Here is a 68,760-nt window from a genome sequence, read left to right as displayed (position 1 = left end):
TCCAATCCCTCGATCACATATCAGCTTGTAAAATAAATAACTTTCTCTGACAAACGTACAGAGAATTATTACCTGATTGCAGCTCCTTTCAGCTCTGTGCAATGTTTTTCCCATCTTCAGTGTCATTGATTTCATTTTACACCCCACAGATAACCGATTTTGTTCAGTCTCATTGCTCTTGCCATCCATACAGCAGGTTTATGAGGTGTTATCTGTCAAGAAGCTCTCATAAGCCTACTGTACATGACATGTTTAGCAACTGATGACAGGAGGGCAGATATAACTACATGAGCTATTAAACATGGCATTATTCAACTACTGAGCCAAATATTTCTTTCAGATTACAAAATAGGGCCACACCCTTTATTTTAGCTTCTAGTATGTGACATTTAGGGAAACATTCAGAGAGAAATTAAATGCATTATTTGTAGTTATAAATCATTAGAGTGACATTACAATAAAATTAATTTTGTGTTGCAGATTCCTTGGAATAAGCTTATACCTGCAGTTTACCACACTCACTACAGCATGGTGATATGTCTACAGTAAAGCAGAATGGACAAATCGTGTGGTGGCTTTAAAGAGTCATTTCTCAACATAAAACACACACTAAATCTACAAACTGCTCCTTTAGATTTGGCATAAACATGACTAAATAATTGCATATGTGGTGCTGTGTTAGCTGGATTTGTTTTAGACTTTCAGGTATATTTGATGGTAATGTATCAAAGCCTTAGATGGATTTTTTATTCTTTTATGTTTGCTTTGTGTGAAGCACTTCTGAGCGGTCACTGTGCTTACTTACTTTCTTAGTTAATCAGGGAGGAATTCTGATGGGAAATGCTAAGCTAATTGCAAGGTTAAGTGCCAGTCAGGGGAGGGCCATGAGAAAAGCTCATTTTGCATCAAGTGACTTTTTTCTTTTTAGTAGAAATCAAACAAGGGCTTTGGTTTGGAGATATACACTGCAATGTTTCTACATGAGACAGTTCTTTATGTTATCACATTTTCTCAACCACACAACCTCAGTGTTACAAACCAGTCCGTGTTCAACCACATAATGGTCCAGATGGGAAAGCTGAAGCTGGAGTTAGTGTAAAAACCTACAATACAGTTTTTGCTTGTACAGCTGTAAAAGTTTGGTTTAAGGTTAAAGTTATATATAATTGATAACAAAATTTTATTTCTTCAAGGCAGTCTTTCAAGTCACTTTTAACTTAACTCACATATCTCGATGGGTAATTGGGAAATATATTAATTTAATCAGTAGTTTAAGAAGCATGTTAGAGAACCACCTAACCACGACAACCTGAGACCTCATCCTCATGTTGGTCACCAGCTTGGATGTACACTGCTATGGCATGACATCATTCTCCATCCAGTATTTGTCACAAGTTGGTCAGTGTGAGTGTGTCGGTGATTCTGGCATGAACAGCATGTTCATGCTGATCCCACAAGTGTTTAGTGGGTTAGAGGTCAGAACTGCAGGCAGCCAATTCCACCCACTTTAGTCACTAAGTCTGGAGGTAAAATCTGATAGATCTTGCATTGGCAGAGAAGATTTGACAATGTATTTAATAGGCACAGCCCGCAAAAATGAACTCTCATTTATCCTCTCTTACAAATGTGGCATGTTTATTTTAAAAGGGAAATTAATTGTCAAACTCCAGCCCTCGAGGCCAGGGATCTGACAGGTTTTGTTGTTTCCCTGCATCAACACACCTGGTTCAAATCTAATTGATCTGACTGCTTCTTGTCAACCTATTCATTCAGTTTGGTCAGGTGTGCAAGAGCATGGAGACAAAAAAAAACTGCCGGATACCGGCAGATGAGGACTGGAGTTTGACACCTGTGCTCGAGATGGTTAAGATAGCAATGTGCTTCAAAACAAAGGCAAAATATTGTGTATACCCCAGAGTACAGCTCCACTCACTTTCAATACATCATCCATGCTTTCAGATCTAAGAGGATTAAAAGAAGAGTAAATGTGTGAAAATGGAAAAAGAAATGTAGCTGACTCATGTGCCGAGTTAAATGCAGCAAATCACACACTCAGACTTTCAGATTGTAAGCAGCTTAACCTCAGGTTCCTCTGCAGAGCATTTTAACACAACACTCTATTATAAATAAAGCAGCGATGAATCAGTTGTTTTAGGTATCGCTCTTTTTTGGGCCTGTTTCTATTGATGCAATATGTCTTAATATGACAGATTTTAACTTAGTGTTGGAATATTGTCTTTCCTGCATAATACAAAGTTTACGTTTTAGGATGTGTCTGATTTTCATATATAAATTTATGTTGATATGATCCTAAAAAAGTGAAAATGATTTAATAACAGAGACTAAAATGTAATGCTTATGTCTTGCTATGTCTTCTATAGTAAATGCCAGAGTTAAGCCCTCAGCTTTTATGGCATATAAACATGTTTTATACGTTTATATTATGACTAAGTCACAGATATGGATTCTGTTTCACTCATATCCATGTGTACACACTAGTATTGGCGTGTAAACATTGGAGTCATTTTATTATTGAATCAAGAGGCAAAGATAAAAGGCTCCTCTTCCCACTCTGAACTGCCGATGACAATAACAGTCCCCTGCCAGCAGCCTGAGTGCAGCATTGTCGCAGAAGACAATCCAATAGGGAGCAATTAGCTGAAGGCAGCTATTTATCCTCGTCCCTCGATAAAAGAATGTTGCATTTTTATTCCATTACCTTGTGAAAATATGGAATATAAAAAAAACCGTTCAGTTTTCTCTGTTGTACGTCTGTGAGAATGAAATTTATATAAATGAGCCAATTTCATTAATGTTTTTCAAATTTATGAAGCGTTTCTGCATCTAGGTGAATCCATGTCTGGATGCTCTGTTATTCTTTCTGCTTCTGTTTTGATGAGTTTAAAAGCAGCTTTTCTAGCTTATTTTGGACAGTAGCTGTCTTGAAGCTATATTCACACGATTTAGCATATCTTTTATTTATTTTATTTTTTTTTATAGGTCATTATGTCATCACACCACACCAGGTTTAATGGCTTTAAAGGACAATTGAAGACATGAATATATATTTCTTATTGTTCATTTGTAAAGAATGAACTTAATTTAACAGTATTTTGGGTCTTATTTATAGGAAGAAAAAAGCTTTTTGTGATGGTCAAATGTGTTTTTTGGTCATGAATTTAAGTACAAACCTGCTTTTAATGAAGCATATAAGACACAGTTTTATCACAGTACATGCACAAGCAGCCACCACCATTTTAGTGGCTTAGAGCCCACATCCAGCTGCTCATGCTCCATTTTTAACCACATGATTGTTCACTTGTGTGAAAAGCATCTCACCAATGAGGAGCATGCAGAAGTAAGGTTTCTTCAATCTGCCAGAGGCCATTACTTGAAAGCAAATGGATACTACTTAGCCTTTTCGATCAGTTGATTGCTTCCGATGAGAGAATTGCTGCGTTTTAGAGGTTGTCAGTGGGTCAGAGGAGAGCTGAGAGGTAACCACAGAAAAAGCAAATATGCTCACAGAGAGCATTTAAAATTATATATTACTGAATGCAGGCAATCAATTTTTAATTATGTGGTGGTTTTGATTCCAAAACAAGTGTGTGAAGGGTTGAGTTTTGAATAGTTCAGGTTTTTAAAAATGTATTTTAATCCATTATCTGAATCACAGTAAGACAGAACAGAAATTAAGACATTACAATGTTTGAGCTGTTGTGTGGCTTGACTAGCAGAGGAAAGCTTTATTTGTGTTAGTATTCCCATCTCTTTATACCAGTCATCTAATTTAGCTAACAAGAGGTGGAAACATCTCAAAGGATTAAATTGTTTTTGGTTTTTTTTCCTTTTAAAAAGCATATCTTACTAGAATTACATGCTGCCAGGAAGATAATGGCAGGCATCAGGGTTATGACAAAGAATAGGAAAAAAAAACAGCAGCTGCCAGCTGGTTAACATCAGGGCACCATTATATTCCTGCCCACCAAATGGGCAAAATGATGGCTCTAACAGCCTTACCTCTGCTGCCCCTTCAGCAATGACAAAGACTGTCCACACAGCTACAGCTCAGCAGTTCAACCCGAGAAAACCTAATTACTAACTCAGTCTTGATGTAACATGAAAGGATAATAAATGGAGGGTGTGTGTTGAAATAAAAAGTGCAGTAAAAAGCCAATTTCATGAATTTTCGGCATATTGCAGAACCCTGTAATTAGGTCCTACATGGTAATTTCCAGTTGCCATGGGGACAAAGGCAATGCAATAAATTACACCATGCTAATGTTAATCTACAAGGGACAAAAAAGTTTAAGTAATAATTTAAGAGTATAGGTGGAAATGATTGTTTCCAAGGGTGTTACTGTGTTTTTGCAAATGAAAGCGGAACTAGTTTTAATGCTGAGCTGAGAGATGCATTATTCACTCTAATAATTAAATAAGCTTGTCCATGTTTTCTACCTGAAGAGTAAAGGACTGATTTGGATGACGGGAGTGATTGAGGTGATGCTATACAGAATGTATTAACCTTTTCACTCATACAGCCACAAAGGTTTCCAAATATGATGGAGCATGCAAGGAACAAAATGTTCTGCAGAGAAATGCTTTGAAGTGCCCCTTGCAGCATCTTGCGTTGCCTTCTTTATGCCTGTGTGACACATGTGTCTCCAGGCTGAACTGAAACAGCAACAACCGCTGTCACATTGTCAGATGACACTTGATGACCACAGTGGAAACTTGCCATCAGTGCCTTGAAAGTCTCCCACACACACATTCAGATGCACACATAAGCATCCAGATGTTAATGTTCAATGTTCCCTCCAGCTCCACACATGCATTGTTGACAGTATGGTATCTGCTGATGACTCACTACCAGGTAAGTGATAGCGCTGAGTCACCTGAGCACTGTGATGGCCATTTATCAGACTAACCTCATTCACAGGTGGAGGCAGTGACCCAAACCCTCCTGCTGCTCTCTGTTTGCCTCTTGCTGGGTAAATAGAGTCTTCATTTTGTGTGTTGGCTTTGCACTGACACAGACACGAAGTCCTCTGCCTGTCTCCACGGACAATAAAGATGGATTACTCTGTCTGCCAACGCAAAACCTGCCCGTTCATTCAATCACTGCAATTATGATGGCTGATGAATAATGCCATCAACTGATGGCTCTTCATATATATTCTAACAGCAGTTTCATGACTTGCATAGGAAATAGTCTGATGATTTCATGGATTTTCTGATGCATTAATTATGTTGATTTGGGTTCCTTGGAAACTTTTGACAGAAGTCAGCACATTTAAAAGCAGGAGGAAGAAGAAGGCTTTCAGACAGTAGGAGAAAAACGTGCAACCCGTCTACCAGTCCGCAGAGTAATTACAAAAAAAGGGAATCTCGAGGGAAGGTTGAGTGTTTGCTCACTTCAGGCTTAACCTGATAAACGGCGTATTTTCTCATCAGGAGGAAATATTACACACACAGTGCACACACACGTTTCCACTGTGTTGCTCTAATTTTGATATGGTTTTCAGTGGCTCTCCTACTCTCTGTTTGTGTTCCCTCCCCGCTCTGAACACCATCACAATCTCTGTATCATGAGGCTCAGGTTTTCTAAAAACAATGTTAACACGGAGCCATAATCCTGAGGCTCAGCAGAAAATCCGGCCTCTGTCTTTACACCAGAAAAGGCAGAATGCCAGTTTTCCACATGCCCTCACCCATCTGCACACCCCCAGCAGCTCTCCGGGATCATTTCGCTACATTTTTGTATCTGTCAGCTCCACCATTCCCTCTAATCCTCCTCTTTCCCTGGCTTTAAAAGATGTGTGCTTCTATTTAACTCCATAAAGCGAGCATATTTCATTCTCTTCCACCATACTTTTGTATGCCTGACAGGAACAAACCCCTGCTGCACACCAATACACACCTCTTGATCACGTTGTTCAGTGGTGTACTGGCTTGACACAAACAAGATATGTGACGCACATATTGTGCTATCAAATCCAAGCTGTCATGTGTTCACAAACAGACACACACAGAGCAGAACCAGAGCTGACTGAATGAGGTACGATTGGTAACAAGTGCTGGAGCTGTTTGTGTGAGTGGATGATAAATCAACTGAGGATTATTTATTTATTTAGTGATGCAAGACAAATGGAAAATGATTTTCCTCAGCATGTGGCCTAAAAAGCAAGGATTTCCAGTACTGAATGCACTGCAGAACACTGACATCAAAATGTGAAAAAGGCCGACATCTACACGAAGGTCACAGCTTTTTCCAATTATATCTCTAAAAACACAACAGCATTACTTTGCTGCCTGCAGAACTGCTGACTTGATTTATTTCATACACAGAAGCTATGTTGGTCTTTGAGGCAATGTTGGATTCTTTCGATATCTGATTTTTCAGAAGGTTCAATGAGTTAAATAAGCATCAGTAAGTAAGATAGTGTCACGAAAGCAGTGGAGATGTGGTGTGGACCCAAACGCGGAGACGAGGGAACAGGGATGCAGGTTCAAGACTGATTTCGTTTTAACCCAGGAAACTAAGCACAGACAAACTAACTGAGGTACAAAATGATCCAGCAAACAATGAGTGAACATGAGTGGTATAAATACACAGGAAAAACCGAACGAGAAACAGGTGAAACAAATGAACTAAATGAACCCAGGTGAACCAAATCAATGAACAGGAAATCTAAGACGCTAACCAAGAACCAAGACAGGAAAAACTACAAAATAAAACAGGAAGCCCAAAAACAAAGCACAGAAAAACCCAAATCATGACAGATAGGTTGCATGATTGGCTGTTTAGCAAAGATAATGGCTGCATGAAAAGGAAGAGGGCAGTGAAGACAGAAAAGTAATGGTATGGAACCGGTCACCTTTTGATAGAGGCTCAGACAGGAGTACCGACCAAAAAAAGGAGATCTTTTACAAAATTTTATGAAATGATCAACTGATTGCACACACAGTTTATTGATCATGAGGAAAATTTGAGCACTTGAACTTCAGCTGTCTTGGCTGTTTAGCTTTGTACAGTCATCACGTCTGGTGACTTTTACGTCCGTTTTACAAATTGCAAAACATTCACACAGAAGAGTATCATCCCCCACAGGCAGTTGGCGAGATAACCATGTATGAGCTGCATTTATGATCAGGATCATTGGTGTTGTTGTAGAGCAGCACATGATTTGCTCTATTTACTTGCACTTTGACATCTGAACTTTACATAGGTAAAAGTCAGTTTACATGAAAAACGAGCATTGGATTTTCTACTCTTGGGTGGTCAGTTAAATTCTGGGGTGGCCCTTGCTCTCCAAGGCCACACTAACTAACCATGAGACGCAATCTTATTTAGATTTTCTTCTTTATTTCTCTGGCACACAGAACACTTTTCACATCAACATTTGTGAAATATGTGGATTGAAGAAACTGAAGATCAACTGATAATCACAACTCAAGAAAAAACATTTCTTTCCAACATTATCATAAAAACATGAAATGCAGACAATGCAATGGTAATCCTTTTTTTTGCAAATCCATGAAGCATTCAGGCTTCCCTTATTGTATAACACACTCACACTAGTGGCCCCTTCTGCACTGTTGGCTATGTCTTCTTGCTTGACATAGCTTGTATGTTCTGTTCAGTCTGTGGAAGTAATCTTTGCTATGTATTCTTGTACTATTTTGTATGTCCAGATGCTAGCAACAGTTTGGTGAGCCCTTAAGCCATGCTCAGACAGCAAGATCACCAGTGTTGTTGGATTTTTGACAATAAGTGGCATGCTTCTATTGTAATTGTGGGTTTTAAGTCCTTGTAGGTTCATACATGAGCAATCTGCTGAAAGGAGCTGTTGTAAAGGTTCTGGCATTGCTTTTCTTTCTGTTGAGTTTCTCACAATTTTGAATATTGGAGACAACAAAGAGGCTTGTGTGTCCCACTAAGGTTTAACCCTGTCACTTGTTCCCTCATTGGCTGTCGCTCCCTGTTTACCAGCTCTTCCTGCAGCAGCTGCTCCAGAATACCAAACATAGCAGATATAACACTTGTTTAGGATGTTATTAGCCATTAATTCTTGTAGCTTGAACTTGATTTTATTTGTGTGACCTTTTGACCCCACCTGAACATTTTAGTGGGTTCAAATCTAAGCTGAGACCTGATTTCTCCATAGTCTTAAATTTCTACTTTAAAATAATAAATATATTTTTAAAAAATATACTTTTTAGACAGTAACTTGGTGGATCTACCCTATTCTGAGGATTATTATCTAGACAAAAGGTTTTTCTCTTGTTTAACCTAAACTTTGAGACTGTTCAGATGTGGTGCAAATAACACATTAAATACCCTATAGGCTCCCTCCAGACAGCTTGAGCATGCATTCATGATTATCTGTTCAGATATGATCCAGGTCAGTTCTGACACATTTTTCTAATAATCTGAATACAATCTGCCCTGGGGACACATTTTCAGATCAACCTATTGACCCAACATGGCTCATGGCAAGCAGTTGATCTTCCATGGGATTCAGTCTCTCAGTTTATAAAAAAAGAGATATTGTTCCAAAAGCAGTTTCAGACCTCACATTGTCTTTAAGTGAGTTGATAAAATACAGACTTAATAATTTACAAAAGCAACCATGTCAGTCTTTGATGCAACAGAACAAATCTTAGCATTTTCAACTTCGTGCTTCATACTGAGAACAAACTCTTACCATTAAAGCTATTTTCGTCAACAGAGAAGATGATCAAATCTTCAAAAGTGCAAATAAATGGATTAACAAAACTTAATTTTTAAAGGAAAGGCTTTTTTTTACACCTCAATTCTGACTACAAGTGAACTCCATTAGCTGCAAAACTCAAACCGTTGATAAAACCTCTGGGTTCTCAGTTTTGGACTGAATGGTAGGATTTACTGCTTGTTTAAACTTTGACTTTGCTGCAGTAAAATCCATTTCAAATACTTTAAAGCAATTGAAAATGAGTCAGTACTCAAATATGCAGAAAAAGTCACCTGTTTTAATGTGGTTTACTTTTTCAGAACTTTGACCACTAGAGGACAAAGAGGATGTTGCAATACTTGCGTGTACATGTTTATTAATTTAGACTGAGGAAAGCCCAAACCAGGCCTGCCGTTCCCTGTGGGTAATAGTTAACTGCTAAATGAAGGTAACTCTAAGAGACAGCTCGCTATAGGGTCAAAACCAAGCCTGGGTGGCAGTGGGCATGTCACAGCAAATATGTCACGGACACAGGAAAACAGCAGGGAGCGTCCTGAGTCGTGTTTCTGCATCCACTGATATTCATTGGGTGTTTCTGAGCCAAACCTCTGTCTGCCTGCCTCATTTGCTGTTTCTCACAGAACAAAAAGGCTTCCTGACTAGTTAAACAAAAGAAAGTGAGAAAAGTAAGAGCTTATTCCGTGAAGTTGCAGCACTTTGATGTGTTTCGGCAGTCTTTGTGTAATATGAAGAGAAGGCCGCCAAAACAAGTTTTCTCCTCTTGTTTTTGCTTTGTTTTGATGGAGACAGAAATAATTATAGTGATGATGCAGCAGCGTTGTTTTCTGACTTTACTTCACTGTCTCAAGGAGGTGCCTCAATAATATAAAGGTGAGAAAATCTTAAATTCTAACTATCTCGAAAAAGGGTAATTTGATGAACACTGGATAATATAAAATTGTCTGAACTCTGATGTGAAAAAAAAGAGGAATTTTAAAACAAATTACAGGGAGAGTAATCTCAATACGCAGGACTTGCATCAAGAAGGTGTACACATAAGTGAAGTTCTGTATTAAGAGATCCACAGAAGCGGATGGGTTTAGACGACATCAGCGGTGTAGCCCTGACAGCAGCGCGACATGTGCTGTCTGATGGGACCAGCTCCTCACCCCAGCAGAATGCCAATTAGGACTGGAAATGAAGCAGGGCACCCACACTTAACCTTCTTGCTAACTGTGGTTCTTTGCCTTTTCTTTGCTCCTTTTTCACAAGGAAACCATCACACATTTAAAAAGATTAACACTTTTTCTGAGTCATTTTTCAGGCCTTTATAGAAAAAAGAAGAGATTAAATGTTTCAGAAGGACAAAGGTACCCTAACAGGGGCAATGAGGAATTCTGGGAAACCTGTTGTTTCAGTCTGAAGATGGAAAAGTCTGTTCAATGGTCTGACATGATGTAGCTGGACCATCTCAGCTGTCATGGATCCACTTGTACAACACTGATAAAAATCAGTTTTCTATGAAGGACATCTCTTTGGTAACCGTGCTTTCCCCTCTATATAACCTATTTTATTTCCCTGATGTTTTGTGGAAACATGTCTGGTTCCTTAACAATGTCCAATCATTTTGTGCTTCTTTGGCTCTTTGATTTTACCAAAATACTCATTAAAAACGGAACATTAGGCTCATATTAAAGATGCCCTGATCTAATTTCAAGTATTGCTTCAAGGTCCTGACAAAGGCACTTTTTGACCGATAGAGTTGCCTCTGTAGTATATCTTATACAGCCGCTATTATCGCTTTATAACAGAGGTTTAGAGTTTTTAGAAGTAGCTAAGTCTCCATGAGGAATTAATTAATTCTTCATGTGATAAAAAGAGTAAAAAATTCTCTCACTTTTGTCAGTGATTCATTAAACAGTGTTTATTTAATTTACAAATAACACGCACAAACAGAACAACAGAAATTGGCTACAAAGGTGAAACCATCTTTGTAAACCTACAATGCTCTGGCATACTTACAAGGTAGAAATGATTGACTAAGCTTTGTACTTTTAACTGTAATTGCTATGATTACCACCTGCAGGTGGTCCTGAACAAGCAGTTTATGTTCCCAATGTGGATCGACAGCATCAGCCAGAGTCCACTAAACATTGTAGTGAAACTAAGAGTCCCTCAGACAAATGAAATCATAAGATCAACAAGATCAGGAACCGGTGGACTAAAACGAAAGGCAAGGCTGGAGAACTTGCTGTGACCCTGTGCAGTAGGGTTGTTAACAGAGATATGCCAGACATCCACTCTATAAAGCAAAGTTGTTGCACGACATCACCGGGGAGGCGAAGAGGAAAGCGCGTTCAGATCTGTTACTCAAGCTGTGTCACGCTTTTAGGGTTCTGGTGTGGAGTTTTGCAGTTCTTTTAATGTTTAGCTCTGATTTCTTGTTTTAATTTTTTTTTAATTTATTTGTGCTCCTGACTGGATTTTGCTCATTCACCCTACCTGTGCCGTCGTGTTGTGTGCATATATACCCCTTGGTTTTAGTAGTCATTTGCCAGTTCATAGTTGTCATCCCTGATGTTGTTCCTTACCATGTCAAGTCATGTCTGGTAAAGTCAAGTCAAGTCAAGTCGAGTTTCTGTGTTTGCCAAGCCGTTATTTAAATTTGAATTAAACATGATTTCCTGCATCCTGTCTGCTTTCAGCTTTTTTTTAGCCTACACTTGAGTCCAGAACTTTGCTCCATATATGACAAGTGGTGGGAAAAGGCGCTCGGTGGTTTTCAGACAAAGAAAACAGATCCTGGGTAATTGGTGCTAAGATACAAACTAGGGTCAGATTTATGATCTACAACATCCCGATGTGTAACATCACTGATGTGCACTTCAGGGCCTCATTTTGCTGTATTTGCCACCTTTTTTTTTTTTAGAATTTTGTACATTTTGCTGACTATAACTAACAAGGTTTTAAACTAAAGACTTATTTGTATTTTTTTTCGTCTCAGGGTATTGGACTTTAGCTGAAGAAACCAATCTGGATACAGACTGGAGGATGAAGTGAGCAAAGCTGGAGATGTCTGCAAGCAGGGACAGAGCAGACTAAACTGCTTTAGGTCTTTGAATGTTCACAGCAACATCTTGCATGTCAGCAATTTGCTTTGTAGCCATTTGTTGAGCAGCAGACTGAAGATCTTGCGACTCAAAGAAAGTGAACATACTAATGAAGAGGGCTGTCTCTGTCCTAGAAACTGCTCTGCAGCTGATTAAAGAAAAATCAGACAAATGTTTCTGAACATTATGGATAACAAACCCTGAGGGTAACACAATGAGATAACATGGAAGTGTATTTAGTCAGAGGCTTTTTAGCTCCAATAACAAAAAATCATAGCCAAAAGTATGTTGCGTCTGCCCACAGCAGTGCCTGTACATAATTACTTTAAAAACAGAGAGTACTGAGTGAATCAACATCCATCTCATGTCACTCCCTCACATGTTTAGCATTTGGTTTTGTCATGTAGAAATAAAAGGAGCGTGTATTTTATCAAATGCTAAAACAAAGTTGAATGTGTGCATGATAAAGAGAGCCTTGGGAAGGGACCGAAATCAAACAATGACCTCTCAATTAACTCAAATTCAACATGATATAACTTCAACTTTGCATGTACTTTTGTTCCAAGACTGCTTATTAATTTAAAAAGCTGAATTGTGTCATTGTAATACTGAAGCAAAGTTCAAGGAAACTGTGCCGCTTACTGCAAGTGAATCTAATCTACTGAACAAACAGAGGCAAACACTGCCAGCTGGAGTCAACAGCAAAGGATGCAAACAACCTCCTGATGAATTCAGACCCCTCCGAGTGACAGTCCTCTTGCATGAATGAATGTAATTACTGCCTGTACACTGGTGGTCTGACACAGACAGGCACACACTCAGATCATTCCCAGGCTCTAGCATGCATGCTGTGAGGAACCCTGCATGATTTGTGTATGTAAATACACCTTGCAGATTTTCCAAATACAGCCTCCATCTTGCCAACATATCTGTGACGACGGTGGGAAGGTGATAGAAAATAGAAAAACAGAGGAATGTGTGTGAAGATGGAGCTTTGTTCTCACTCATATACAGTTCTCTATCTGACTTTTACATACCGCAAACAAGTGAACGAGTTTCTACATTTAGTTGACTTCACTTGAAAATTCCCAGTCAGCGCTGGATTTTAATGCAGCAATAGATTAAGTCTTTAGCTTTGTACCTACACATTTTCATCCTTCCCCCTCCAACCATGTTTGCCCCCCCCCTCTCCCCTCTTCTTTTTTTCCCTGTACTTATTCTGTTTCACAATTTGTCATGCTGCAACGTTGGGCTGAGGGAACGAGCACTATGCTGGTGCTTGTGAGCTCAGCCTCTCGGGGATTGAGATAAAGCTAAGCTGACGTGTGGGTTCAGCTGCGTCACAGTGTCCTCTGAAACTGTTTCAGAGAAGGGAGAAAAAAAAAAAAAAAGAAAGCAAGGCATGCTCCTCCAGAGGTGGAGCCCCCGCCCCTCCTTTGTACTCTTCACCTCACAGCTCCTCTTGGCACACAGATGCTGGCTTTTGCCTTTGGCTGCCTCTTTTAACGAATGCTATTTTACAGACCTCACATGAAGACAGTGAAATATACCCTGAGGACAAGTTAAATAATAAAAAAAAAATTGCTCAAACTCTGAGCTGAAAAGGTGTTAATTTGACAAATGTACATTTTCTTCTTTTAAGAAGAACTTGAGACTTAAAAATCAGTATGTAGGAAGATTTAAAGTTGCTGCTTTTTCATACAAATATAATCCTCCCCTACCATCCTGTAGACTCACAGGTGTGCCAGAGGGAAGCCTCCTTCAGGGCACCACTCTGGAGGAAGAAGACAAATCCATCTTCTTCTCATCTTTCTTCCCCCACACAGCCTTTCTCTTTCCCATGATGCCCATCCCCCCTCCTTAAAGTGAGGAGTGGAGTGGCTCGGTAAATAATTGAGGCATGTTCTGCTTTGCAACTGGGTAGCTTCTTTACGTCTTTTTTTTCCCCTCTTCTTTTTGCAGCATATTTTTGGTCATGTTTATGTAGAATTTATGAACTGTAGGCAATTTTATATTCATTATGATTTGTGGTTTGATTCTTAGTGGATGTGTCAGGAGATGATTCTTTGGTATGAAATGCACTTATAGTAATAATAATATAGTAATAATAATAATAATAAACATGGAACAAACCTCGACCCAATCAATGGATTTTAAAATTTATCATTTGATGCTTCATATTAAAATGTTTCCCAGTTAACTGGGCTCAAAAGGCAGACTCACGTGGCCAGTGCCTCAGAACTGGAAGATTTAAATTGTAAATATGATAAAATGGCACTGGGTCTAACAGACATCAGGCTTATTTTGCCATCTGTAATTCAAGCTGCTCTTTTCCTGGCAAACCTAAAAGATAAATAACACTGGTTTCACACTAAAGATATGGTTTTCTAAAGAGTGATGTGCAGAAAGATTTCATGGCTCCATCAATTTCTGAAAAAGTAAGCCTAACCTGTCATAATTTTTGATGCTGCAGAGAGAGAAAAAACTCAGCAGATATAGAACAAGGCCTTTGCTGACACCTGCTGTCTAAAAGCCTGAAGTCACTCCTCTGCTTCTCTTCTGCATTTGAAGTTATGTCTAGCGTTTAGTTTAAAGCACTACAGTTTTGTGAATAACAATAAATTGTGCCTTTTTGGGTTTTTTTTTTTTTCTTGTATTGAGATGTTGTATTTTATGTTCTGTTTGTGTGTTTATGTATGTGTGTGACTGTACATGGTGTATAAAATTATGTAAAAATCCAAATTTGTTACACGATATGGAGGAGATCCCAGAATAGCTACTGATGTTTCAGTTGCTAATGAGGATGTTAATAAATTAAATTAAATGAACAACACTTGACTGACAAGTCATTCATTCTTTAGTGGTTAAAACAAACACTAAAAAAAGACAAGAATTTGCCCACAAAGACATGAATACATTGATCATTTTCTTTTATATAAATTTGCTTTTTAACATATAAACCTGAAACATAATTGCAATTAAAACCCATTTACACAAAAGAAACACAAAAGGAGCAGAGAGCTGCACTGCACGCGCCTCACCCATTTACCCCAACTATAACTCAAATATGCCAGTCAAGTGTTTCCCTTGAGACATAAAGGAAGAAAGACTTAAAACGCAAGTGCCTGAGATTAAAACCATATTTACATACTTCTCACCTAAAGATAATAAAAACAACCACAACCATAAAACCCAAAGTTTCAGCTTAAACTTTAAGTCTATATCTCTAAGATTATATCAGGAGGAACAAAGCTGCATATTCTTCATATCTGGCTTTTTTGTGCAAATTATTCAACTTAACTAAGGCTTGATACTGGAAAAGGCTTCTGATACTGAAACATAAAGTGTACCTTCACTCTTGAGTACATTCACATTGCATTACAATCTGCATTTTCTGTCCAGTCAATGCAATATTACGCCTGTATGTGCAATTTAGCATAAAGCAATGGCACCGGTGTTAAAATAAAATAATATTAAAAACGTGTAAGATTAAAAAATAGTCCCAGTGATACAACTTAGAATGATTCTGTGCTCTTAATCTTCTTTTATGCAAATCAGCTAGTGAGCCGCTTCTTGATCTGGCCTTGTTAAGTGTGTGACGCAGCAGGCTCTAAGATATGGCCTGGGTTTGAAGACTCAGAATGAACCTCCTGCATCTCTGGGATGCTTGTCATATTCTCTGCGGTGACTTTAAGGCCAGTGGTGTCATCTGCAGTCTCTGTGGTGGGAGATGTGCTGCCAGACAGGTCGAAACCACATCCTTGCCCAGTTTGCTGCATGTCTGGTTCGTCCTCCCTCTCTGGAGATGGAGGTCTTTGGTTGACAGATGCACCATCTTTTAAAAGAATAAGAATAATGAATCATAGAGTGAAAATACATGACATGAAGCTGCAACTGCTGTGGGTTTAGATGGTGGATTTGAGGCCATGCAGCACTTTAATGTGGAATTGTGGGGGGGGTACACCTGATGTGCCCTGAATTCCTATATTTAAATTCAAAAAGGAAAACATTGCATGGTGTAAGACTGCAGTAAAAAGTATGCTTTTGCTATTAAAGCTGTGTTGTACATATCCATGCAAAAAGTCATTTTCTCTATATTTGTGTGGAGGAGTTTGATTCTGCAGGGACAGATAACAATGCACCAGCTGAGGGGTTTAATGAACCCAGAACTGCAAGGCGTGTCAACAATGGCTGTTTTAAGTGCGCTCATTATTCTTTTCAAGCAAGATGGCATCATAAACACGTAATTGCTCTATTCAGCTGCACAATTTAACGCGAGTGAAGCACTTACCAAAGCTACATTGATCAGCCGTGTCATCTCCGTAATTAGCAAACATGGAGCTGTGGGCCTCATCATTGGTTGAAACGACATCTAACACATCTGAAATCATGGCTTTGGGTGTGTTGGAAACCTCTGAAAACAGCGTGACACATATATCAATGTTTTTTTTTTTTTGGGGTGTGTGTGTGTGTGTGTGTGTATGTCAAAGCTCACAAAATATCAATCAAATCTATATGTTTTCAGATTAGATGTGGTTACCCAGGTCTGCAGCCTGCTGTGCGGGTGAGATTGCACTCTGATTGTGCTCAACTCCCTCAATTTGTGAAGCTGCATCATTAGATTGGCCACATTCAGCCATAGAAGGCACCTGATGAGACAAAAGATTACATAAGTGCCTAACAATGAAGAGAGTTTTTAAATAAAACAAAAATAAGATACAATAACCTGTATTTCTCTGTGTTCAGCTGATGCTTCCTCTACGCTGCTCTCAGTGACCTCTGGTTGAAGATCACTCTTATTCTGTGAGTTAGGCTGGACTGGATGAGTTGGGATCCTGTGCAGGTAGCCATAGCCGATACCACAACCTAAACTAAAACATTGCACAAATACAGCATGGATAATACAAGCATTTACTATGTTTGTCCAGGCATTTGACAGAAAAAGCACCAGCAATAAGTTCTGATAGATAAGATTTTTGATTATTCTTATTATGCAAATTTTAGATTTACTGTGAATTTCAGTTTGAACAATGGTATTCACCTGGTGGAAAATGACAAACAATTCCAAAACAAAGTAAGGCTTTTCTTCAACATTTGTATTTCCACCGACATTCTCAGCTGTGGACATTATGTGGAGACTTTTTCTCATTTCTTCCCCTGGAGCAAAGCTTCCATGTCCTGACAAAGCATTTTCTTTTCATCCAACATTTTGCGAAGCAGAGGAGAGCTGTTGTGTGTTTGTCTTTGGGAAGTCATTTGTACCTGTTTGGCATTTATGAACACCAACCATGTGCAGCACCTTCTCATGATGTATCAGTAATATCCCGCACAGATTCACTCACTCCTACCATTTGTCCCCAAAATTGATTAAATTTTTGTCCTTCCAACCATATTCTTACAGACTTTTCACAGAGCAGAATTAATAGACTTAAGAGTCGTTCTCTAAGAATGATCAGATATAACTTGACCAGACTAGACTAATTACTGACTTCAGCTTATCTTAATACATCTTAAGATGCTTAAAAACAAACATTGTTTAGAAACAATGGAAGCTTGCTTTATGGTTGTGTTGAAGAGTTTTCGACATTTTCAGTTCCAAAATAGACATGATTCAGTAAAACATCCTCACAGAGGTGCATGCAGAGCTCAGGGGCAGAAAGCAGCACTCATCTCAGTTTGTTTGGCAGTCAAGCGGCTAAACAGATATTTTAAGGCACTTAACTTTACCAATCACCTAAACAGATGTATGATAATTGGTTAGAATTTAAATAAAATCACATCCCTTTTGCCAAGGGCAGAAGAGCATTGTAGATCCATGCCAAGAAAGAGCAGACTGAGGTCCTTCGATAATGTACTCTTTACCCTCTGTCTCAAAATGCAACACTCTAATTCCTAATAATAAGATTGATCTCTTCAAACTGCACAGAAAACTTAAATATATGCATCTAAGGATGCTCCTGCATGCATTCAGCGACATTCTCAATGATCAGGTTGTGCAATTACTGACTTAGAAATGTGACAGCAAGCTTAGTCTGGCACTATGGCTGGAACTGATTATACTGTTGGGTTTCACTGCTAATAGCATGGTCTGCTCTACTTTGTGTGGTAAAATAAAGGAGCCTTAAACATACTGAGAATTTGTGAAATTCTGATAATATTCTTAATAAATATTGGTTTGATGTGTCCTTTCTGTAAAAAGTGGTAGGATGTAAAGGTTAAACTACATATCAAGCTAAGAAAAACTTAACCAGGTTGCAGATGTTCCAAATAAGAAGATTAGAAACATATATTACATGAAAATTTCCATTCAGATGCGATGCACAGACGTAAAAATTTCCATGAGCTGACGCTGAAGTCTTAAATCTGAAGTCAAATTTTAGGATGGAAGCAATTCACTAGTATTTACAAATGAGGAAAATGTAGGTTTAGCAAAGGAGTTTATGACAATCTAATGACTGCCAGTGGTGGTTTTTTCCCTAGTTGAGAGAACATCCTGTGATCTTTGTAAACAAGAAACCCATAATTAAATGTGTCCTTTTTTTAAAAACACAGTTTCGGGCCAGAAGAATAATTCTGGTCTGACAAAAGCATTCACTACAACTCCATATTTGGATCTCATATGAATCATTTAAAGCTTTATTCTGCAAGTTTTAATTTGAGCACAAAATGAATACCAACCTTCCTTCCCCCCCCCACGCTCCATTGGGAGTCACCACCACCTCCCTGCAGTGATCGGTCTCTGTGTTGTAAACTAGCAGCTTCAGAGGTTTCCCTTCGTTGCCTTCAATCAAGGAAAAGAAATCTTCTGACTGCAGGGGTGAGATGAAAATAGATCATTTGTGTTTTTAATATGAATTTCTTAATCAAAATTAAATTCAAAGAGAATATGCCTTACATCTTGTAACACCTGGTCAGCTCCGACAATATAGTCACTGTGTGCTATGAGGCCAGCCAGTGATGCAGGAGAGTTGGCTTCCACATCCTAAAACAAGGGGAAATAAATTAATTCTTCAAAAACACAATTTAAACTTAAGATATGACTTAATATTTATGTTGGTTTTTATTTATTTATTTTTTACTTACAAACAAAAATAAAATCTAATTGTCAAAAAGAATAAAAAAACACACACAAAGTATTTAATGTGAATTTACCAGGAGGAAAAATAGGCTTGACTTACCAAAACATGCCACACGTTTTCATTGGCTCCCTCAAAGCTGCAGAAGCGCACGCTAGCGCCAAGCAAACCCTGACCACCCCACATGTTACTGGGCGTCACCTCCAGTTCCCTCACCCGCTGGGTTTTCGAATTGTACACTTCGAGTCTGACCGCTTTCTCCACATTGGCCTTCAGGAGGTCTTTCAACAAGTCACTCTCTTTATTCTGTGAAAACAGTGGAATGTGCACAAATCCACATGTGTCAGTGTAAAGATGGCTGCTATGTATAACAAAATAAGATCATTGCAGCAAAATTTAGGGCCACAATTCCTGCTGAGGCTATAATTCAAGCTTAAAGTTTCCATTTTATTGTGAGGGATAGAAAATTATCTGTTTTGTTGGGTTTGCAGTAAAACACTAAAGAGAATCACGCAACACAGGATAATAAAAGTTCAAAACATACAGTAAATCAGGACAAAATAATAATGTTCCAGAAGATCAAAGACATATGATGTCTAAAGTTTGTTTGTGAAACTTAAATCTTTTATTCTTAGAATATGTAAAATTATAAAAATAGAAGAAAAACATTTTAAAGCAATGAAGCCAACCACATATACAGCAGTTACTTCAAGGTAAGCCCTTAAAGCGCATCTGAGAAAATAGGTTGAAGAATTTGAATTGCATAATAATAAATCTTCAGGTGCTTAATAATGAAGTTCTATATACCAAAAAAGAAATCTGTAAAGTATGCACATATTTCTGTAAATTTTAATAAACTACTTCATAATTTGGTAATACAGTCTCACTCATAAAACTTTATATTTTTCTAAAGTCATCTTTCATTTTCAAGATTCAGTTAATAACTTTAGTGCCATATGAATGAAATGAGCGATATTTATTAACACAATTAGCATTTTATTACAGGGACCAGACAAACAGCTGTAGATCTCAGCATAACAGACTTCTACTCACAAGTCTGGTGTTCCCTATAGAGAGAATGAAGTCAAAGAAAGGCTCCAGACCAGCCTTTAGTGCAGGGGAGTCTTCTTGAACCTGAAATGTGAAACAATACGTTTGATTTGTCGCCTCCTTGTGTCAACGTCAGGTATTGTTTTGTTTCATTTTTCCCTTTTTTTGGGAGGGGTGTTCCTGGTTGCTACGCCTGGTAAAGCTCAGGTTACTTGCATGGTGACTTTTTGTGCAACTTTAATATTTATTGAGAGCAAGGTTTCTGCAGTGAGCACTAAATGTTTCCATCATATGGCGACGTGCATTGGATCTATGCCAAATGCCACCTCATCATGGGCGGATACCACAGAGGACTGACCACAGTTTTACACACTTTGAAAGTAACACGTGCGGCTCTTTATTGATAAACGTAGCCCCAAATTTAAGTCAAGCCTACTTGGCAGTAATTCAGCCTTAAATGAGCAGTTCCCATTTAAACAACCTCTATAACCTTGCTCTACATGCTACAACGTACCCCGTGAACATGGTATCCACTGTTATTCCCTCCGTCCGACAAAAACGAACTCTGCGGTAACCCCATGGCCTTAAGCAGTTACAGATAGGACTAAATGTCACTGAGGTAGAAGAAAGTTAGTAGGCATTACTGGAAGACATACAACAGATTTAAGCTAGCTAACACTAAGCGAAGGCAGGTTGACGGAAAGCCAGGCGTTGAAGAGCCAGACAAAGCTAATAAATAAGGATACCAGAAAAATCGAACCTGGCTCAAACGCTTTGAACGAAGCATTGCAGGATAACTGTAATCGATTAGCTCGCCTTCTTAGGGTTTCGAAGCGGTTGCTTAGCAACACACAACAAACGTAGAAGCGTTCCAAGCTAGTTTGTTCATGAAAAACAGATGTGGAGGAAATATTTTTAATAAGTGTTAACACAGAATTTCAAGAATACTCCATGAAAATGTAAACTGTAAAAAAAAAAAAAAAAGGGAGAACTTTATGATGGAAATCTTGAAAGTTATGTAAGTTCTCAGTGTAGAAATTAAAATATTCTCAGACCGTACTGAAATGGCATTTGTATGATTAAATTTATTTGTAAAAATGTTAAAAGAGTTTCAAAATGTCACCATCACAATGCTTATTTTGTTCAATGAACAACCAAAAACCTTTCACAAATATGATTGGTCAAAACTCTTGAGTAAAATACCCAGTTTTGCACATTTTAAAAACTCCCATCCATCTATTTATCCATCTATACCTGCTTCAATGCAGAGGCTGGAGCCTATCAGCGTCTACCAGGTGAGAGGCAGGGCACCACCTGGACAGTCCATCACTGGGCTAACACAGAGACAGACAACCATTCGCACTCACTATACGGCAGTTTATTTATTTGATATTTAAGAAATACCAATTAATCTGAATGCTTTTGGATTATTGGGGGAAGATGGAGATCAGGACAGAAAGAATTCATGCACTTTAAAAGGTGGTGGTTATAATAGCTATTATCAGGCAAGAGGATTGGGAACACAAGGGTTTTATTTTTTATTATTGTTTTTAAAAAAAAAAAAAAAAATTTCAGCAGTGAAGATTTGTATCTTGCTGAAACTAAATCAAATCTGCCGTACATGGTTTGTGTTTAAATGATGTCAGATAATGTTCCAGTTTGTGGAAAATTTCTTTCTTCAGATTTCCTGACATTTATCTGGTGGAAAATTTGTGACTCACATGTTTCACAGATGGTTATGTTGACTTTGCTTCACTGTGGCTGAATGCCCCATGAACTGCAGCTGCTTTTTTCCCCACAATGATAATCTATGAAGATAAGAAATATGTTTTCTTGTTTTCAAAAATCCTTCAGTGCTTGAAATAAAAATGAGATGCATATGTCATAGGGATTCTGATAACTTCATACTGGGACTGACTAATTTCCACACCAGTATTACATTTTTATCATTTGTTCCTCATTGTGGGCATTCTGTGAAGAACAACCACGTGGATTGCTAATTTTGGCAGGTAGCTTAACATTTGTGTAATGTAGATCCTTTTGAAGGTCTGCCAGTGTGAAACTGATATAAATAGTGTAAAGCAAACTAAATTTTGCATTCACTCCTCCAAGATGATTTGCCTTGTGGCTCTTCTGTCCTGCATAGGTAATAATTTAATTTTTCTCTATTTATGATTTTTGTAAATCTCACAACTGTGTCTTCTGTTTACATCGTATAGTGCTGGCTTCTGCCGAAGAACCCTTTAACCATAATGTGCACAATGAAAGGGTCATAGGAGGAAGTGATGCTAAACCTAACACTTGGAGATGGCAGGTAAAACATCTGTCCATCACTGTTTTTTTTTTGTTGTTTTTTTAAAATTATTTTTTATCTTGTTATACATATTGCTGAATAACAAATGCATCAATGCATAAACATAACATAACATTTGCCTTGGTCTGTAAATAGGCTGAGCTTTGTAGTTTTTGTATAGCAATTTTGCAATAAACCACAATTGATTGTATTTGTCACATCAAAAGAATGAAATAGAAATATTGTGTTGAGAACACACAAGTTATAATATTGTGATTTGATCTCATGTAAAGTAACCAAAACATTATGGAGTCCGTATTTTTGCTTCAATTCTTAAAATATCCTACTTTCTATTCTTAAGTGTATTCAACTGTCCAAAAAAACCCAAACAAAAACAAAGACAAATTAGCTTCATCAAATATTTTTTTGAGTTTTCTAGTAAACTTGCAATAATATTGTCACCTGACTGCTTGAAACTGCTGTGTCTGTTTTCTTGCAGGTTTCTCTGCAGTTGGATTCATACAACGATGGCTCCTTCGGCCACATCTGTGGAGGCAGCATCGTTGATAGTTTCCATATCATGACTGCTGCTCACTGTATCCTCAGGTTTGGGTTCTAATGTATAATAGATGTGTGCGGTATTATCAGCTCGGTTGGATAAATAGTGCAAGTACTCATGCAATGCTCTTTTCTCTATCTTTCCTCCCAGCATGGATGTTAATCAGTACCGTGTAGTGGTAGGTGAGTACAACCTGTTTGAATATGATGGCAGTGAGCAGTTCATCCGAGTGGAAAGGATCATTATCCATCCTGATTGGAATGGTGATCTTGCGAACGGGTAAAGAAGCAGAATTTCAAATGAACTTGCTCAATTTAAAATCTAATTTATATTCATTTTGATTTCTGGAGGCATTCCTGCTTTGCCAGTCTAACAAGTCCACTTTTACTCTTTTCATCTCTAGTCACTTTTAAATGTCATCCATGAGGTACTGATAAGCTTAAAAACTGTTTTCAAATTGCTTTCAGAAATGATATTGCTCTCATGAAACTGGCTGATCCTGTATATAACAACGGCTATGTGGATATTGCTAACCTTCCCTACCCTGACCAGACGCTGCCTCATGGCTTCACCTGTTACATCACAGGCTGGGGATTAATGGACTGTGAGTACACATATACAGGTGCATGCGCATTTATATGGACATGTGGAAAAAGAAATGTCAACATTGTGCCTTCACCTACCCAGACACAGGAAGTGTCCCTGACAAACTGCAGGTGGCTCCTATTGATGTGGTGGAGCATTCAGTCTGCTCCCAGCCTGAGTGGTGGGGTAACATTGCTCTGAAAACCATGGTGTGTGCTGGAGGGGATGGAGTCATATCCGGCTGTCAGGTGTGTTTATTATTTCTGCATTTTTAAAATGTTTTATAATGTCAAATGCTTGATAATATAAAATATTATGTACTTTTAAGCATTATATTTGATGCTGACAGGTGACAACCTTGCATTTTTTCATTGTTACTTGTCCTAGGGTGACTCTGGAGGTCCCCTGAACTGCTTCACTGATGGAGCCTGGAGAGTCCATGGTGTTGTCAGTTACGGACCAGCTGGTATGTGCAACCAAGTGTCTAAGCCCACTGTCTTCACCAGAGTCTCATCCTTCCTCGACTGGATGTACTCAGTAAGCCTCCTGAAACCTCGACCGTTGTGTGTGACTACTACACAACCATACCAATTGTTAACATTATTCATTTTATGCCCTTCTTTCTTTTATAGGTGATGGGACTAAATCTTTAGATTGCAGAATGCTTTCTTCAAGTTGCCAGTGGAACCAGTGAAATAAAATTCCTCAGAATCTCATTTATCTCTTATTTGTAGTTCTTAAGATATCCAAAAGGTGGCAAGAGTGTGTTTACACTAAACAACACAAAAGTCCTCTTTAATCTGATCCATGTCTTAGCACTCCTGTACTTTCCCTCAGTTTCAGAAATAAATTTCTTTATGAATGCATGTTGTGTTGCTGTGTTTGGCCCCCAACCAGTCTACACTGTAATGAGCAGGGTCTGATGCTGTGGTTACAATCCTGATCTTCTGACCTCCCAAGCTGGAGTCTGACATGATGGAAAATTCCAAGGAATGTTTTAAACCAAAGATCACAGGGAACAGACCTCTATCAGACTGAAGGGACTTAAGTGCCATGGAGGTAAATAGTGTTCTTTATGATGTTGGGATCAAGGAAAGCCAAAAGATTTGTCTGATATTTGCCTTAAAAAAACTTGATCTTAATTGTGGCTAAATGTGAGCTGTATGGAGTCACAGATGCAACCTTTCCTTCTCGGAGGGGAGTTTGGAGCCATATGTTTGTGATGGTGCCTAGGAAACTAAAGCATGACATCATATTCGGTGTTTTTCCTCAAAGCCATGTAAACCAGAAACCACAGATATGTGACATGTGGGCTATGTAAACAAAGAACGTTTAAGCTAATCAAGGCTAATTCTGAATATACTTAATGCTAATGTTTTTATATTACGTGTAAAAAAAAATGGCTTTGCGGTGACTTACAAAGCAGCTCTTCAAGAGTCACTGCTTTATTTCCTGGTAAAAAGCACTTTGACCACATCAGCCCAGCTCGTTTCTTTGCACTGGCTTCCTGTCCATTGTAGGACGGATTTTAAAGCACTTATATTGTACATGTTCAAATAGTTTGGCCCCTTTTTATCTATCTGAGCTCCTGCAGCTTCTTCAGAGCTCTAAGTTCTGCGAACCAGTTGCTTCTGGTCTTCCTGGCTTTTGGTTACAAACTATGAAAGACAAACCTTTTAAGTAGTGGCCTACAAGCTTTGGAACGGACTTACCAGACCTGGACAGTCACTTTAAAACCCCACTGAAGACATCTTTTCTCTTTGGCTTTTAGTTGTAGATTGTCAGGTTTTCTTGGCTTTCTTTAACATTCCTATTTCTAAGCTTTTAATTTTACTTTACATTTTCTACTATTGACTTGTTATTCTTGGACTCCACTTACAAGTGCATTTCATTTTATTGTTATCTGCTGTTTTGTTGTCTGTCCTGTAAAGCATTTTGGTCAACTGTGGCCATTTTAAATGAGCATGACCCAAGACTCTACATGGAAGTTTGATTTGATGATACAATAAATTAAATATGTTTTCTGTTTAAAATAAAACAGCGTCCAGGTTTTACACTCATAAAATTCCCATCTAATCAGATCTTATAATCTTCTATCCTGACAAGTCTTTTCAATCTGGTTTTGAGAATGACATACCAGGCAAGTGCAGAATATGTGAGATTATTACGTACCATGTTTTGAGAGTATATATCGTTTATCTTTTACTTACAAAACAGTTAACAATGGGCAGAGAGATTGTTGGCAAGAATTTTGTAACGCTGCTACAGCTGATGGAAATGCACAGTATCTTACTACCACCAGTGTAGTAATGCGGAATGAATGGATAATGGATTCAAAGTAAAGGGTTAAGTGCTTTAAACCCAATAAATCTAATCCATGACTAATGATTTTATTTACAGTAAATGCTTTGATTCAGAAAACTCACCCTAGTGCTTGATCTTATTTTTAGATATTTTTACTCAAATTGAGGAAGAAACCCTAAATAAAGCAGACAGTCTACTTCTGGTGGTATTTTCACAAACAAAAGGGCTTTAAATGTATGTTTTACAACTTATTTTAAATTATTTTTTACTTGCCGAAAGTCTAGATGTTTTTGTATTTCAGGAAATCTTACAAAGTGTTATTTTGTTGCTCTAGCAGATTATTTCACATGATTATAGTATAAATCTTCTTAGTTCAACTATTTTTGCATGTATTTCTGTGCTTTTTCTAAAATTAAAATGATTTATTGATCATTTTATGCCAGTAAATGTATGTTGTATACCTGTGTTTAGATATCATTAACACAACAAAAACAACCACAATTGAGCATTTACAAAATGTTTTTTTTTAATTATTATTATTTGGAGGGACAAGCTGTCAAAATGGCTTAGATGAGACAAACTGTTTTTGAACAGCAGGTTAATGTGTGAATATGTAAAAAATAAAGCAGCTTCATTTGCTCTGCAGGACCTTTCAAGCAGAAATATGCACAACACAAAAAGGCAAAAAAAAAAAAGTAAGACACTTTCTTTTGAAAACAAGATAAACTGTACTGTATTACATTACACTGATAAAACACTCACTGCTGCCATTTCTTTGTGAGATTTGACATTTTGTACAAGAGAAATATAGGCTTGCTTGCCAAAAAATTAGTGCCCTTCTCATGGCATAAGAACATATATTGGATGGATTTCAAAAGAATCATAAAGGCAAAAAGCGAATAATACATTTCCAATGTGCACGCTGCACTTTTCAAATTATACAATTAATCAGAAGAAGTTTTAACAAACAGGACCTGCATGCATAATTTCTAAAGGGTCCAGAAAGGCTGTTGAAACAGCTGTAGAAAGGGGTGAGATATGTACATCAACTCTAGTGTCCCTCAGCTCTTCACACAAGCAATGGCACACAATCACCTTAAAAAGTCTTGTTATGCAATTAATGAGGCAACTCTTCAAATTTCAGGGTTTGCGTTAGCGATAAAAAGTGTATAATATATGCAGTTTTTATCCACAAAGCCCTTTACATGTGTAATTTATAACATGTTTAAACCCAAGTCACAGACTTCCAAGAACAAATTCAGAGTACAATCAAATTGATCTTTGCAGTTTACTTAGTTTTTAGTGGCATTTCTCTAAGATATCCAACCATAAGGCTGCCTTTAAAAAATACTTCAGAATGCTGGAGAGCAATACCCTTCATAAGTATACATTTCTCTACAATTCATATATTACAAAGGTTGTCCCAGATTGAAAATTACTCATTTCATTTTCTTAATAAAATATTCAATTTGTTAGTGATTAGAATTTTTTTAATCATCCTACATAAATTAGTTACAAAATATTAGTGTAATTTTCTATGGTTATATTATAGGCAGCGATACAATAGACCCATCATTTTGTTTCAGTGATTAGGGAGATCCCCCAGTTTTCAGTCCCAAAGCTTAAATGGAAGCACTGTGCACACACCACTGGCAGGCATGGCTCCCCTGATAAACAGGCACATCCAGTAAACTTTACAACAGCCCATGTTATTTTCAAAATGTCTTAAATTAAATAACTAATGAAATGAATAACTTACAAAAAAAAAAGTTAAACATAAAAGAGAATAGATATTAAATACTTTCTGATGGACTTGTGGTCCCATTTCCCATAACAATGCCTTAATGCGATATGGAAAAAAGGAAGGAAGATTGCACTTTCAGGTGAACAAACCACAGTGCTGCTTGAATAAAAGGAGGCTTTATCTGAAATAAATAAAACAAAATCATAAAAGGAAATAATTTAAACAGAAATAAGAAAGGTAATACAGCTACAGCTATGAAGAGTATGAGCTTTCATTTTAGTTGCCTGGCTCATAAATAAGAAACTCCATAATTTAGCGTTGAACTGTTGAATCCATCCCATAAGACCAAAACAATGCCTATGCATACATAACTATTTTCACAGATAAAGTGCTGGTCGAGGAGCTTTTAGAGGGTTTTTTTTCCTTGTACCATATACGACCCTTGGGTTAGATCTTAAGGAGAAAAAGTTCACTAGCTTTAGGATTAAACATAGTCAGGACCCTGGTTGCCTAAGTCATCTGGTTGTAAGTCCATAAGAGAACACAAACAGGACTATGTTGCTTGACTCAGGTTTCATATGAAGGCCATCACAGCAAAGGTCACCATACATTGCCTCCAAAAGCTAGAAAGCTAGAAAAAAAATTCCCTGAGGTGCACATTCAGCTGTGTTGAGATTCCCAACCTGGCCACAGTTACGGCTGATTCCTGCTTAGCATATGGTTGGTGATCTTGGTTTGGTTAAAAGAGCTTTCTTAGGAATTGAGAGCCATCATTGGTTGTTTTTTTTTTTTTTGTTTTTTTAAATCGGCCTGGTCCAATTGATCTCTTTCACTTTTAACACTAGCTGCCGTCTCACACAGCGATAATCCCAAACTGCTTTGCTAACATTTTGAAGGCAAGTCTGGAATCTGAACATTTATTAGGCAAGAGGGAAATCACAGCTTCCTCCAACACGTTGACATCTTATGTGCATTTTCAGTCTCCTTCCGAAGTCCTGCTTTTAGTACACCATCATTAATATTTTGTCAAACTTTCACAGACTCCATGACAGACAATTTCATGGCTTCCTCCATCAGCTGATTGTCTGTAAATGTAGCAGGGGGTTCTGGGACGGACTCTGAAAGGCCGATCAGCGACTCCAGGAGGCAGGTCCCAGGGTCACTTGCTGCAGGGAAACTGGGATAATTAGGCAACTGAAACTGAAAAAAGTTGTCCATGTGCTCATACTCCTTGAGGGAGTTGTAAAGCGAGCTGGGCCCCAAACAAGGGAAACCATCAAAGAATTCCAGGTCTGACTCAGAAGAGAGGCTCAGGTCCATGTTGTAGCTTGCTGAGCGATCAATGGTGGGAGAAGGTGTGTGTGGCACACTACAGCTGTGGAATAGGGCATTTCCCTGGTTGGCATTCTCATCCAAAAGTTCAGAAATGGCTGTTGCTCGATTGTCTGTGTAGTCATCGGCAGAGTCTAACAACGCGGCATCTATATTGTCATTTTCATCAGCAAAGTCTGCCATGCTGAAGCTAGTAAATGCCTCTGTGGATGGCTGCTGCTGTTCCTGCTGTACATCTTGGCAACATGTGTTTTTACAGTTCTTATCCCCACCATCACCGCTAGTTCTTGAGCAGTTCTCTGTGTCGCTAAAACAGAGTATGCGGCTCAGGCCTTTTTCATCGACATCCAGCGGGCTGTGATGCTCACACTGGGTCTCGCCTGCCTCCGAGTCCTCAACTGAAGAGTCTGATAAGTCCGTCATATCACTGCTACAACTGTTCTCCCCAGCAGCTGTCAGCTCTGTGCTAAAAAGGAAGGAGGTGGCACCCGTTGTGTTCTCCTCCTCCTCCTCCTCCTCCAACCTCTTCTCCAGCTCCAGCTTCATGATAGTGTGGATGTAATGCGTCTGTACCCTGGTGGAGTTAAACTCGATGCGACCCTCTGTGTTTGCACAGCCGTCCTTTGTGCAGCCACATGGGAAAGAAGAATGGTCCATCTGAAAGAAGCAGAAGGAAAAAAAAAAAAAAAACTCTGGTAAATAAAAACTCCCAGTTCTACTGTATTTGGCTAAACTTGTGAGCCTGAAATTTTAGGGGCTTTCTCGGTTCTTACCTGACATTTGATACCAGCCAGGCTGCAGCTGCATGTTTCTGGCTCGCAGAAGCCCTGGCAGTCGCAGCCACAATTCTCCCTGGAGATCCTCAGCTCTTCCAGCTGCCTCTTTTCCTCCTTGTCGATCTTCTTCACGCCAGCTGCTTTGAGAAGTGCATAGCGGCGTTTAGATGGGTAAGGCTGGAGGAATGAGCCCTCATCCAGGTTGGCTCCGCTGATGTCGATGTCCTGCTCTGGAATGTCATCCAGTGTCATGCGATCTGCGTCCTCACTCTCCTGGGTTCCATTCTTTGTCAACTAGAAGAAAAAAAGGGAGAAAAAATCCATTGGTAAATGTTACATCGAATAAAAGAGCAATTCTGATTTGACAAGTTTCAGACTAAACATTTGCATCGCTCACCTTCAGTTTGAGCGCTTCCAGCTTCTCTTCCCTGAGTCTGTTGAGCAGTTTTTCTCGGCGCAAGAGTCGCTGCTCCACAGCAAACTCCGCAAGCGTATATGTGCGAAGTGCACTGTGGCGCTGCATCATGCCTAGAGTGCATCCTCCTTGACTGGGAACACTGGTGAAGCCCTGGCACCGAGGGAAGAAGAACACCGTCACCTGGTCAAATGTCACATTGCCCCGTCTCGCTCTCTTTGACTTCTTTAGGATGGATGTTGCTGTAGATGGACAAAAAAAGAGGTTAAAATATACACATTGAAAGAAAACAGAGGTGATGTTGCATCTTTTTGGCCACTAGATGGCAGAATCTTCCACTACTTGTATCCTAGAGCCATGGAAAGCCTGCTGAACAAACTGTAAAAGGACACCCCTCTGATTAATTGCCCTGGCCTTATCATGTACCCATTTAAAAGACACTGCCAACAGGAGTCCAACACACTTACATCCTGTCATGTGAAACCTAAACTACTGGGAATCCATCTAGCTTTGTTTCTTGTCCTACAGTGCGACAAAAACCGCCCAGCCCAGGAATTTCCCTTTGGTGGCCAACACAGTGAAGGAAGCAGAACAGCCAGGATCACAAAGTGGGGAATAAATGCTTGAAACTTTCAGACGGGGTGGAGGGTGGAAGTAGAGCTCTCAGGACGGGAACAAAATTTGCCCACCCTAGTCTCTCTGGAAGCTGACAATCCCTACAAACGACCCAAAGTCAAAGGTTGCCTCTCTGTTTAACAATTCAATACCCGCATTGATGAGCCACCTTTTAATACCCAGACAAAAGCTATAAGAGCATATGGGAATCAAAGTGGAACCATATGTGGGAGGAAAAAAGCCCAACCATTATTCAAAACTAAGTATAAATTCCACTTCCTCCACCCAGGAATATCCAACTTTTAAACCTCACTGAAAGACATGCAACTTTTTCCACTGCTTAAGCTCAACAGAGCCTTGTTTTATGTGAGCTTATGTGTAAAGAAAAGATTGGTAATCCCCAATACATTTGGTGGCCATTACCTTTATTATGTGGCAGGGAACTCCTTGTCAAGTCCCTTTTTCCTAAGCCATTAGTAGCTTTTATTGTGACACACCCTGAACAACTGGCATTGAAATACCCAGAAGGTGAACGGGAAAACTGATGTACATGGTGTGATAACTGAAGCTCAGTTATCACACCAGCAGGGGAGGGAAAAGTAACCTTTTACCTCAATGCAGGTAAGAGCCACACAATAACTTTACTATGTTGTCTAATCTGCTGCCAGGAGTAATACAGATGAAACAAACTGCCAGGTTCAGCTTCACATCAATCAAATCCAGTCAGGCCTATGACACCCACAGGAGACAAATGACACACTACCTACTGCTTCTAAATGAGAAAGCTTTGCAACCAACCACCACCCCCCACAATGGCAAACAACTTTCTATCCAACACAAACACTGGATCATAATAGTCCACTCAATCAGCTCTTATATGTGTGCATGCCTTTTTTCTTGATTGCCAGCCCCCTCATGCCCCCCCTTACTTCCCTCTTTTTTTCTATCCCTTCACCCAACCTCTTTCAGCACCTGTGCTGGGTGCATGCCCGGGCTTCAGACAAGGCACTGTGTGTTCCCAGTCATGGCAATCTGCCATGCTTCTCTTCCTGGCTTCCTGCCCCACCATCCTAGAAACCTCACAACGGCTTGCCCTTCTCTTGTACAACACAATCAGTCTCCAGCATGGCCCCGGGCTCCTAAAGACCGGCATTCGCACCCAGGTCCAGAGAGAAATGCCCTGAATTCACTAGACCTGCATCTTTACACCAAAGGTTAGGCCATGAGTGTCTGCAAAGCTCAAAGAGGAAGGCGGAGATGGAGCCAAGGTGAGCAGCCCCTGCATAATGCGATTAGCCATCTTGCAGCTTTAGGGCATGAAATCAAAGGAAGTATTCGTTGCAAAAGTCTGAAATAATTTCTGCAAAGTGTTTCATGGTCTGCCAGCTGCATAAATTCCTTAACCTCTCTCCCATTTTTACAGGTTTGTTATCAGAGCTCTGGCGGATGTTTGAAACAAGGTGACAGAATGCATTAAAAAAGCATGTGCTATTACCCATTTCTTTCATTTATTATCACAAGGAGAAAAACACTCACTGTTGAAATTTGTTGCTGGGGAGCTGGGGTTGCTGGGAGTGGAATCCAGGGTGTCCGAGTAGCAGCTCTCCCCCTCTGAATCCCAGCCCGAGCAGACAGAGGAGAGGGAAGAGGGTGAAGGAGAGGAGTAACAAGGGTCCTCATCCACCTCCTCAAACTTCCTCTTAAGAAGCCCACTCATGGCGTCAGTGTGAACAATCTGCAGAAAGGAGCAGAGACAGGGGTTATTAGCAAATTATTCACACTTTCTTTTAAAAGGACTCAGACTTTATCTTGTGAAATGAGCCAACTAGAAGTACCAGCATGTTACACGGGAGCGTTTTCACATACATAAGTGCCATTGCTACAAGTGAGTCCTGTGCTCTGCCATGTGAGAAACGGTAACCATCCGAGTCTTGTGCTGCACTCAGCTGAGAGTGGGAGCTAGTCATGGCGCGGGAAGCAATCAATCAGTCCTATTTGCCTAAGTCAACAATTACTGGACCCTTCACCCTATTACAAATCCCATCAGTTCAGCAAATGCATTGATTATAGAAAAGACTGAACAAAGGTGACCCACTCATATAGCCGCAGACATCGAAATAATTTTCTTCATGCAGCCGCCACATTCAAATAAAACAGGGAGGGGTAAATTGGGTATTTGCCACTTGTCCTTCACATGGACCTCATTATATTATATATTTATACATATCTATAACTATGCATATTTAGGATGCTTTATTATGCAACCTTTGCATTTCTGTACAGCTCCCATGAGAAAGGCTGCTGGTTCAGCGCTAAAAATAATCAATCCTTTGAGAGAGACAGACAAACAAGGGAGGGGGGAGACAAGATGATCATCAATGAACGCTCTCTAAAAGAAAGAATGCCATATTTCCTTTAATCTTAAAAGATATTGTCTCATATCTGTGACACTGCTTCTGTGTACTTGTTTAATTATAATGTCAATAAGTTTAATAAGTATCTCAAAGCTTAGGAAGTTCCAGGAAAATATATCAGAACAGAGAGTCATGGCATGAAAAAATGAGCAGACTTAAATGAGGAGGATGAGTACTGCTTGCGCGTTTTATTATTACGGGATACTAAAGCGTCACATTGTGTTTCACAAATTCTTGGAAGTGCAAGGCGATGTTGGGTGCTAGACGGGACAGGTCATCATCTGAGTCTGGAGCTGAGCTCCCGCTAGTTTAAACAAGGAGGGACGGACGGGTGGAGGGGAGGAAGGAAGTGGGGGGGGGGGAAATACATGACTGGGCTCTGCTCCAGTGCAGACACTCCCTGCGATGATGTGGGATGGGAAAGGAGGCTTTTACTTTACCCATAAAGAAATCATTTCACCATCAAGTTGTTTACTGACTTGGGAATCGCAGCCAAATCATTTGCAGCTGCTGCAGTTTGAGCATGTAACGCATCCACCTTAATTCCTGGTTATTTTCAGCTGTGTTTGTTCAACTATTTTTCTGGTAATGCATGTAATTTAGCAAAAATGCTCACAATCAAAAGGTATGTTTCTTTACTAATTGCAGAGTTGAGATCTTTACATTTGCACCTGGCTAAATATAATTCTGAGCGACTGTATGTCAGTTACTGGACAGACAAACAACCACCTAGACATATCAAACTCCAGTCCTGAAGGTGCCAAAGGAAAGACATCAGAAAACCTTCGATGACTTTACAGTAACTTCCACTCCATGTTTAATCTGCGTCTTTGAATTGCCTTGTCCAGATGTTATGTGAGAATCAGCATTTGAAGAATAGGAGGTTGGGGGGGGGGGGGGGGGGGTCATTTCATCATACAAAGGATACCAAATATAAAAAAGCACTGCTACTTTCAACAAAGATGACAGCAAAACATTCCAAGTCAAGGGCAAGAGGTTGACATCTCCGCATGGGAAGTGTGGGGCACGTTTGCGGCTGTATGGAGGGGGCTACAGTTATTGCTGTAGTCAGATATTGTTGTCCCCTGTGCACGTATGATGAATGAATCACCTTGCAATAGGTCACCCTGGCTCATACCATCTCTGCAATTCACAAAAAGACTCCACCTCAGTGTGTTATGCATTATAGAGCCAATATAAAAAAGCAGTCTGTAAATTCCCCAAACCATGAATGTGCTCGAGCGCAAAATAATCTCCAAATGCTTTCCACGGCCCCTTATATCACATCAGGGAATTGTCTTGAAACAATTTACGAAACACCTGGATGCAGCATCTGTTGCTTGTGTGTTCACTTATCAGACAACATGTGTGTTCTCAATGCTGTTTAGCAGCACGCTGCTCATAAGTATGTGAAAAAAAAAAGAAAAACAAAGAGGAGCGCATAAGGGCTCACCTTACATTTTTGCCAGCATTCCCACCCCCTATTCTCAGCACAAAAAAAAAGAAAAGAAAACAAAGCTGTGAGGCATCCTCAAGGGAGTGCATAGAGCCAGCTAAGCAAAGTCTTTTTAATTAAAAGCTGCAGTGAGGCAGAAGGGGAGGAAGGGAGAGAGGTGGGAGGCAAGGGGGACAGTGGTGTCAGAACTGGGTCATTGTCTCTTGACTGCAGTCTACCTGACACATTGATTTGTTAATCCTGTTCAACGGGCAGAAACAATGGCGAGAGGTTAATCCTGGCGAGGGGACGGCTTGTAGTCAATCTGGAGCTTCTCAGCCGCTGCACCCATAAAACAAGGCCAAGACAGCACGGCGAGGGGATGAACAAGGGGCCGGGGTTAAAAAGACAACACTGTGCACTGGCTCATTTGCAAAAGGGTGTAGGGCGAGGGAGAAGAAGAACAAAGATAAAAGAGAGGAATTCAGAGCTGGCTTCTCCAAGAAGGCAGTGCCTGTGAATGTCTGCTCTAAATGGAGAATGGATGTGATCGGACAGCCGTGCCAGAGAGAAAGAGAGAGAGTGCACAGCATGTTTTCAGCGCACACTAAATTATGCATCACTGTCATTCCATCAACCGCACACAGGCAGGCAGATAAAGGACGCATCCACTGAGGTGCTCCCCAGCCAGTTGTCACAGAGTTGGGGAAGATAAATCTCTGGCAGGAGATTTGTCACCAGAAGTACTACACAGCTCAAGTCAGATGCATAACAGTGTCAGTCGAATATGATTATCTTGATACAAGCAGCTACAGGCTGCACATATGACTCCCAATCACTTTCCTACCTTGTCTGGGGGCAGATTTTAGTCCTTATTAGGGAGCCGGGGGGGGGTTAATAGTCTAATGCAGTGATCATGATCTTTATCTTCATAAGACAACTGTTTAAAGTCAAGAAAAGTCCTTCATTCAGTTTTACTCCAATGAAAAGGAATTCATTTAAATGAAAGAAAAAAAATAACCTTATCTGATGTAGGTTACATGTTTATACACATCCATGGATATGCATGGATGCCAACAAGCAGCCTGTTTAAAACTGCCCCCCATCTGCCCCGCAGCCCGGCAGGACAAGTCACAGTTGACTTTGCCCTCTTGTACTGCCTGTCCACCCCCTCTGCAGCTGATAACACGGTGGGTGGGAGCGACAAGTTGTGCTAATCTTAGCCCGCCGAGAGCATTTACATGGCACACTGACAACCTTGTGCAGTGTCTGAATGACTGACTGAGTGCTCATAAAATGTGATAATGATGAGCCTGGGAGTCTTCCTGCGTGTGTGGAGTCGTGTCTGGGCAGGTCATCCCCAGCAGGCTTCATGGTATTGCACCTCTCACTTCCAGCTCAGAGGTAATTGATCAGACCCGTTGAGCTGACGGTGGGCTGGACTCCTGCTCCCCGCACAGCTGGGGGAAAACTCTGGCTCATTACTTAAACACAGCTGTTAGTGAGAAGTGCTCCACCTGCTGGAGCAAAGCAGGCAGGGCTCCTGCTTTCTCCTCTATGAGCCTGTTGTTCTTACTGTGACTGTGCCACAAAAACATTCTGTTCCTCTGCTTCGACCCGTGCACACACTGATTCCAAAAAGGAGAGGTAGTGGGAAGAAGGAGGACGGATTGTGCAAAACAAATAAATAATGTCATGTCTCCAAGCCACAGGAATTCTATTCTGGCAGCACTACTCCCCGCTGTAACAGTGGGAGAAGAACACAGGCTCTATCTAACCCAGATGTGTTTTCTACCACTAACCACTGGAAAGTCCTGCTCCCTTAAGGCTCTTGGGCAGACTGCGTCTCCTATAGTCACACCTGACAGGGTATTAGCTTGCACATGGACCTCACATGCCCTCAGCTGCCAGTAATTTGTGCAGTGCAGACATGAATGGTCAGATGATTCCTGTGGAAACTATTTATCATTTGGACTTCTAAAAACCAAAAGAAACACTTGTCTTTTTTTTTTTTTCACGATTTGAGAAAATGCATTAATCAGTTTGTTTAGAGTAAAGAAATGGAAAACTTGAGAAGGTCTTTTGCTTTTAGTGTGTGTATGTGGGTGTCCAAGCACACATGTGTGTGTTTGTGTATGTAGGAAGGGTGGAGGAGGTTGTGGGTTCAGGGGTCGTGCTTCAGTCTGGGACACTTGCTGCATGGAATGCTGGGAGAGGACAAAGCCAAACTGGAGCTTTCTGCTGCTGCTGCTGTGTTGGAGACTGTCAGCAGGCACCCTGTTCCTCAACCCCTCCTCCTTCTCCTCTCACTCGTCTCTAGGCACAAAAGCGTGGGGCCATCCTGCGTGACCAAAAATGAGGCAGGCACAGACAACCTTGTCTGAACCCAGCTTTCTGCTGCTGCCGCCTCTCCCAGCTGGGTAGACAGATACTAAAAGCATGGGCTTCCTGAGGTTGTGAAACATACACTGCAGTGTACAGGAAGTAGCCATAGATGATCTATGCCGTGTTTGACAGCTGCTGGCACAGCAAGGTTAACTGAACACTGGATCTCATGATGGACATGAGACAGATGGAAGATATTGATGATATTTGTCTTAGGTTAAAATTCCTTCAAATACTGCAAAGCCTTTGTTGCCTTAATGCAGTCTACAGAAGAGAGCGACAAACCTGTCATATCATTTTCAGGGGAATCTGGGTGTAAAGTTGAGCTATAAATGGGAGAAGTGTGTTACACAAGAGGAGATAAAGAGTTATTTAACATTTCTGAACATTCCTAGGGAAAGGAATGCCACATTAAACGCACAGCACCAAGTGCTGCATGCCCTCACAGTAAACAAAGGATCATTCAGATCTCTGTAGCCTAATTCCAGAAAACATTATTCCAAAAATGATCCGGATGAGGTCGCGCGAGAGACGATTAAAACTAGCTCTGAAAAATAAAGAGCCTCCTGCAACATTGTCATACCTGCAAAAGGCATCAATACATGGCTTTGGGTTGATAATGACCAATTATAAAAGAGCAGAATTTTCCTCTAGAAAGCAAAAGAGACTGATTTGGGGGAAAAACACACTGTTATAAGGAAAGTGTTGGTTCAGACAATGAAAGAGCTCTGCATTCCATATCCGCACCTGGCTCACGTCCACCTGCGCGAGGTCTCCAACAACAAATGAAATAAAAAAAAAATCAATCAAGAATCAATTATCAAATCTGGGCCGGACACGCGTGTGGGGAGGCCAACCAACGCTTTCTGCCCCTCCTCGTTCTCTTTCTCTCCCTCTCTCTCCCCCCGTTGACCCGATCATTCCTCATGATTAATGCTAATTCCAGTGACAGCAGCCCTGTCAGCTGTGTGCTCAGATGTAGTGCCTTCAGGAGTCGCTCTCGTTGCAAGAGGCGCACCAGCACCGCTGAGGTGAACAACTCCACACACAGGCTCAATACACAAAGAGCACCTCATCAAACACTTCAAATAAAGATTAATCCACAACCGAAAACACACTGTAATGTACTGTAAAAGAAAAGAAAAAACGTATAGGCAATAAACTGCAAATGACTAAATACAAATTAATAATAATAATAATAATTTTTAAAAAAAAAAAACACATTAAACAGCGATCAATACATAATATCAATAAATGAATGGAGCGGATTGCTGGAATCGCGCATCGATCAACAAACTATTTAATTTATTTGCTGTCATCAGTTGTCTGTGTGATCACCTGTGTGCCAAACAGCCACTAAAAGCTTTAAACAACTCACTTTAACATGTTTCTGAGCGTGTCAGCACAGGAATCAACTCAAGCGACTTAACATTAATGTAAAGAGTTCTTTAAGAAATTCAGCAAAAGTGAAGCATTGACGGGAAGAAACAATAACCTAGACGACTCAATTCACGAGATTTAAATGCCTCCGATACCAGAGAAAAAGAGCATTGAAACTATCTGTCTTTCCTCCTCCGCTGAGGTTAACAAATAAAATGACGGTGTTCAATAACCCAACAGCGAACTCCCCCCCTCACCACCACCACCATGATTCTGCTCCTTTTAGAGGCTACTCACCACCAATTCAAGCGTCCGATCACCATTAGGAAGCAAAGAAGTGTTGGATAAACAGTCGACGAGAGGTTCGGTGTAAGTAATCCAAATGGCACGGATAAATGGAGCGCTTATCCCCGTGTGTACGCACGGCTCTCTGAGCTATTGTCTGCGTGTGACGGCCGTACGGGGCTCCGCAGCTGCTGAAGCGCTTCCCTTGTCTGTAGCAGACTGCCGAGAAGCGCAGCCTTTTTCGTCAGTGGAAAACTCCCTCCTGGCGTCTGGTCTGACGCAGGCGGTGACACAAGGAGGCTGCCCACGCTGCTTCCTGCCTGTCCTCCTGTGTTACTGTATACTACTACCTGCGTGAGAAAATGAAGTAGGCTGGACTCGTTTGTATGTTAATATGCAGGCATATCAGATAGATAGATAGATAGATAGATGTAAAATGTGTTATGATTGGACAGAAAATAAGATCATCTGTGTTTGGGACGTGGGAGGTGCACTAATGCTGTTTGGCATGGCTTATTTCCAGTTAAAGGAAAACACTGACTAAGCTATATGAAATTATGACTCACATTCTTTCTGTTTTTTTTTTCCTTTTATTTATTTATTTATTTTTCTTCTTCCACAGAACTCAAAACTTATGCTCAGTTTCAGAGGTAACGAGATTTATTTGTAGGAGATGCTGTCTGCTAGTGAGCTGATTTATTTCACATTTTAGTTTCAATTAAAGGTTTACAGGAAAAGGACTGCCTTCTCACCCTAAGGGCTGTGGGAGCTTTTAAGATGTTTTTGTAACTTATACAGTATGTTTTTATGCTAAATGTCCCCCTAAACAAATCAAGTTTCAGTCTTGAGTACTGCAAATGTGTAAAATGAAACAGTGCTTTAAAAGAATCAGTGAGGGTTTCCATGAAGCTGTGAGATTAAAATAACTCAATAAATCTTTTTTTTTTTCCAACTTCCTTTTTGTTTACAACCTTATCCCATAAAAGAAAACAGCTGTGTTAGTCTCTAAAACTTATGTTTCAGCTTTAAATGCTCAAAAGACTTTCCTGATGCTGTTTTTACACCGATAAAGTTTACCTTTAAATTCATCAGCAGGTCAAAAATGATTCAGAAGGGATCGATATCAGAACATGAGCGCTAATCTTTACACATGCTCTCCAGTCAATATACTTTTCTACTATCTTCTTAGTTATGATTCCTAACTCCTCTATTGCGATCTCATCCAGCCTGGCACTCATAGGCCAGTCTTAAAAGTGGTATGGGTTAAAGGTTTCATTCTACTTGGTTAGGACTAAATGTTACAAAAATAAATGAGTAGCTCTACAGACTTAAAGCTTACGCATTATAAGATCTATGGTTGTGAGTCGGCACCATGTAACCTGAACACTGGTTGATACAAAAACAAGAGCTGTGGGGACTTCCATCTCACAGGTTATTTCAATGCTGTCTTTTTTCTTTTTCTCTTTAAACACTGAAAAATTGCTGCAAATCACACTTTTAAATTGAACTCTGTCATGCTGATTAGATAAAAACATTAGTTAAACAGATGAGGGAATTTTCTTATGTTTTCTTTAACTGTCATTTTGTCTGCTTTCAGAAGAAAAAAGTTTGTTTCCGACTCTTGTCAGTCAAACTTCTGTTAAAGTTATTTACATACCTTTTAGCCAGAAGTTGACCTTCAGTGGGAATTTCCTCGGAGGAAGTCTCGCACTTCAACAAACTGAACAGATAAGTATGTGAAAGGCTAAAGTGAAGAGATTGTGTTTTGGTGCAAAGTTTTTGCCAGACGTTGACTCACAACCTTGCCTCTAAAACTACGTCTATGCCCCTGAACCTGTTGCTGCCAAGGTCAACAGGGAATTTTTACGCTAAAGTACATTTAATATTCTCCACACAGCACTTAAATGTTTGAAATTCCACGGTGTTGTAACGACTGATGGAATCCATTCGCAGTTTTCTGTGGAAGTGGCCGTGACACACACACACACACACACACACACCTTCCCTCCTCTGCTGAGCTCCTCTTCAGGTATTTACGAGTCTAGCTGCCCACAGCGAGCTCGCCGAGATGCTTAGCTTTCTTTCTCAGCTGGACCTGAACACTGAGGCAGAGTGTTCTGCTAAAGTCAATACAGGTGCTCAGTTCCAGATATCTGGGGAGAGGTTCCTCAAAGCTGTTTACATAAGCATATGCTAATTGTCTCAAGCTAATAGAGGGCCCTTTTCTCACTAACTTGTTGAGCCTGAGGGCCCTATTTAGGGAGTCACCCTCAATGGCAAAACAAGCTCATCAAACTGATTGACAGGAGAAATAGACCTTGGGGAACACATACAGTGTATCTCTTTACGACTGCTTTTCAAATGCATAAGTGGCACAATATTAACGTCACGCGAGCTTTACTTGATGTCAGTTTGCTTTGAAGGTGGTAGTTTCATTGGAGGCATAAATTAGCATTCAAATACAGCTTTGTGATAATGAACTTGTTAGATAACAAGATTACAGCTTGTCATGAAACCTATTTGTTAGCGTGAGTTGGTGTTAGAGCATAAGTAGGAAGAAAGTTCCTCTCTGATGACCGCCATGTTGGATGTGAATTCATGGTTCAGATGAAGACATAAGAGCAGGTGATGGTATAGTTTAATTCATTCCTCTCATTTTTTGTCAATCCCTAAACTGCTACTGCTTTGACTGAAAATTAAATGTATTGAGAATGATTTATCTCTTTGATTCCAGGTGGGTATTTAAATGACACATTATTTGTTATCCCTACATGAGACTCCACGTGCTGATAACGATACCGTCTAGATGATTGTTTTTGTTTTCATGCATAAGGTGTGTGACTGAGTAGGTAAGGGTGTGTGTGAATGTTCCAGCAAAAGAATAGGAGTCAGCCTGTCCAGACAGACTCCACCCAATCAGCTTCCCTGTCGCCCAGCAACTCAACAATGAAGCCATGCACAGCCCCAGAGGAAGACCCACAGTCACATGAAAAGCAGCAGCAGTCACAGCTATTACAGAGGAATTCTGCTGTCTACAAGAAAAAAAGTACCTCCAATAATCACCAATCTCAACAATTAGCCCTCTGTCTCCAAGAGCTCAGAGACAATCTCATTCTGCCACTTCGGTGGTTCACTTCAGCATAAAGCCTAAATATAGCAGCAGAGTTGGCAAACATCAGATTATTGACACAAGTTCAACAATGTTGTTTCAACAGACATACATTATGTAACAGGCAAATCTGGGTGGCATTAAAAAAAAAGTTCTCCTAAGTTTGTGAGTGTTTGGCTGCTTGATGAAGTGTCCTTCGTGAAGTTCTCATGAGATAAACAGGAAATGTCTTGGCGGTAAAAGTCATGCTTTATTACGCTGCCCCTTTAAGTCCCCTGTCAGGCCCATCAATTCCCTTTCTGATAAACAAGGAAAAGTTCCAGAGAACACTGCGACTCACACATGTTTATCCCCCTCTTCTAAGAAAAAGAGCTGTGTATCTGTGAGTTTGTGTGTGTGTGTGTGTGTGTGTGTGTGTGTGTGTAGGATGGGGGGATGGTAGTGCCAAAGCCACTGCGAATTGGGCCTGAATACATTAAGGCCACTCTCTTTAAAAGTGTGCCAAAGAGTTCATGGTAGAAGACGCCCCTCCAAGAGCACAATAATGGGCTTCAATGCTTTCCATCTGCAGAGGGAGAAAGGCCTGTGACTGCACGTGCTGCGTAGAGTGGGCTCAACAATGTATCGGTTTATGGCCATTAGAGACATCATAAAACTACTTCTTTAGATAAAGACTCAGGCACTGGAGTAAAATGCCAAAGTCACCGCACAAGAATGTCAGCTGAGATTTAGACAGCTTGTCTGAAAATCCAGGAAATAAGCTTCATATAAATTCAGATTCTGTGCTCTCCCAGACATATGAGTTGTTGTGGTGGTCAGGCCGGGCAGACGGACACAACTAGACTCAGGGGGGGCTGATTGATGGCTCCAGCTGTCCCAGAGGAGACGAGCGCAGGCAGACAGCTGGTCACCTGTAGCCCCAGACATGAGTGCGATGGAGGCACATGGCATTGTGTTTCACTGCAGAGGGAACCAGTGCAATGCAGAGTTCAGGACACTGTTCATCACAGCCGTGAAAACAAGCTGCAGAATGACAAGGGATAAGAGTTGAGGAGGGAAAAGAACTCTTGAGGAAAACAGATTTAGCCAGAGAAAGCATTCATTTGGCTCAATTATTGGATCTCAAGCCAAAAAAGAAATCCAGCACCACAGCTTTTTGTGAATAAGATTACTTAAACCCTACTCAAAAACACACACCTCATAATCTTCTAACAGTACAGGCTTCTAAATGATCCAACTTTATGTGCAATTAGGGGTTGGACATTAAAAATAATTGTTAAAGTTGTATGAAATAGGAAATATATATATATATATAAAAACAAAACAAAAATGAGCTCAGTCAGGCAGAGGGATTAATCCAGAGGCAAGAGAGAAAGAAAAAAAAAAAAAACACCCTCCCCCCTCTTACAGACAGTTAGCCAATCAGGACTTAGAGGAGCTGGTTTACTTGGAGACCAAAGAATCTGTGTAGTGATATGACATCATCAGCTGCCCATTAAAGGAGAGGTCACTTTTCCTTTTCTCCCTCTTCACTCCACCTATGGCAGCGAGAGAAAAGATGTGATGCGGTTTTCCAAGCACTTCCCAGGAGCAACCCCCTTCCCCGTCATCTTTGACTCGTCTTTTCTATTCTTTTGTGCTGGATTTTGTTGAAATAAAATTCCCATTTCACTTCCAGCAATTGTCTGAAGTGAATGGCAAGGACACATTCATGAGTTCAGCTGTTCAGCTTTGAGACAGGCACCATTCACAAATTCAGCGTCTTGCCTCTGCTGTCTTCCTTTGTCACCACTACACTGTGACAAGATATGTTCAGTTTTCAATGGCTCTATTCATTCACTAACAAACAAGCGCTGTTTTGGGTCATTCTCCATACATACAGTGAGTGTCTTTTATCTCACGGCTTCTCTGTACTTCTGTATGTATCTTTAGCTTTTGGGCATGAAAAGCTGCCAGTTTGGGTTTTGTTTACTTGGCAACGTCACATGGTTGTCTGACTAATGCACTCTGGATTGTCTCTCTGAGGACGCTTGTTTTATGTTTTATTCATCGGTGCGATGTGCTACAGACTCCCCTCCGACATAATGTTATTGATTTCCTGATAGAGTATCAAAAGAAAGGCTGTGCTCAAGACATTGGCAGTTAAAGATACCTTTACGTTGTGTGTGCAATTGATTGAATAAAAACAATGAGGAAACAGGAGGAATATTGGGTATCTATAATTATTAATCAGTTGATTATGTTTGTTCTAAAATTGAGGAAACTTAAATTCAATTCATCTTCATTTATAAAGCACCAATCCACATAAAAGTCATCTCAAGGTATCACTACAGTTCATTTCAATACAACTCATTGTAGTCCTGTTATAACCTATTTAAAACTAATCCATTTTATGATACACATTAGTCCAATTCATAACAATCACGTTTCAGTAAACCAATTAATAAAAATCAATTTCTACAAATGATTTTCAATCAAACATCACATCTGCTCTTTGATTCAACCCCAATGATTGCACAAAATGGCAGGCAACAGTGGAAAGGAAAAATTCCAAACTCAGATAAAGGCAGCCATTTGCGTTAAGTGGTTGAGGTTAATTGAAATGATGGGATGGAGGGGTCAATGATCCCATACTGCGAAGCTAAACAAATTTAATAAGAATGAACAAAGGCACAAATTAATGCATGATAATAATAGCATATAGATGGAAAAACAAAAAGAATAGAGTGAAAGAAATGCAGGAAAGTGCTCAGTGCATCATAGAAAGTCCCCTGGCAGTCTGAGCCTATGACAGCATAACTACGGGACATCCAAGATCCACCCAAAACAGCCCAAATTATGAACTTCATCAGAAAGGAAAGATTCTCTAATCTCAAAGGAAGAGATAGTGTTATGATGGCTCATCTATGATTACATCTTCTGTGTGTGTGTGTGTGTGTTTATTCCAATTCTGTTAGTCATAACATCTCAGCTTAGTGTCAACGGAATATTCGTCCTGCCTCCGACATTTTAATTGTCTGCCAAGTGGCAGCAGTCAGTGCCACCGTATCTTCTATAACCTTATTCAGATTGTCAGTGACAATGTCATATGACATTTCCCAGTTCGATCCATATTGATTTTTCAAAGTTTGGGTTGCTAAGGTAATCACATAAAGTCATAATGTGATAATCTGATGAAAAATTAAATAAATAAATATAAATTTGCAGGTTTTAGTGCTAATTTAATTTAATTTTCTGAATCCAGAAACAATTTAGATAGTGAAGCATTGAAAAGTCCACTCATGCAGATAAGTTGGATATCATTACACTTATATGGAAAACAGGTAGTATAGCCAATAAACATTACCATGCTAAGATGGTGGACATCTGACATCGGCAGTGTTTTATGTTTTGACAATATATTGGATTGGGTCAATAGTCCTAGATTGACCATTTTTAAATGGTCTGACCTGAGACAGAATAAATAAGTTCAATCTGCTATCACAGTATTTCGCACTGTGAACTGACCTGACAAGAAATCACCAAACTATGTCACTGCACAGAAATTACGCTCGAAGGAGGCTGTCATACAAAGAGGAAAAAAAAAAATGCTGCATAAATCTTGCACTGAAGGGGTTAATGATGACTGACAGCCTATTCAATCCCATCACTCAGCAGAACAGCAAGTCATGATTCACAAGACTGAGCTAAACTTCGCCTCCACCCAGAATGCTTCAAAGGGCCACTTCATCACCAAGACGTTGTGATCATTGTAGACCTCTAAGGTGCCATCACACTCTCCTCTATTTCTCTGAAACTGCCATCAGTGCTCAGACAGCAGTGTTTGTTGGGACACATGTCTCCTAGAATTTACAGCTCTTGACGGTTCCCTGCATTGCTAAGAAATCAATACGTGGCAGCTTGTGCTTTATGGCTACACAACAGTTCTAAAAGACGTTGTGCAGAATTGCATATAGAGATATTAGCTCAGATGAGTGCCAGACAACAAAAGCGAAACCTCACATCAGCCCATTTTCCCTTTGACTGCAGCACTTCCTTATTGCACTGTTTACATGCAGCTCACGTGCTTTCACAGAAAAGAGAGAGGCTTCTGGAGCACAATACACATCTCCTCTGATACTGATACAGAGAAGATAACAATGAACTTACAGAAAATGCAGCATGCAACTTCTGGGATCTTTGTAGGATCATAACAAAAGGGTAATAAATGGACACGTTTTGTTATTGAAGGTATCAAGTTATTAAATCTAAGCAGTAATAACTCACTTCCGCTTATATTTTCACAGTACTATCTTTGCTTTCATTGGTGGAACACTTCGTAGGAATAAACAGTTTTTTTTAATAATTAGAGACGAGAATCTGCCCAAATCAAATGGAAGTCTCTTGTCACGTCACACTCTCGCTGTCAAAAGGAGAGGGAAATCACACACTACCATGTCACAAACCAAACACTTCCTCCTTTGGTTTTGTTCTCACTTGCTGTGTGGAAATTTCAAAGCATACACCGTATTACAAAATACAGATAAGTTGGAAGGAACCGAGCCGGCCAACAGAAATTTAGAGCGACTATTGAAAGCTGATTGTGTCTGAAGAACTTAGAGGAAGCTTGTGGGTCATATTTACATTGAGAAGACTAAAGCATCGCATGACATTGCCCATAATGTTAAATAAGGAGTTAAAACTATCTTTAAAACTATTCCAAACAAATTTCTTTCTTGTATCTTTTACTTTGTGCACAAATGAATTGGATGTCATGTTATATGAAAGTTTGGTGCTTTCAGCTTTTAATTATAAAGTTGCTTCGTTCTGAGAAACCATCAAAGTTTCCTGTTGCACGTTAAATGTTAAACAAACTCTCAAACACTCAAAATCCAATCATTTAACTTATTCTGGTTATGTAATTCAGTCATGTTGTGTGTGCAACCTGGCATCAGAACAGATCTGCTGTAGTTTGTTTTGGTGGTGGTGGGGGTGTAATGGAGGACAATGGAATGGAAGTTATGTGGGACTGGCAGGGGACGGGCAGATTGAAGTGGGGGTTAGGATGCAGTGACTGAGGCTCAGAGAACAGCATCACAGCAAGTTGTTGTTACCACGGCTACAATGACATGCAGGCCAACTGCAGGTGCCCGGCTGACAACAGGGAGGCCCAATTAGAGACCCTGGGAGAGGAAGGATAATGAAAACCAGTCTTAACTAAATAAGTTCATGGCATTTAGTGTTACGAAAAAAGAATTATGACATGATGGATGTCACACCATGAAAATGTCAGTTTTCTTCAGTTTGCCTCCGTGTTTTTTTTATACATTGATATGTAATTTAATTTTAATAGTTATATAATCATTTTCCGCTCTGATCTTTTCTCTATTGCATAGTTTAATCGTTTCTCCTTCCTCCACAGACACAGACCACCCCCCCAACCTCTCCCCAGTGCACAACATCCTGGCTAGTTTGGGCTGAATGGTCTCAAAATGTGAGAAAGGGACAAGTAGCAGTGTTTACCGAGCACTACTGTCCACACATCCGTTCCCACAATGGCCCCATTCAGGGTGGGCCCAGGTTAAAGCCTATTTAAAAGGCTTGTTTAACACTGAGAAGAGGGGCCACATACCCGAACTGCAGGGAAGGGGGAGATGGGGGGAGGGATTCCTCTAGCTGCACTTCAGCTTTTTCTTCATGCTATATCTTTTTTCCCCTCTGTCTGTACTTTTTCCCCTCCTTTTTTGATTTTGCTTCCATTTAAAAAAAAAAAAAAAAGGTTTTTCACATGATGTCTGTGTGCACGTGTGGAAGAGCATGAACGTGCCACAGTGTGTTGAAACAGAGGACAGAGGCCAACGGAAAGGGAGACGGGGCAGAAAAGGTGGGAGTAGTTGAACGAGTGGATAGTTTGTTTGGGAGGAGAAAACAGCAGGACGGGCAGAGGGAGGGAAAGAGAGAGTAAAGGACAGCAAGGGAAAATTTTCCCCTCCACCCTCCCTCCTTCCCGCTTTTCTCTTCTCATGTGAAGGACAAGCCTGGCGGGGCTGTGGTCTGGCCCAGTGATTGTGTACTGCGCCTTGCGGTGCCTCACACAGGAACCCCATTAATCACTGGAGCAGGTCTCTCACTCCTGGACACAAAGACCCCACACGCCGACTCTGCAACATACACTTGCACATGCAAACATGCAAACACAATGAATGCTTGCATATATGCTTGGGAACATAAGATGAAGAATGACAGGCGTAAAGAGAGAGAAGGAGACTCCGAAGTGTATTCACAGAAGTCCTCGTAATTATTTCTAAAACGCTTTGGCAGCATTCTGAGCAGAGAGCTAAGAAAGGAATGCCAAAGAATTTGGAGTCACACCAACACAGCAGTCTTGAACTGGTTTAGCATTTAATCTGGGAGTGAATTTGTTTTTACAACGCGACACAGTGCTGGTATTTAGGACATTTAATTAGTCTTATCTTTATATGCATATTACTTCTTACAGTGCAAAAGCTGCATCTGATTTAATTAAGCAGGTCAGCGAGGGATGGCTCTGGTGTCCTGAGATATTAGATAGGAGTGCAAATACATGCAGGAGATACACATATTTTCCCACAAGTCAAAGAGCCAGTGTTTTCCAGGTCATTTGGTAGAGAAATCCTTGCAGCAAGTCTATTTCCATCAGTTGCCCTGAGCATGAGTCCATGTGTGTGGTCTATAGTAGGAGCTGAGGAAAGGACACGACTGAGGTCACCCCCTATATTAAGACTGTAGGCTCTTCTTAGCTCAAACATGCGCTGCAAACAAAATATATCCCCAATATTTAAACCTCTTTTCCTAATTCTTAACAGGCAAATTTTACTTTCCTCTGCAGCTCCTCTTGTTTCCATCCAAGCAGACAGCAGTATGGTCCCTTTCTGCATTAAAATGAACAGCATGTGTATTCCAACCCACACTTCTGCAAACATAAAAAGTAAGAACAGGAAATTGGATTGATTGATAGCACAATCTGCAGGTGGAAGAGTAGGAGGAGCCATAAAATGCCTTGAGTTGTCTGGCATTCGAAGAGACAATCATCTACGAGGGAATGTGTGTGTGCGTTTGCATGCGTGTGTGAGTGGGCTTCTTCCGCCACTTTACCTCTCAGACATCCCCCTCTCATACCTAATCCCAGCCCAGCCACTATAATTTACTGCCCCATCGGTAACTAGCCATCGACAGGGGAGAAGATGAGGAAGAGAGAAGGAAAGGCAGGAGCCAGAGGCAGGCTGAGGGTCAATGGCTATATCGAGCACATAAACCCCCATGTAATGAGCTATATTTGTGTACCAGGAGGAAGGTCGTCAGGGTGAAATAGGAGAGTTGCACATCACATGCAGACACAGACACACTATTTGTCAAGAACTCATGAATAATGTTTTTTATGTATGTTTGTGCAAGCAAATGTGCTGAAGTTGCTGGATTTATTAATAATGGATAATTTCTCATGCAACATTTTAATTGTTTTCTCTCTGATGCCAAATGCTGGCGATGCTGAAGCAGGTCAACGATCCTGGTGAGACTAATCTAGATAACAAAAACTAATATGTTAAAAAAAAAAAAAACAGTTTACTAAAGTGTAATTACATGGTCAATATGTATCAGAGGCTTAAATAGATTATTTTCTTTTATCTGAAACCCTACCTGTATGAGGTAAAAAATGCAAGTGAAACTTGACTATTCTTTTTTTAAACAACCTGTCCTACAATGCCATAAATTCTTCTCCTCTGTCTGTAATATGACTGGAAAAAACAAAACAAAACAACAATAACAAAGTGAATCCAATCAGTACTGAGGAGTTGACCTCAGCCTGTGTAAACACATTGAATGTCTTTAGAAGGAGTCTAGGAGCTTGTTTTTAGTTCATGGAAAAAATGAGGCATTCTGGGCAGATTAAGGCTGTAGATCCCGTGATGTGCTCGAGATTTGATGCACATTGTGGCTACTTTAATCATCTCAGGCCTTACGTGACATCACACTATACCAGCATACTCTCATATGTATATATGAAGCTTTGCAGCCTGTTTTCCCCCTACACTCATCCCTGGTGGCAGAAGCCCCGCTGGGACTGTCCCAGCATAAGCCCCTCTCTAAGTGATGGGGCTCAGGGATGTGGAGTGACAGCGTGTGTTTCATTATGATTAAACACTGAGAAAAGAGCTCATCATTGACCGTGGCATCACACCTCCAGGTACTGTTAATCATCTAAACAATACACAACCTCCGTCCCCCATACAATTGATCCAAATGCACAGGCAGCCAGACACGAATCTATCACCATAGTATCAGCTTCGTAGGGTCATTTACGGTAACGACTGTGGTACCTCAGATGATGAGTGTTTGTTTAGCCAGAATAGGTGTAATAGCAGACAAACTGAGAGCTGAATAATCTATGTCGATGTGCTAATGGCATCCTGATACTCTTAATTAACCCCAAAGTGTTGTTGTATAACACTTGTTTGACACATTTCTATAACAGATTTGTCTAGACATTTTTTGATTAAACAGAATACGAATTCTTTCAGCTTCCTGGAAATTTGGGAAGCTCAGGTCAGAGCCGAGTTGGCAGGTATGATTAGAAAGCAAAAGAAGAGACTCTACTGTTAAACCCTTCATCAGCAAATAATCCAATTTAATTAACCAGAAACTACCACCAGAATGGCAGAAGTAGAGAGTTTAATGAAAGAACATTTATGAGGGAACAAGCATTCAATATGTAGCCTGTAAATCGTTGATAATCTATTAAAAAGCAGCATGGAAAATTTCTCCAAACCATTTATTTGTGCACCTTTCAACTATGTTCAATTTAAAGTGGAACTATTATGTGCATTTCAGGCTAATTTATTTTTATTTCTGAGACCAGAAGGGCTGGGATTGATCAAGTTATTGTCACAAATCGCTTTATTTACTTCAGACCTACCCTCCCAGTAGGCTGTCAGATCAGCCTGTGGGCAAAACGAGTGGATTTAGACTCTTCCGCATTAAGCCCCGCCTCCCGCCACTGCACTACATCGGGAGCGCGCACCGCAACTGCTTTCATCGTCATTGTAACATCTCATAAACAGAAGGGTTAGGCAAATATAAACTATAAATAAATATATACTCAATAAAAAACAAAACAAAATACAATGTCAACACATAGCATACAGCCCTACATGTTGGAACCTGAATCAGACCCTGAAAACAAAGTGGAAAACAGCAACCCACAGCAACAAATGCAGCAGGATGTCTCTCTTTGGTAAACTCACCAGCCATCGTTGGAAATAACTTTATTCGACGTTTTCCACCCGCCTGATGTATTTGTACATGCCCTTGTTAACCAGTAGAAGGTAACCAATCACCAAACCTTATCCCCCGGGACGTCACAAGGATTTCCAAGTAGAAAAAACTCTCTAAAACTACACGTTTTTTCTTCGCCATCGAAACCCTAACGGAGAGCGTGCTGGAACTCAAACTCAAACTCAAACATGTGTTTAGGTGATAAAAAACGGTGCCGTTCACATGTCTGATGAGGATTCAACACTGTAACACTGTAGAAAGCTCAGAAAACTAGAAATACCATAATAGCACCCCTTTAATACTCTCCTCTTTTGTACATATTGGACAACACAACAAGACATTGATTTAGTGTTTTGTAGAATAAAAGAAACTTGTAGCTTGCATCTATTCTACTGAATTCAACAACAGTGGCTTTGGACAAGAGGAGGAATTACAGAATAACATGTTTCCTTTCTGTCTGATTAATGCATCAGTGACAGATGCTGAGGGGATTACCTCTAGATTAGTATCCTTTCCATCGACTATGTTTTCCTCTATTTGTCACATTGCCTTTCCAATGGTCCCTTTTAAGAAACAAACAGGATAAGCTTTCTCTGTTTTCGCCTGTTTTTTTTTTTTTTTTTTTTATTATTGCTCATCCATTAATTTCCTTTTTGTTGTTTTTGTCCAGTACATCTTGTGGAGCAGATTTTTCTTTTCCACTCTTACAAATTGACTGTCAAACTGTTTTAGAGCACATATTAAAATGTCAAACTGTTCAGACAGCAACACGGTTGAGCAAAAGACTTTTCTGCAGATCTGCTTTGCGATGGTGGGCTCTGTGTTTTTGCTTGCAAGCATGACTCGTCATTTTGCCTTTAATAACCCGACTCAGTGGTCTTGTACACATAACAGCAGGATGCAGGAAGTGATATTTTTCTGCCAAAGCTGGCAATAGGTTGGGTCACCTCTAGACCAACTGTGACAGCTGCTTTGCCACCAAGAGATAAAGCTATCAGCGAATGGGCCTGTTCTCTATTGTCAAGAAGAACACTCAAATCCTAATGAAGCCCATCCTAGTGACATAAAGAAATCAGGGTGTGTTGCTTCCCCTCTAACCTAAGTAACACCAGTTTTCCCAGTACTCCTTGAAATTGCATTCACAAGCAGATGTCTGCTGGCAGGGCCTGCCAGATAATGACAAAGGATTTAATCGGCTGATTCCCACACCGCCTGCCTACTGTGTTTGTCTACCCTCTTTAGCCACAATTTATGGGCTCTGCAGAGCGGAGATAGATTGACTACTGGAGTATAAGCCTCGGAGGAATAAAGAGGGGAGCTAATCTGTGAAGAATAATTCCAATTGAAGGCAGATTTGAGTTTAATGAAAATGCAAATTTACTCAGATGTGATGGAATGATAGTTTTTTTCTGTTAATTATCTATTAATCTTTATTGTTGCAAAAAGATAAAATGTTCAATAGTACCCACATAGATCCTGTAACCTGCTTTAAAACCTGTCTTTAGATTATATTTGCATCTCTTACTGGCTTTTTTGGGATTTTTTTGCCAACAAAGCTTTTTGGTAGGTGGTTGCCCACTTCAGATGGGGTGGCATTGGGTCAATATGACAACAAACAAAGGTAGACTTAATGCTATCTCAAATTTTACCAGTGAAACTTGTTGGTGTTTCCCGAAGACTGCTAACCTTTCAGAAGGATCTTATCCAGGATGTGGTCTTTCATTTTGAACAACCAAGATCAACATAAGCAAACAAACTTTAATAGGAGTTCAGGGAATCATCTTTGGAACGGTTAACAACAACACACTTCACAAAAAAATGTTATGTTTTCAGAAAAGTGGAATAATGTGTTTGATCTATATCCCTTAAGTTGCTATTTCAAATTCTTTTATTAGAGAGCTACAACACTAAGGTTACATGCTTTGGATGCATGCATAATGTGTCTTATTAGTTGGTAGGAGGGGTGGTGGTGGCTACAAAAAAAACTCCCTTGTTTTCCCTTAAATATCACCGTTTCTCTCTGTGTTGAATTCCAATTACTGGCAAATTTACAATGCTTTCAAAAATCTTTCATACCAAAGCCTCAGTATTAAGTTTGAATAATTAAATACCAGATCAAACTGCATACAAAAACATTCAATTTGGCATTTATGGAGTTGTCAAAAAAAAAAAAAAAGCCAGGTGTTGTTACTCCAGGTGGTAGAGAGAATGTGGTTGTAGTTAAATAGAAGTTTTCATCCTAAATGGAAACAAACCTTGGCGAATAAAGAAAAACATACTGTTTGATATTCACAGTAAAATAAGAAAAACCTCTTTTTAAACTCTCCTGCCTGACTTTCTGGTAAATTAAATCCCTCCTTAGTGGGTTTTAGCTTCTTGTGCGTTTACTCATATCAGCAATAGCTGTCAGGTGACATCGTTTTCAGTAATACTGGATCAGAAATAACTTTCAAAAGTGTTTCTATTTATCTTACTGTGCATCAAATCTTCTTTATAACAGGCGAAAACCACCTTGAACAAGAATGTGTTTTCGTGCTATTATGTGTGAATCTCAAACCGTGGATCTTTGTTTCTTTTTCATGGTTGCAGAGACAGCATTGCTCTTTCATCTGAGGAATGTACATATCAGACATAATTGTAGTTTAATAGAAAAGTTGCACATCTGCATAATCTTGGTGGACAGGTCTGGTTAGAAAGTGATTCATACTCCTTAAAGTAGGATTCATTTGTTTCCAGCCCAGAAAACCATTAGCTTGAAAGTAAGGCAGAAAAAATAAATATCTCCAGATTTGATCTAATAACCAAACTCTTCATAAAAATGTGCACCACAAAAAGACACGGTAGCTTGGCAAACATTTTCAGCCAAACTTCCAATACTTGAGCTATACTAATTTAAGCTAAGCTAATTACAACCTGCTTGTTATTTGTTGTGGAAAGATGTCTCTAAAGCAAAATAACAATCCACTTTTAATAAATCCATTTCAAGCAAAACACCTATCTTACATACACTGAAAGAGGCAAAGAAAAAAAAAAAAGGAGCTGTAATGTTTCTTAACATGCAAAGGGTGACATGTAAACCTGACTGACAACATGCAAATTTTATTCACGTGTGTTTTTGCAGGGATTCAGCAAAGTCTAAGCTTTCAGAAGCAATATGATATTGTGGTTGTAATTATTTGTAAGTCAAATAAAGAAGATGATACTAATGTACTGCATAGAGGAATACCCCTTCCTATCAATGTTTTGCAATGTGTTTCCTATCAGTGCCATGAAAATGAATGACACTGCATGTATTGTTTATTATGTCATATGACCTCAGGTTGGATTGAAAATTATATATATTGTTTGTTTTGTTTTTTTTCCCAAAGAACTACATTAGAAAAAAGCAAACAATAATTACATATCAAACATTTACTTAAAGACAGTATGATATTCAAAACTGCTCCAAAAACAAACATGAAAAGACTAAAATAAATAGAACAAACCCAATCACAAGTGATAACCTGCAATTTGAAGTCAAAACATAGATTTTTGGTTTTATTTGTAAAATGAAAGCAAATCTTATCTAAACACACGGATGCTTTGGATGTACACTGCTTATTTCTAGTGGATGATTTGTGCACCAAACCTGGCAGACTATCATTTGTGAGTCTTTTAATGGAGAGTCCTGCTGACTCCTGCATATTTGCGGATCACCCGAAATAACATTATGTTTGTCATTTAGGGATAATGTAACTGGCTGGCAAAGGAGAGCGGAGCAGCAAAGCAACAATTAGAGAACTGTTCTCTCCGACTCATGAACAGGACGTGAGGGGAGGTCACTGTTTTCATTTGGTCAGGTTTGCTTGGCTGAAGTGTAATAATCAACTGGCAAACTGTACAAAAAGTACACCAGCTATAGAGCTGACACCAGGACACACATATTCACACTCTTTATTCACTTCTGGGAAATGTTTGAAATGAGAGGTTTGCATTTATTTCAGCTGTTTACATTCCTAACTTGATCTACATTTCTATTCATAACAAGAAGTGACACTTTCCACCACTGTGTGTGCGACGTGGAAAGAATCCTGACACTCCTTCTTTGTTTGTAGTAAACTACGGCACTCACCTGTGACTGCAGTGGCATTGGCAGCTATCCAGAGGTGTGTGTGTGTGTGTGCGTGCGTGTGTGACTAAGTATACAAAAGACATAGAGAGAGGGCCAGTCAGGCGCCTGTGCATTGGTTTGCCTGTTTCTACACAGTCTGGGCCCCAGAGGAGGATTTGCAGGCCAGATGGGATTAGGCTCCCTCTCTTTACACAACAGTGATGGGGATAAGGACTCTGCAGAGCTCAGGAGCACTCCAAAGCTCCATTAATACACAGCAGCAGAAAACTCACAGATGAGTACCTTAAACAGCTGAGCCTACTCACTCCATGTTTAGCTATCAATGTTCTGCCATTGCACCATCGGTCGATTATTATACCCACAACCAGCGACGCCTGATGGAAAACATGGTAAATGTGCCTATTATCTGGGAAATCTTTACACAGAACTGAAGCCACTTTTCATCAGTCCCACTTCAGCTCACTTAGAGCCTAAAATCCTTTAGCAAACCATTTGGCTGAGCTTGGCTTATTTAATAGAAAAATCAAAGAACTATCACCAGCAGCACCTCATAAGAGCCCTTAATGTTAATAACATTTAGTTTATTTAATCAGTGCATGGCATGCACAATGCTCTCATGATTAAAAACACAATTCACAGAACAACCTATCATTCTGTGCGCCATCAATCAAGTTCCTTGCCTCTTCACACCTGCATACCTATGACTATGATTTTCATCTCTGATTCAGTCTTGCATCACAAGCACACAACTTCCAAGAAATTATTAAAAAAAAAAAAAAAAAGACCATACCCCCCTTCATTATCACACTTGATCTCATTAAATGTGTGAGTCAGTCGGAGAGCTGTTCAAACATGTCATGTTGGAAGATTCCTGAAACAGGTTACATAAGTCGGGGAGGGTTAAATAACTCTAATCACATTAAGACAAGCCACTTGTTACCAAGTTCCATCTAACTGCAAACTGATCTCAGATCAGACCTCTTATGCCATTTAGATGAGATAAGAACAGACTGTCTTCTTGCTTTACTTTGATACTTGTATCACATCAGTCAACTCTTTCTGTGGGGATTCGTACGGAACCTCCTCCCTTCGCCATTAGTTCCGCACACACTGACTCATGAGGGATCTGTCATTAAGTTGTGCTCTTCCTCTTATCCTAGCCCTCCGAGCTTTAACCTTATCATCCTAATCTTATCCTAATGTGTTTTTTTGCTTATCTTCTTCATTTTCTACCTCCTGCAGAGCACATAGATCTCCACACAATCTGCAGCCTCATCTCACCGAGTGCCTGCAGGGAATACTGTTCGCTCCTGAAAGTTAAAGCAGAAACTAATAATGTCTATGCAGGTTACCTATTTATTATTTTCATGTGATTCTCATTGAACAAACACCCCTTTCTCTATTTGATAACATTTAAGAGTAATGTAGTTTTAGATAAATGATTTTCCAAAGTCAAAAACTTTGTTTTATAAAAATCTGCTGAACATATGAAATGAATCGTTCTCACTGATGCAGGTTCAAGTTCAGAGTTTGTTGTCTTGCTAATACAAGACTGATCTCAAATATTGATACCAAATCAAGAAGAATGAATGTTCTCAGTCACATTAAATTAAGCTTGAACATGAAGAAATGAAAAACTGTTGACGTTTCAGCCTCAAATCTATATCCAACCTGTTCAGGCATGCATGTAACATGAGTATAGCTGGATATTGCATTTGTTTTTACCTTGCAGCTTTGCTGGTGTGGATTTTATTTTCATTTAAAAACTTTTATGCAGTGTTTTCTACTCAAAGGTGATAAATGAAAAAGAAGCTACCCAAGCTTTGACTGTTTCCACTCCCAGACTTTGGAAGACCTCTGCGGCACATTAAATCTTCCTCCACTACTGTGTAGTTTGTTTTTTTTCTACTTGTGGCGGTGTGGTACTCTGTTTTCTTCCCACAGCCTGAAGACATGCCTGTTCGAGTAGTTGTGAATTCTGAACTGACAGCAGGTGTGAACGTGAGCGTACGTCATTGTCTGTTTCTCTGTGTTTGCAACACAGTGATGGACCAAACTTGTCTGGCTTGTATGCTGCCTCTATCTTTAAAAGAATAATGCAAATTTAGACGAGGCAAAGATGGATCATTTTTATTTGTGTTCATTGGTTGCTTTATTTAGTCATATATTCCAAATTACTCTTCTCTGAAACAAATTCAACTTTTGTCAATTGAAAATTTGCAATATAAATAGTTAACAGTTTACTTTTGCACTCTGAACATAAATCTAGGAGTAAATCATTTTAAATATTGTTTCGCTAATAGTTGAACTGCTTGGTTCAGTTAAAAGTAAGGGGGAGAGGCATTTGTGTGACACTTAATCCAAAACGTTAATGCTACTAAATTACTTGGTGGTTGCAACAGTGCTGATGTGCAGTATTTTCCACAAATCAGCCAAAAGCTGAAGAGATTGACTTGCAGCCAGTTAGACAGCACTCTTTTCAGATAAGCGCTGTTTTCACAAACTCTGTTGCTTTTTAAGATTAGAAGAAACATCCCAGAACATTATTAAGCAAGGTTTGAGTACATAAAGACCTAAAGTAGATTCCTTCTGAGCTTCTATGATCATGTTAACAGCTAACAGTGGAGCCCTGTTCAGGATCCAAACAGGCTCAGAAAGGGTGTAACACCAAAGCAGCCCGCGAAAGAAAAGGGAGGTCATAAAGAATCCTGTTTCCGACACCATAGACCATGTCTCCTTTTTTACAGGGTCTTTACCACAGAGGTGGAGCTACGCCTGTTTGAATGCTGAATGAGGTCAGATCACGGTCATGGGCATTTACAAATTGAAATATATCAAGTTAAAACAATGGCAAAAGCTCATTAAAACTCCCAGCTGTGGGGAGATGGTGGAGCAGCAGATGATCAGAGAGGACAAAAACGAGGTAACTCTTCTCTGTGTGAAAACCTGTAGATGGAGGAAAGGAGGGAAGGAGGGAGGGAAGGAGGGAGGGGGGGGAGGTCAGCTGTATTTAGCAGGAGAAGCTTCCTGTGCGTGGGCCTCATGGCGCCGAGCGGGGGACGGGATCCACAATCCAACTTGCTGTCTCCACAAAACACCCTTTTGCTACAAAACACACACACATACACACCCTCTGGCACCAATTCTGCTCTCAATTTCCTGCCTGTAATTCTGGCTGCTGGTCAGAGAAAAGCAACTTCCTAACAGTGGAGGAGCCCAGACAATGTTTCGTAGAGCACGTGTAAATAATTCTGCTTCATGGTGCAACAGAGACACGATGTAAGAGCAGAGCAAAAGGGATGAGAGGAAAATCTGATTGAAACAATCAGTGACTGATTGATGGAAAGGTGAAATATCTGGAAACAAATTACGGCTTTTATCATTTAGATAATTGTTTCACATATCCTTTGGGGTACTTGGAGAAACCTCAATGCATAGATATGAAAATTAAAAATAATTATAAGAAAAGTAGTTCAAGTATAAGTTTTCATAATAATCAAGTTGAAGCAATAAACTATGAAAGTGAGTTTTTGAACTAAAATTGATATTTTGTTCAATTCATTATATCAAGTTCACCAAACCAGGATTTTTTTTTTAAGCATTCTGGTTCATAGCAGTTTATGTCACCTGTCAATCAATTGACACAGCTAAATCTTTTAAACATATTGATGGTCGAATCATTGCTGCTATGCTACAATGACAGTAAAGAGCCAAAAGAAGGTCAAAATGAGCATTTTCATACGTAGTGGTCACTATAGTGGACATCTATTTAAAAGTTTTTGAAAAGGTTTTTTTTTTTCATATTCATAAATGATAATAGTTTATTTGTAAACAAACGTTTGTATATGTTGGTGAGTCATCCAATACATTACCATTTACTAAAGAATAAATAAATATATTATATATCTGAGCATATATTCAAACCTTGTAATTATGTTAAGTTTGCCTTTGTGATGAATTGAAAATTTTTTTTTTATTATTATATATTTTCTTCTCAAAATTGTAGAATACATTAAAAATAAATCAAATAAATTCAAAATATTACTAATAAACAAAAATTGTCATTTCATATGTATGTAGAGGTAAACTACTGCATCAAATATGGCATTGTTTTTGTTTGTTTTGTTTTTTTTATTAATGCATGCATGAAGGTGTTAAAGCTAGTTAAATTCTCTTGGTATTTAGGTGAAAAGGTAGTATTTAGGTATTTTATTGGAATTTGAGTTTACAAATTACAGTCCATGTTTTGTATGTGGGTAGAAACTATGACAATCAGCTTAATCATGATACAATATGTAACAGTTTAATGGATATCGATTTGATATTTTGGAATATCTCAAATTTAGTCATAATTTGATTTTGATTTAGACTTGATTTGATTTAGGATTCACCTATTGATATGAAACACCATCACAGGTATTCGAACAAAGTTTCCATTCATATCAAAATTGAAAGAAAGCAACCAGAATGTCATTTAATATTTTTATTCCTGAGCTCAAATATTCAAATTCATCAATTTAAATAAAAAAAACTATCTGTTATTGTATGACAGACCAGCAATAAACAGAAAACAATGTGCCAAGGGAATATAAAATTCTATTTCATGAATGCTTATTGTAATAATTTGTTAATGATGTTTGTATTTTTTTCTCAATGATTTTGGCTCATTGACCATGTGATCGATGCAGCTTGATGTATTATTATAGTCCTGGTGGAAACAAACTAACAGCTGCATGGAGCCAGAACATCTCCCACGGCATCTTACCAGAAAAAAAACACCTGTAATGTTGGTAAGACAACACAATTTGTTTTAGGAATACATTTACTAAATTTAGGTCACCTGCTACCCATCATCAAAAGCCCTGGAGTCTTCTTTTATAGTGTCTTTTTTGTGTCTAAGACCAAACAAATCACCATCCCTACAGACCTCTTGATGCTTTTGCTAAGGCAGAGACGATGCTGGACAAAAACATGGGATACAAACTATTTTCTATCTAATGACACAATTTGCTGCAGGGTAGATAAAAATGAGTGCAAGTTATAGGAAAACTTGAAGACTGATTTTAAGTCAAGCTGGAGTAATCCACAAATGGGAATGGAAATTCACAGCTTGTTGCTTTTGTTCGATACGTTGATAATGTGAAATATTAAAAGACACGTTCTGCAAAGGTTTGAAGGAGAGAACAACAGAAGAAGACATCTTCATTGAAAACGTTCTTTTAAAATGTCTGAAATTTAAAAGTGTTTTAGTTTTAAATTTGAATAATTTAGGCATTTATGTTACAAAGCGGTGCAGGTGAGGACCCAAACACAGACAGGAAACAAGAGGCACAAAGTACGAGGCAAGTAGAATGGTGAGACTCTTAATTCAATAAACGAAAGGACAACATTGGGACTACCAACAATGAACTAGCAAATGAAAACTGAAACCAAGCAGTATGCAAAACACAACAATATGCAAGTGGATTGAAGTGAAACGAAACCAGGTGGACTAATGAACAGGAAAGGAAAGTAATACACAAGGGAGAAAAACTACAAAATAAAACAAGAAACCAGAATCAAAGACCCCACAATGACTACACCATGACAATTTATTAAGTAAGAGTTCTGAATGGTTAGGGGCTACATTGCACTAAAATGATTACGCGTGGGATGTAATGCTGAACAAAAGTTAGAGAAACACAAATATACAATGAAGCCCAGTTATAATTAAATAACTTCATGTTTTATGGAGCAAGCTGGTGTAGTTTTGAAAGTACTATATTTCAGGATCTCTGTCACACTTTATGCAGTATTTTGCAGATGCATTTTTTTCCATTCAAAGAAAGAGACCTATGTTCCTCTAAATAGTTAAAACTAAAGACTTTGGAGATGATGCATCTCTTTGATCAGAAGCTAGTTGGCTGAAAAACTTACTGTTGCTGGTTGTCTAGCTTCAACTTGTTGTGAAAATAGGAAATAAAAAAAATTTAAAAAAGTTGGACAACATGAATTTTCCCTGCATAAAACTGCTCCACGGAATAAAGAAAAAAAAAAGGTTTAGAAAAATTGCTATGTCCCATGTATCTCACCTATGTTTCTTAGTTGTTTATTGATTTCTAAGTCCATTTCTGCTGAAGTCTTTTCAGCTCAAGGTGATATCCAAAAAACAATTGGTCCTCCCATAGTGACCTCACTGGGACAGAAGACTGCATCCAAATCCTTTTCTATGTTCTTCATATTGGATGAATTTGCGTAATCTTTCTCTCAGCACAGGATGGAAGCAAACAAATACTACAAACAATCAATCTTAGATCAACTGTTTCCCCAAAGGAGGAGGTATCTGTTCATTCATTTATCTGATCACAGGTCGGTTTCCAACTTCACACTTTTTCAGTGATCTCACATTCAAAGGAGGATCACACGCATATGTTTTGTCTTTATCTGGCAGACTTTTAACAGGTTTTATTGATACTACGATTGATTAAATTCACTGACAACGGTTTTCAGTGTTCCTAGGCCTATTGCATGATGTCCACAGGGAATGGTGTTATTATTTTGTTCCTGCTGTTGTTGTTTTCTAATAAAGACCTTCCTGAAGACATAAATATGACTTTAATGATATGATGCATGTATTTAAAAAACCCAAACTTAAAAAATCTTACTGTGGCAGGAGGATCGCAGTATGTGTGCTCTTCAGACAATGCTTCTTTTTTTTCTTTTTGAGAAAGTTTCACACAATATGTTGACATGAACAATCTGAAGTCAATCATGTAACGCAATACCTAGAGGAAAACATTCATTAATGAAAGGCCTAGTACAGAAAACTTCTAATCAGGCCGACCTCTAGTGCTAACAAATGACAAACATTTTAACAAACAGCCTTGTAATTAAACCTTTTGTCCACACGCTGTGAAATGAATTTCCTATTTCCACACTGGCTCTAAATTTATATGCTGGTGCTAGCCACCTCCTGACAAAACAATTCTTAATTCATGGACATTACAGGACCCAGAGGATGATCGTAATTACAGGGCGCGTGCAAACCAAACCAATCCTTGTTACCCCTGGAGGGGTAAAGAGTACAAGAACATCAGGCAGGAGCCAGTTTTTATTGTTGTTGCCACGGCTGAGGAGAAGAGTGCAGAGGGAGTCCTAAATCAATCCCACTGAAGCGCCCACAGTATAAAGGAGGCTGTCATCAGCAGGAGGTGGATCTGTCACGATCAATTACAAAACCACGGGGAATAGCACTAATGAATTTTTCATTCCAACTTCTGTCTCTTTGTTTTCTAATTTTAGAGCTTTTCTACAGGACCAAACTCTTAAAAATGACTTTTGTACTTTGAAAGAAATACGACTCTGGTTTCCATTTTGTGTTTACACAAGAAATACACTATATTTATGGAAATGTTTTAAACAAGCGAATTTATAACAATTAAAACTTATTGAGAAAATTTCATGTTTGCAGTTCAACTCATAGCACAGATGTTCAGCAGCCATATACATCTTGAATTAAGGGTAATTTCTTTGTCAAGTAAAATTAATTATCACGCAGTGTACTAGCACATTGTTAGACACTTTGATCTGTCATCACATCAGCGCTGTCAAGGTCACAAATGCAACGTTCAGACCACAACGGTTCGGGACACAAACTGAACCTACAAGCATATCAAATTTGCCTGTTTCCAAAACATGCAATGCACAAGTAAAAAGTGAACTTGCTGTAGCTGTTCTGAAAATTGCAATGAATTACACCAGACAGCCACACAAAGACAATTAACATGGATCATTTGCTAAATTCTTTCAACATACTTAAATCTGAGAATCAAGAGAAGCCTTTATAACGACAACATCTGTAGAAATCCAACGTTACTGTTGGTTACCAATGTTAACGTTACCAATGCTTTACAAAATGCCCAACAGGTTGACAGCAAAGATCTCACAGTCTTCACTCCACTTCACTGTATTCAGCAATAAAATGAACAAACTTAAATTATAAGCTTCCCATGACAATTAAAGCACAATTTACTACAGTCAAATAAACAATCCTGCAGCCCGATATGAGGACATTGAAGTTTATTGATTTCTACAAAGCTTAACCAATGTTCTCCAAAATGTAGGTCAATAAGGCTGCAGACTCAAGTGCAGCTAGTCAGATATTTAGGTCACACCCCAATTACAGCATGGCAGAGAGATGAGCTTTGCAGGAGCAATATCTTTATGGAATACAGCCATTTCTTTGAATATTATTTGTAGTTATTTTGAGGCTTAGCCCTGGATGGGGCTCAAAGCAACAAGCAGCGGTAGGAGAAAGATGACAGCTTGAGTGATTGAGTTTGAAAGTGGACATGTCTAGCCTCTATGCTAATGCTCTGGCTCCTAGACAGTCTGCTGCTGGCACAGAGCGTTTGGGAACAGCGACATGAAAGCAGAGTTGTCAATTTATACCTTGTGCTGGTTTTTCCACTCCATTGTTTTCTGGAACTAGACAATTTACACTATCCCATTTGCATATTGTCATCAATGCAAAAACATGATTCACGTCCTAAAACAAATTCATGCATTCTTCCTGCATGCCAGAACTTATTGTGAGGTTTTGCAGAAGGCAAAGGGATGCTACCAACTCTATTCTAGCTCTCAGAGGGAAGTCCTGGGAGGGTAAGCAGGCTGAATGTAAAGTCAATACCATCATACACAAGCTCTGCATGTGGTCTGCATCAGATCAGACCTGGGAGCAACTCTCAGCAAGGGGGATGGATGGGAGGGCTCGCTTGAAATCCTGGAATACACACAAGAACTGAAGCATACTGTATGTTGAAATTAGAAGTAAAACAACAACAAGAAAAACAAAGATACCTCAGCGGGTGTCAGGAATACCTCAAACTTTAGCTTTTAAAATTAGGCAGGACAAAGAGTGGGTATTATTCACTATACTCCAATTAGTATGACAGATGTTGTGACTACTGACAAGGCAGCGTTGTTAGACAGTCTACATATATATATATATATATATATATATATATATATATATATATATATATATATATATATATATATATATATCATTCATTCATTTTCTGAACCGCTTAATCCAATTCAGGGTCACGGGGAAGCTGGAGCCTATCCCAGCTGGCTTTGGGCGACAGGCAGGGTACACCCTGGACAGCTCGCCAGTCCATCGCAGGGCCACATAGAGACAAACAACTACTCACGCACACATTCACTCCTATGGGCAATTTAGAGTAACCAATCAACCTGACACGCATGTCTTTGGATATCCATGCTCCTATTTTTGTAAGTTACAGCTGAACAGACTGTCCATCTTGTCAGTGTAGTAGGCCTCTATTGCTGATCTTCTCCTCCAGCGTCTCCATCACTGTGCACTTGCTCACAGGGAAAATGCCTTTTTATTCCACATTGGTGCCATTTGACCCTTACCAGCAGCTGTAGTTTCACAATGGCAGAGTGTCATGGGGCCTCCCTACCAGCTTACCTGTTCAGATCTAAAATGTTTGCTTTTGAGAATTTGTCAAATAATTGTTGGAGGTCATAATACACCAAATATAACACATGTAGAAATGCAGATATTGTTTTGGTCTTACGGCAGAAAATGTCACACAATATTAGAATAGACACTTTTCTTTAGTTTTTGATGATACAAGAGCTTTTAAAGAAAGAAGGAAAACTTTTATGTTTTTCAGGAAGTCCTCTTTGCTACTGATTACTAGCAGCCTGAGTAAATTTTTGACTTGTTTCCCAGGGAAAAAAAAAACTTCTGAGCTGTACTAACAGTTAACAAAAGAAGAAAATATTTCCTCAATTTTAAGCCTGTTATTTTAAGGCTCTTTCCCTCTGGCAATGAAGACACACTGGATGGCTTTCCCATTGCTATCCTTTAAATCTTCTCTAAATTATTACTGGCATTAGTCTGGCTATTTCAGCTGTTATATCAAAGCAGTACAAAGAACTCACCAGCACACAGTGTAAAATGAAAATGCATGACGGAAAACCAGCAAATGAGTAACAGATACAAAATCAGATCCTTCAGCATAAGCAGACCAGGAAATCACATTTAAAGAAAATTTGGATTTCTAACAAACAACAGTGAGTTTTCTGCACTGCAAGGTGTGTGTCAGTGACGCATAATTACATGGTTTACATCACCCACACACACTCAGATGTAAGTACGTCCGCTTCAGGAGGTGATTTTCACAAAATGGAATGTATGATGTCAGTGTGCAAACGAAGGGTAAAACCAAAGACTGGAAAACACAAGACCAAGCCCTTAAAAACAGCGAGAAATCAACAACATGACAAGAGGGGTGGGGTTTCCCGACAAACACCCCCATGTTCATTTTGATTCCAATTCTGCTGAATGCATGGAACTGAGGAAAGGGATCTGTTTTGTTTTAACTCTGCCTGCGACCTGTTAACATGGCAGACATCCAGAGAAAAGAAACTTGATGTCTATTGCGTAGGAGGGAACGCCTCCTTTCACTACCTGTGACGTTCTTATTGTATCACCTGACACCTGGGTAATTAAAAGAAGCCTGACAGTAAACAATCAGTAATGATTTAAATGTTTAGCAGCGTAGCGAGGAAAAACAAATGTTGAAATATTGCAAGTAAGTGATGAGTGTCTGTTTGGTGTCAGCTCTAATCGAAGCATAAAAAGGACTTTGGAACAGGTGTTACAAACCCAAAAGATGATACTTCCTAAAATCTAGCTATGTTTTTCTTCCTATTCAAACAAACAGTAATTAAAATTGAGAGTCCAGAAATAATTTAAAATAGGTATAAAAGTATTAAAAAAAGAAACAGGAGCACACTGCACCTGAAAATGAAAAGAAAAGTAAAAGGATTTTTGGTCACCAGACAGGAAATACACGTTTAACTCCTGTGTGAAAGTCCTGTAGATTTTATCATCATCCCCGATTCAACAAGAAAGCTAAGCTGTTCTCATACTCAGAGCATAAAATATCATCATTTTGTCAAAGCTGTGCTGTAAGGAACATCCTGATCATATCACAGAAGTTATAACAATATTTTGGAGCTGTCTTCTGTTCACATGCATTTGTTTCTCATAAGGGCTGCTTTTCAGACATAGCAAAATTACATTATGGGGTCCCACAGGGGTCCATTATTGGACCTCTGTTGTCCCTTAATATATAAATGACTTATTGAATAATACAAATGTGCTTTCACCAGTTATGTTTGCAGATGACTCTACCCTTGTTCAGTCACACACAAACTTAAACACATTGATTGATAATGCAAATGCAGAAAATATCTCTAAATACAAAAAAAATCTAATTTTATCATTTTTAGTGGCAAAAAGATCTACAGTAATGAATTAATTTGGAGTAAAATATAATCTATTGAGGCTGCATGGTGGCGCAGTGGTTAGCACTGTGGCCTCACAGCAAGAAGGTCACTGGTTCAATCCTTGGCTGGTTTGGTCAGTGGCCTTTCTGTGTGGAGTTTGCATGTTCTCCCTGTGTATGCATGGGTTCTCTCCAGGTACTCTGGCTTCCTCCCACCATCCAAAGACATGCATGATAGGTTAATTGGTTACTCTAAATTGCCCCTAGGAGTGAGTGTGGTTGTTCAATACTTATTTTAAAACAAACTCATGTATTCTTTCATATGGTACACATGAGTCTAAGGATCTTCATCCTCCAAAGCATCTTACGTGTCAAGATCAATTCTCTGTAAGATTCAGGGGTCCCATCGTTTGGGATAATAATCTCATTTGTCATCAGTTGAAAATTTTTAAAGTCTTTTAAAAAATGCTTTAATAATGAACTGTTTTAGCTGTTGTCAGGTTTTTTAATTGTTTGTTTGTTTTATGGGGAAGGCTTTAGATACGCCACCATGGCTTTTTGCCTCTTCCTGCACTGTATTCTCATTATTTTATTTTATTTTATATTTTTTGCCTATCTGATGGTATTGTTATTTTTGTGCAAATGAAAAAGAATTTAAAAATCTGTACTGAGCATTTGCAAATGAAAGCTGTTTTTACTTCAGGTCATTTTAAAATGGTGTGTATTGGTATTGTCTGTGAAAGGCTGAATAATGGCGGGTCAAAGTTGACCCATCTCTGACACTTCTCTGATTTGTAACAGACACTATGAACTTGCCTCTTGTGCTTTCATGCACCAAGCCAGCATGGCATAAGTATGTGATGTTGTGATGATGCATGATGTATGTGTTTTGCACCAAAAAGTGTAAACAATTAGCACTGAATCAAACTTACAACAGGACAAAAACTCTAAATACAAGTAGAGAACTAGTATGACAGATATATCGGAAGCACATGTAATACATGCAGGCACTGAATTAATGTCACACCTCCTCTGATTACACAATAGCACAGGGATTTGTGAGAGGATACACTGGCATGGGTTGAGGCTGGCTGGTTTGGTTAATTTGTAAAAAGCAAACAGGGCATGATTTCACATATCCCCAATAGTCCACTGCACTTGGTGGGACTGAAAACGTGATTTACTTTAGGGGCAATGTCTGTTTTACGTGCAATGAATAATTGATCCAGTTATGTCGTACTTAACAAGAAACTTTGTTGTGTCCGTGTCTTTAGATGCCGCATGTGTTTATTTTTGCACTTTCCAACCACCACAACCAGCTGTTGATTAACACTATTCGTTTAACCTCATCAGAAAAAATGTGGAAGTGACCACTTTCCAAATTAAAACCTTTCTGTGTTAATTTTGCCCATCTCAAACATCCGACCAATCACACAATACTTCTCAGAGACCCACAAGAAGAAAGTTCTGCTAGGCCTTTTTAAAAAAAAAAAAAAAAAAAAATCATTATACCTCTTTCATTCATTCATTTTCCGAGCCGCTTATTCCAATTCAGGGTCGCGGGGAAGCTGGAGCCTATCCCAGCTGGCTTTGGGTGACAGGCAGGGTACACTTGCCAGTCCATTGCAGGGCCACACAGAGAGACAAACAACCACACTCATGCTCACACTCACTCCTAGGGACAATTTAGAGTAACCAATTAACCTATCATGCATGTCTTTGGATGGTGGGAGGAAGCTGGAGTACCTGGAGAGAACCCACGCATACATGGGGAGAACATGCAAACTCCACACAGAAAGGCCACTGACCAAACCAGCCAAGGATTGAACCAGTGACCTTCTTGCTGTGAGGCCACAGTGCTAACCACTGCGCCACCGTGCAGCCCCATTATACCTCTTGATTTTCATTTAAAAAATAACTTTAAGACAATCATATTAATAAATGAAAGATAACTATTACAACCATTAACCATAACCAGTAACCTACCTTGTAGGTGGGAGGAAGGCGGAGTACCTGGGCAAACCCCACGCAAATACGGAAAGAACCTCCAGCCAACTGCAGCTCTATCCAGTAACCTTCTTGCTGTCAGTGGCAAAAAGTGACACGTTTTACGTGTTCTTTGCAGGAATTTTTCTTGCATTGGAAATACCTCTTTTTTTAGATTCAGGTGGCCTGACTTCTGGACAAATAAGCATCCCTTGAAGCTCACATTGGCAGAGGAGCTGGCTGTCAGTGTGTTGGCTGACTTATGATTTCAGTTTTGTTTCTAATCATTTAGAAACAAAACTCGGAATTGACCCTAACACCACAAAACATATTATTTTGACCAGAGCATTGTTTAATTTTGTTTAAATCAGGATTTCTGTCAAGGTCCAAAACAAGTCGGTGCCGACCACACAAAAGGAAGGTTAAAGAGGGGCTCATTAGAGAAAAGATGTGTTAAATGTGTTTCCATACTCGATTTAGAAGTA

General features: G+C 39.4%; 3 protein-coding genes across 3 annotated transcripts; 1 reads left to right on the top strand and 2 right to left on the bottom strand.

Moving 5' to 3' along the window:
• Nucleotides 1-14,773: 14,773 nt before the first annotated feature.
• LOC306770520 (Golgi reassembly-stacking protein 1-like) lies at nucleotides 14,774-20,602 on the bottom strand. Its single transcript, XM_079259381.1, has 9 exons — nucleotides 20,465-20,602; nucleotides 19,954-20,034; nucleotides 19,003-19,206; nucleotides 18,720-18,806; nucleotides 18,503-18,633; nucleotides 16,551-16,695; nucleotides 16,365-16,473; nucleotides 16,116-16,238; nucleotides 14,774-15,659 (listed from the first exon to the last, which is right to left on the bottom strand). Exons 1-9 carry the CDS (start codon nucleotides 20,528-20,530, stop codon nucleotides 15,412-15,414), a joined length of 1,194 nt encoding a protein of 397 aa, XP_079115507.1. The 5' UTR covers nucleotides 20,531-20,602; the 3' UTR covers nucleotides 14,774-15,411.
• A 1,460-nt stretch (nucleotides 20,603-22,062) lies between these two features.
• On the top strand, nucleotides 22,063-24,040 carry LOC306770928 (chymotrypsin-like elastase family member 2A; the record flags this gene model as incomplete). The annotated part of the gene is made up of 8 exons (XM_079259948.1): nucleotides 22,063-22,096; nucleotides 22,170-22,264; nucleotides 22,743-22,849; nucleotides 22,953-23,081; nucleotides 23,270-23,406; nucleotides 23,490-23,635; nucleotides 23,775-23,924; nucleotides 24,020-24,040. The coding sequence occupies 8 exons, from the start codon at nucleotides 22,063-22,065 to the stop codon at nucleotides 24,038-24,040; spliced, it is 819 nt and encodes a 272-aa protein (XP_079116074.1).
• A 2,160-nt stretch (nucleotides 24,041-26,200) lies between these two features.
• On the bottom strand, nucleotides 26,201-38,669 carry csrnp1b (cysteine-serine-rich nuclear protein 1b). Its single transcript, XM_079259736.1, has 5 exons — nucleotides 38,485-38,669; nucleotides 32,110-32,308; nucleotides 29,941-30,200; nucleotides 29,541-29,837; nucleotides 26,201-29,424 (listed from the first exon to the last, which is right to left on the bottom strand). The coding sequence occupies exons 2-5, from the start codon at nucleotides 32,288-32,290 to the stop codon at nucleotides 28,462-28,464; spliced, it is 1,701 nt and encodes a 566-aa protein (XP_079115862.1). The 5' UTR covers nucleotides 32,291-32,308; nucleotides 38,485-38,669; the 3' UTR covers nucleotides 26,201-28,461.
• Between the last annotated feature and the right edge of the window lie 30,091 nt (nucleotides 38,670-68,760).

This window comes from Telmatherina bonti (genome assembly GCF_933228915.1).
Source record: "Telmatherina bonti genome assembly, chromosome: 20".
NCBI classification, from domain to species: domain Eukaryota; kingdom Metazoa; phylum Chordata; class Actinopteri; order Atheriniformes; family Telmatherinidae; genus Telmatherina; species Telmatherina bonti.
Note: the sequence above shows the minus strand (reverse complement) of the source record. Positions and strands in the feature narration are given on the sequence as shown.

Excerpts from the sequence above, each read along its gene's own strand:
- LOC306770520 (XM_079259381.1), bottom strand. The coding sequence starts at position 20,530 with ATGGGGTTACCGCAGAGTTCGTTTTTGTCGGACGGAGGGAATAACAGT. Across the intron at positions 20,035-20,464 it reads GTGGATACCATGTTCACGGG|GTTCAAGAAGACTCCCCTGC; the intron begins GTACGTTGTAGC and ends TTCACATTTCAG. Across the intron at positions 15,660-16,115 it reads GGCTGATCAATGTAGCTTTG|ATGGTGCATCTGTCAACCAA; the intron begins GTAAGTGCTTCA and ends TTCTTTTAAAAG.
- csrnp1b (XM_079259736.1), bottom strand. The coding sequence starts at position 32,290 with ATGAGTGGGCTTCTTAAGAGGAAGTTTGAGGAGGTGGATGAGGACCCT. Across the intron at positions 30,201-32,109 it reads CCCAGCAACAAATTTCAACA|CAACATCCATCCTAAAGAAG; the intron begins GTGAGTGTTTTT and ends GTCCATCTACAG. Across the intron at positions 29,838-29,940 it reads TGGAAGCGCTCAAACTGAAG|TTGACAAAGAATGGAACCCA; the intron begins GTGAGCGATGCA and ends TTTTTCTTCTAG.